Source organism: Equus przewalskii, chromosome 16, assembly GCF_037783145.1.
Source record: "Equus przewalskii isolate Varuska chromosome 16, EquPr2, whole genome shotgun sequence".
NCBI lineage: Eukaryota > Metazoa > Chordata > Mammalia > Perissodactyla > Equidae > Equus > Equus przewalskii.
This window is the reverse complement of record NC_091846.1, coordinates 53,941,391-54,013,479: the sequence shown is the minus strand read 5'-3', so window position 1 is coordinate 54,013,479 and position 72,089 is coordinate 53,941,391.

The following is a 72,089-nucleotide window of genomic DNA, read 5'->3' as shown; positions in this document are numbered from 1 at the left end:
TCTTCAAATAACCGCTCTTACCAGTAAACTTATTTGTTTGTTTCTTTTTCCAAAATAGAGCTTTCTTATGACAACTTTCTCTTCATACTTCATGCACTTTTATGCTTATAACTTTCATTATCTTTTACGAGGCACATAAGTGAATTACACAGGGAACACTATGTTACCAATATTGGCCCCTAAACAAATAACTAAATGTAGATTTTTTTTTCAAGATTTAAATTGCCCATTATTAGGCAAACAACAATTGTCGGCAACTGAAAGTAGAGAATAATTATAGATTAATTTATGTTCTAAAACAGCCAAGTCTTGACAGAGGAAGGAAACTATATCTTTGTCCTTGAACAAAAAAGTAGAGATATCATTTATTCATTAGATAGACATTTTTGAGTGCCTAATATGTACCAGGGCTTGTTCTTTGCACTGATAAACGAGCAGTTAATAAAATAAACTCTCTGTTCATGTCTCATGGAATTTGCACTTTAGAAAGAGAGTGAGGAAATCAATAAACACACAGACATGCACACACACACAAACACACACGCATACACAATGCTACAGTGTCTTATATGGTATGAAAGACTATGAAGAAAAATAAAGCTTGAAAGTAAGAATTTTGACATATATTCAAGGAGGGTTGGAATGTTACATTATTAGTCTTACTTTTAACATAATGACTTTGGTTATCTTTTTGAGAATAGTCTGTAGGGGGATAAAAGCCTCTGAATAGAATGAATGAGCATATAGAGGAAGGGGGAGACTTTAGTTTACCCATGTTAAGTTTGAAATGTTCTTAGGTATCCATTGAGTTAGGAATTTAATGCAGAGTTATACTAATATTGAGACAAAATATGTTAGTTAAGAAGCATTGCTAAAGAAATTGGCATATATAGCAAAAAGGTAAAAGAATTAGTTCAGTAAGAAATAGTATTCAAAATTTGTACATACCTAATTTAGAGAACTGAGTTCAAAGAATATGACCTTTGAAACTGAGATGATGTGTGTGTTAAATTTGAAATTGTTAGTGATGGTAAGGGTATGACATGGAAAGTGAGTTTCCAAGGAAAGAAGAAGGATAAGAATCTTGGAGAAGAGGACACTCAGCTGAGCACATATGGTATTGGAAGGAGTGTGATGACTTTGGAATCCCCTAGAATTCTGACCAAAGCACAATCTGAGATAGTCACAGTGAGCCACTGTCTTAGAGGAGTAAGGAGGACTGGTCAGAAAGATTAAATATTACCGCGAGGAAGAGAAGTTTTAAGTTGTATTTTGATAACATAAAATTCAAAATTTGGTGTTTCTAGAGACAAGTGAGGGAGACTGGTCTGGAAATGGCAAATAGGCATTAAGAGGCCCCTAAACCACTTCAAGGCTGAGGATGAGGTTTGTGCTTCAAGGGAAGCAGCATCCTCTGAGGAAGGCCTGGCTTCACCTAGTGCAAGACAGAAAAAGAAACCCTTACACAACCAGTTGGGGATAGAAGCAGCTCTTGCTCTCATGGAATGTGAGTTCCAGAGGACCTAAGATAAGTGTGCTAGAAGTTCAAGAGATGTTGGAGTTTAGATAAGAAGGGACATACAGAGATATATAGTGATTAGTATGCAGGTACTGGAGGCTTACTGATGAGGAATTCTGGCATATGGTGGCAAGTGGCACAAATAGGTAGAAAGGTAAAGCGTAATTAATCTTGAGTCAGAATCAGCAAGGCTCTGAACATTGGTGGATACGTTTCATGCGGTTTACTTACCATGAGCTGACTGGGTTATGGACCCTCACTCGACTAGTTGATATTAATATGGAAGACAGGTAGAGGGTAATTTTGCCTTGAACATCAAAGTTCTGTTTTAGTCATTACTGGTGGTGGTAATGATAGTGGGGTGTGTGTGGTATTTTACCGAAATTTCATGGCGCTGAAAATAGTTTATTTGGTATATTCATGCCTTTCAAATGAAGAAACTCTCTGGAAGCCTATTCTGTCTTTTTTATGATGTGATTTTAAAAACATAAAACTGGATATAAGTTAACAATTTTGAAGTCACAACACATGTACACTAGCCTCGAAAGGTTAAGTAAGTGAATAGCAGATGGTGACAGCCAAATTTTTCACAGCTGGAGTGAGATGTTACAGGTAAGCAAAGGGAGAAGGCTAGAATGACCCACATGGTAATAGAATAGAGTTGGAGACATTAGTATGAACTCATAGTCAGCTTATTGTATACACATATGTTTAAATATAGAAATATTTATGGTTAAGTGTATATACAGAGGTTAGTGTACACATATGTAATTCTTTGTGTTCTCAGCAGAGACGACGTGGAAACACCAACACCCCCGTAGTGATGAGCACTCGTAGTATTCTTTGATTTCTAATATCATTCTCCAGTGAAATACACTAGGATTCCTTGGAGAAATGGTCAATTCTAGGACAGAGAAGAAATATACAAAATGAACCTAGACCATGTTATACTACCAGAAAATCAGATACTGCTGAAAAAAGGCCCCATATTAATGAGGGCAGGTCAGAATGACAGAAGAGTCAACTGAAAGAGCTCCCAATGTCCAAAGCTGGGACAGTTTGAGCTACAGAATAAACTAGTATCAGATTCTAACCCAATTATAAAATATATGTCGATGAGTGTAGTGAGTTGAATTGTGTCCTCTAAAAGATAAGTTCAAGTCCTAACCTCCAGTATCTGTGAATGTAAAGGTATTTGAAAATAAAGTCTCACAGATGTAAGTAGTCACAGATCTCAAGAAGAAATGATCCTGGATTTAGGATGGGCCCTTCGTCCAAATATAAGAAAAGGAAAGATTACAGAGAGACACACGGAGAAACAGAGAAGAAGGTGGTGTGAAGACGGAGGCAGAGAGTGAAGGGATGCGATTACAAGACAAGAAACACCAAGGAATATCAGGAGCCACCAGAGCTGGAACAGGCAAGGAAGGATCTTCCCTAGAGGCTTCAGAGGGAGAGTGGGCTGGCCCACACTTTGATTTCAAACTTGCAGCCTCAAGACTGTGAAAGAACACATTTCTGTTATCTTAAAGCACTAAGTTTGTGGTAATTTCTTACAGCAGTCCTAGGAAACGAAGACAATGATTCTACACTGTTATTAATAAATGATTGAATAAATAAATACATGAGAGAGTACTGACAAATATTCTCTGCAGGATAATTCCAAATAATTGTGTAGATACACCTTCCTTTAAAAGTTATAACTCCTCACTCCTTATGTGTTGCCTGCACGAAGTGACATGTTTACAAAAAGTCCAGTATGGAACTTTACGGTGGAGAAACTTGGCAAACTGCCACAGCTAGGGGGTGAAGGCCGACATCAGCAGTGAGACAGTCATGTTGATAGCATGTACCTGTGATATGATGTGACCTTTATCTCTGTGGTCTTCCTTCAAAGTCCCCACAACCCCAATACAATCATGAGAAAAACACCAGAAAAATCTCAATTGAGGGAAATTCTACAAAACAGGTGACTAGTACTCCTCAGAATTGTTAGATACATCAAAAAGAGGAAAATTTGTGAAGCTGTCACAGTATAGGGGAGTCTAAGAAGCCCTGCCTTAGACTAAAACATGTGATATTGTTTTTCTGTTGAGGAAGATTAGCCCTGAGCTAACCTCCACCGCCAATACTCCTCTTTTTGCTGAGGAAGAGTGGCCCTGAGCTAACATCTGTGCCGATCTTCTTCTATTTTATATGTGGGACGCCTGCCACAGCATGGCTTAATAGTGGTGTGTAGGTCCATGCCCAGGATCCGAACCAGTGAACCCTGGGCCGCCAAAGCAGAGAGCACAAATTTAACTGCTACGCCACCAGGCCACCCTTAGGCATGTGATATTCTTGTTGCTATCCTGTAACAGAACAAAGACATTAGGCAAAAACCAAGAAAATATGAATAAAGAATGTATTGATATGGTTACACTTATGGTGACAAACTAAGAGGAAACAGTGTGAGACGTGTAAGTAATCTCTATACTACCTTCACAATTTTTCTGTAAATCGAAGTGTTCTAATTTTCTAAGTTTATTTTTAAAAACTTAAAACATACCTAATATTGAAAAAACAACTGCTTATCTATAAGCAAATGGTGACATTAATGTTAACGACACATTTGATAATTCAAACTCTGAAAGTAATGTTCAAATGATAAGAAAATACTAATGTGATGTGGGAAAATACCATAATAAATAGTATAGAATATGAGTTTATACAACAAAATTTTTAATATACTATTAAAAAAGTTATTTAATAATAAGAAAATGTAAGTATCAATCCAAGTTACCAATGCATCTTGCCTGGACAATGCCATAACCCATAAACTGGTCGCTGCATCACCTCTGGCTTTTTTCTAATCTGTTCTTTGCACTAGAGATTAAGTGATGCTCTCAAAATGCTAATCTGAATGGATCACTCTTATAGTTAGCGACAGTCACTGCCATTCATCATGGGCACAACGTCTTTCATGATAGACACCCTGCCTATTTCCATAAAAGATATATGAACCAGTTGCCTCATATTGACCTTTCTTCTGTTTTTAATCACACCATTCTTCTAGTCACATGACACGCTGCTCAGAAATGCCCTTCTCTCCTTCATCTAGTCAATTTTTAATATCTCTTCAGGTCTTAGCTCAATCATCGGTTTCTCATGGAGGCTGCTCCTTCTTCACTGGTCTAGGAAATGGTCCTTGTTATATATGCTTATAGGATGTTATTCCTTTTCTTCACATCAGCTCAGTTTGCAAATACACTCCAATTAGCAAACTAGGGTGACCGTTTACTTTTCTCATTAGACTATAACCACCTCACAACCTCAACTATGCCTGCTCAATATTCTGTGCCAGAACCTAGCACAATGTCTGCCAAAGAACCTTCTAGATAGAACTTTTTCAATAAAAGAATGTTGAGGAATGACTGAGAAATAGAAAAGGGAGTCTTTTGTAAAAATAGAGAAACATATGCCATTGGGTATAAGATCTAACACTATAAAGACGTCAATCTTCCTGCATTCAATGTATTAGTGTACTATAAACCTAATTGAATTTTTAGCAAGTAACTTGAAAAATAGTTTTGAATTTCATGTACAAAATTACATCCAAGAAAATAATGAAAATATGAGTGACATGGGGATAATGTTAAAATGAATAATAAATATGTAGTTTTATATATTGAATTTTTTGCAGGAGAAAAATACCATAGGGGAAAAAAGGAACTAGAATAAACAATTTAATATACAACTACAAAAAAATCTAGAGTAAGTTGGGAATATATTGATTATTCAATACACAGTAGTAATGTGGATAAGAAAATTGCAAAAAGACCCCATTTAGATTCATAGATTATATCTAACAGCAATGTAAATTATAGCTAGATTTAAGACTTTAATCTAAAAAATAGTCAAACAATGAGAAAAATACATTGTGAACATACATTTAACTAATAAAAATTTACTGCTCACATACTGTGGTGTGAAACATCTATTTATATATGTACATATATCCATTTAAATATATAAAATACTAGTTTTCAATAACAACAAATTTCTACTTGAACCCACTTTTTCTTTTATATGCTTATTGAACCAATTGAACTTAAGTCAGCTGTTTTTGGTTTTCTTTTTCCCACTTAATTCAAGGAAAACCTTGTCAGATTAGTACTCTCACTCTCCCCACTTCTCTCTCAGTTGGTAGTGAGATCCAGTGGTCTATGTATATTATGGAACTGGAAGGAACGTCTAAGCCTCAGCAATTCTGAGCTGGTATCCTATGGAATGTATATTGTTCTACTCTCCTCTGGCCTAATTGTCTGCCTCATCCCTCCCTTCTGTTCTGGTCTATCCTGAAACATCTCCAATTTCATCTGGTCTCCAGTAGTTTGGTCCAACACAATGATCCAATTATCATTCAGAATCCAGCTGACCTCACCAAAAGACAACTTCAATCAAGTCCAATCAAGGCCTTTTAATCAAGTCTGTTTTACTCTCAAATGCACAGAAAAAGTGTATATGGCTGTATGATAGTTAATTTTATGTAACGACTGAGCCAAAATGTGTCCAGATTAAACATTATTTCTGGGTCTGTCTGTGGGGTTGTTTCCAGGAGAGATAACCATTTGAATCAGTGGACTCGTAGATTGCCTTCCCCAGTGTGGGTGGGCATCATCCAGTCCTGGAGGGCCTGAATGGAACAAAAGATGAAAGAAGGAGGAATTCACCCCCTTTTCTTCCCGCTGTCCTACTGGAGCTGGGACAGAGGACTTCTGCCCTTGGATGGGATTTACGCCATCAGCTCCCCTCGTTTCAGGCCTTTAGACTCAGACTGGAATTATACCACCATCTTTCCTGGGTCTCCAGCTTGCAGATAGTAGATCACGGGAATTCTCAGCCTCTATAATTGCATTATCCAATTATTTATATCCATTCTATTGCTTCTGCTTCTTTGGAGACCCCTAACTAATCCAAGCTGCTTCAGGGATCCAGTCAGAGTATGAAGAGACGTTGTCAGACTATGTCTAAGGCACTCAAAACTTCTATTTATACTCTACGTCTTATGACATCAATTGTGGAAAATTCTGGTTGAGTATTTTCTCACTCGAAACACACAGATATTAGTGTAGACACAGTTTTCACTACCTTGAATCCCCAAATTAAAGGTTTCTTGGACTCTCTAATCATACTTAATCCAAATAGAGAAGCTAAATTAATGACATCCTCAGAGAATCATATCAGTGTCTTGCTATATTGCTCTACATTCCAACTCATTCTTTAGCACAGCCCAGAGAATTCTCATTTTCACTTTGGTGAGGTAAAATTACCACTATAACAAATAAGCAAATATTCTCTTAAATATGAGGTTAATGGCAAGATCTCAGCTGTTGAAATTCTTTGAAAATGTTTGTATCATTTAATTCATCTCAAAGATTTCAAGGAAGTAACAACAAATAAATGCAGATACATTTTTTTGTAGGATAAAAAAAGCATAATTTTTGAGAATTACATAAATATTGCCCATTTAGAGCAAGATTAAGCCAATTAAAATGATTCCATAAAATAGATTATTGAAAACAACAGTATGTTTATGAAGATTTTAAATGATGAGATGGGCATCTGAGCATGTTTAATATAGATATGGATACAGCCAGTTGAATTTAGAATTGAATATAGACATAGAAACAAATATCTAGATAATTTAAGTAATAATAAAATGTTCACAGTGACAATGTCTGCATGAGGATACTGGCAATGTTCTATTCTTCATTTTGATAATGCAATAATAACTTTTAAGTATTCAAACAATAAAGAATATCTTCTTGGAGCCAGCCGGGTGGTGCAGCGGTTAAGTTGGCACGTTCCGCTTCAGTGGCCCGGCTGTTCTCCAGTTTGGATCCTGGGTGCGGACATGGCACCACTTGGCAAGCCATGCTGTGGTAGGTATCTCACACATAAAAAGTAGAGGAAGATGGGCACGGATGTTAGCTCAGGGCCAGTCTCCCTCAGCAAAAAGAGGAGGATTGGTGGCAGATAGGTAGCTCAGGGCTAATCTTCCTCAAAAAAAGAAAAAGAAGAATATCTTTTTCATCTCTTCCTGCTCTCTTCCACAAAAGAAACCACTAATCGGTTTGATATATTCTTTCAAAAATGTTTCTTTGCCTTTGCTTAGGTATTTGCACTCTCTTCCATAAATAATATAATCACTTTCACTTTTCAAATTATGTTTTTTCTTGAACATATAGTAGGGAATGTGAGCCTAAGTTCAGGGAAAATGGCTTCTGTGGAAATGCACATTTGGAAGTCATCAGTATCATGACCTTTCTCTCTCATTGCCTATAAAATTGATCTAAATTCTTGCTGCCTCTATTTCCAAAATATACTCAGAATCCTAGGAGCACATGTGTTGCTACCTTCCTGCTTCAAGCCAGGAGCAACTCCTCTCCCATTTACTGTTCTCGCTCCTATGAAGGCCGTTCTCAACACAGCAATGGAAGCTCACCTAACATATAAATACAGATAAGGTCTCTCCTTCGCTGGAAACTTTCTGATCTCTGATGTGCCCCTGACTCACTCTATATGAAAGGGCCTCAATACACTGATACATTTGGGCGAAGTCATTTTCCACTGTAGCCTATGGCTATTACACCCTGACCCCTGGATAGTCGCCGTAGCTTTCATTTTTCCTCTCCAAAGTTAGAGGGAGAAGCCCTTTTCTTTGTTTGCTTAATGTATATATTTATGTCTGAAAATTTTTATAAAACCACTCAACGTACATAAATAATACAATCTTCCTCTATTTTGTATGTGGGATGCCTCCACAGCACAGCTGATGAGTGGAGTAGATCTGCACCCAGGATCTGAAGCCTCAAACCTGGGCCACCAAAGCAAAGTGAACGGAACTTTAACCACTCAGCCATGGGGCTGGCCCCTATATCAACTTGTTTCTTTTTTTTTTTGAGGAAGATTAGCCCTGAGCTAATATCTCTACCCATCTTCCTCCACTTTTTATATGTGAGATGCCTGCCACAGCAGGGCTTGACAAGTGGTACATGTGTCTACACCCAGGATCCGAACTGGTGAACCCTGGGCAGCTGAAGCGGAACGTGCGAACTGCTGCACCAGTGGGCTAGCCCCCATATCAACTTGTGTTTTTTAGAAGTTTGACAGGCTCTAACACTTTACTTTAGTTTGTCTTATGACCCCATTTCTAATTCATGTCACTTCTCACATCTTGGTCTGTATTATAACTGTCATTCTATTCAACAGGCAAAAATACATTTTCTCATTTAATTTTTTAAAATATTTCAATGTTCTAAGTTACTAGTATTAAGCATTATGATTTGTCTTTTTCTCCCTTCTTTCTATGTCATTCACTTAAAGTTTATCACATTGGAAGCTACCAAAAGGTCTTTTCCCTATTTATTTTTATTAATAATAACTTTTGTCCTCTCCCAATTGGCCTAAGACCACCAAGAACAAACTTTTAGCCTGAAAAAATAAAGTTTATTGACCCATTTCAGTGAAGGCAACTGCAATTCAGAGAAACCAAGGCTACCTCACAAAACACAGGAGAACATATAATTCTAACAGTTCTTTGGGGAAGGGTAAAATTTAGATGGAATTTACATGAAGCAGGCTCACAGCAAAGCAGGCCCTTGTGTAAAGAAGTCAACATCTGGCTTGGATTGCAAAGTACATCCAAGGTCTATTTCCCTTGGAAACTACAAAGTCAAGGTAAATGGTGAATGCCATGGCCAGAACCACTTTCTCCGAAGCTCTGCACCTGGGTTGTAAATTGAAGTGCTTCTCTGTGTCAAAGGGACTTGGATCCTCCAGCTGAGAATGGAATCATACCTCACTGATATTATTTCAAATAGAAAAGTGAGTGAGGAAGACAGCAGTAGTCACCCAAAGAAGGGGATTTTTTGACACTTTATAGCCGCAGCTCTGCCCCGCTTGAAGAATGATTTCCTGTTCACTTCTCAGCTGGCTGTATCGGGGTCTACTATTTGGGGCTATCGAATTTCCAGGCATATTTTCATTTCTTCATTGGAGCTAACTTTAGTTCCTTACTTCTATATAACTAAATATGATTTTTTTAGTCATTATGCTTATTATCACAATTTTGTACTTAACATAGCTTTCTTAAGATAAAATAATGTTACATCTTCAATACTTTTAGAATTTTTATTAAGCCTACATGACATAGAATAAAAACAAATACAAGAAGCATTCAGATGAGTCATTGAGACATGTAAATAAATATTTTAGAAAATAGATCAGGGGATAAAATTATTTGTTATTTAATCAGAGTATCATTTGGAAATGTAAATAAAATAGAACTTACTGACATTAAATGGCCAGATGTAAGAGTACTTGCTTCTGCTGCTGCTATTGTCATTGTTTTTAACTTAAATATTTTTAGATTGATGTTCTGAACATCCTGATGAGAAGGGCTAAATCAGAAATATGAATACTTTGATACAAACCCTAAGCCAGTCTACTTTCAGAAATATGGTGTGTTAGTAAGGCTAAAGTAGCTAGACCAGCTATCTATACTAAAAAGTTTCATCCTATTTTCAAGTTTACGTTATCACTTAAATTCATTCTATGTAACAGAAACTGGATGAAACACAATGATGGGAAGTACCAGCAAAGGCAATGTGAATATGTAAAATCCAGAATATGTGTACAGTAGGTACTGAGGGAGTGCTAATTATGCGTTAATCCTCTTAATCCCATTTGTTTAAGAAGAAAAATTGGAGATTTGAAGTAATTATTTCATTTCCTCAAAAGAGAAACCTCGCATTCTGTCTCTATTAAGGAAAAAGCTACACTGTAGGATGCTTATATTCATAATATAGCCTACTGAAACTCATATCAATAATACATTTGTATATTTCTGTAATTAACAATTTGACTTTACATAGTTAATTTCTTTTTACAGAATTTCATTAGGGCCTTTGTGAAATAAGTAATTATTTTGCATCATTTAGAAGAATAACAAAAGTGTAATTTCTTGAGATTAGATTCATATTCCTGCTGTTTCTCTTCTGGAGAATGTTTTCTGGGGTCTAATATATAGAAAGTAATGGTTTGTATACTGTATATTGTATAATAATATTTATTATTATTGTGTTTTCACAATTATGAACTTTTTATTTTCATCTTTGATATATTTTAACTTTTTCCTTTTCCCCATAAAAATACTGTATCAGTGTCTCAAAATAGAATTCCTAGTGGATATTTAATTAGTCATGAAGTGCTTGAGATTGTTCTGAAAACTTACTGAACGTACAGCAAAATAATATTTAATTGTATCAGGGAGAAGTAAGTTGTACCAAACCATTAATTTTGAATCAAGACTTATATGTGCTGCTAGGTGAAACTTTTCTCTTTCATACTTCTTCTTTTTTTTTGGTGAGGAAGAGTGCCCCGAGCTAACATCTGTTGTCAATCTTCCTCTTTTTGCTTGAGGAAGATTCATCCAGAGCCAACACCTGTGCCAGTCCTCCTTCACTTTTTGTATGTGGGATGCTGCCACAGCATTGCCCAACTAGCAGCATGCAGGTATGCACCCAGGATCCAAACTCGTGAACCCCAGGCCACCAAAGCAGAATGCACGAACACAGCCACTACACCAACAGCCAGCCCCTCTTTCATTCTTTTTGTAAACTATATATGTCAGTGTCCCATTTCAAAATTATATGTGACTCAGTCACGTAATGCTATTCGAAGCCTAAATTTATTCTATAGCACTGTCCTACTTCTGTCATTTGATCCAGCCACACTGTAAAGAAATAAAATGGTCATTAGGAAAAAAAGAATATCAAAATATTAACATGAATAACATAATAGATCCATGTACTATTTGTAAAAATATTCCCAAAAGCTTCCATATACATTTTACCCAGATAAACCAATTTTTGACATGTTTTCCCATTTGCTTTTAGTATTAATGCCTCAAAGTATATTTCTTAAGAATATGAAAATAACCTCAGTAGAGTCTAAGCCATAAAGTTTAGTTTTGACATAGTATTATTATCTAAACCAGAGTCTGCATTCAAATTTCAAGTTGTCCCAATAAGGCTCTTTGACTCTACACTCCATCATCCTGGCCCATTGTCCAAATCATAATCATGTTATATTTAATTGCCATGACACATTATTCTCCTTTAATCTGAAACAATTTCTCAATCTTTCTTTGTCTTTCATAACCTTGCATTCTAAAAAGTTTAGGATATTTATTTCATAGAATGTCAATTTTGGGTTAGTCTATATTTTCTTCATGATAAGATTCAAGCTATTCATTTTTAGCAGGAAAGAGTGGTGGTGTTCCCTTCTATGTGCATAATATCAAGTTGTCATCATGCCTGCCATCCCTATTACCGGCACTGTTAACCTTGACCACTTGGTTAGGATATTGTCTGTAAGGTTTTTTCCAAAGTTACCATTTTTCAAAGTTATCATTTCAAAGTTATAATTACCGTTTATAATTAAACAGTACATTGTGAGAGACATTTTGAAATAAATATTCTGTTTCTCATTAAATTTGTACTGACTAATTTTAACATCTATGGAAGCTAAATCAAATAGCACTATTATGGTTGACAAATATTGTTTCACTAATTCCATAATTTCTTCTACATTATTGTTGTCCCTATATATAAAAAAACAGCTTTCCCTTCCTATAACTTTATTATTGTATTCCTTTATTTACATCATGGTGGACTCAGGGATACCTAATGTATTCAATGGGTACATTAAATTACCATCACTATTTATTTTGAAGCTTTTATTATTCCACATTTGGTCAGTATGAGTACCTTCAAGCTGGTTCCTCTGACACTCAGCATGTAACCTTCATACTGGAAAATTTACTCACTTTCTAGTACAGCAAAATATTCCCAGAACATCTTAAAAGTTTCCTCTTTTGGTGCCAGAGTAAGCCATTATTCTATGGAGCCCTGTAGAAACGTATTACTTAGAAACCAATATTTTGGTGCTAGATGTGCTTACTGCTATTGGGTATCATTACATTTATTACATTTAAGCTCTAAAAATATTTAAACACACATATGTGCTATGCACATATATGTTTCTTTCTATCTATCTACTTACTTACCTCTCCATGTATCTACCACAAGTTCATACTATTTACCTATCTCCCTACTTATCCATCATAAGTTCATACTGGTACCTCCTGTTCTAATTCATCACCATAGAGGATATTCTTACTTTACATCTTTCCATATTAGTAACTTCGTTCTCCAGCAATGAGAAACCTGGCGCCTGTTAACCTCAAAATATTTACTCACTTGCTAAATCATAGAAAAGTATAAATTCATTCTGAAATTTTTGAAACATATCTTTGGGAGTAAAAATTATGTAAGATGAAATAGAGTAGAAGTCAATATTAGTTTATAGTTACTTTTATCTTAAATTTTAGGGAATATACAGTGTTCAAATTTATTTTAATTAATATTTTTCCCTCTGTTGTGCACATATTATAAATTTGAAACAAATATAGATTCAATTGTTTCTGTTTATATTTCATCTTATTTTTCATCATTGTTTATTTTATTTTTTATGTAAAATATAAACACAGTTATGGAAATTAAAATTAAACACAAGTCACTCTATTCAGATCCTCAATCCTTCCACCCATTTACATCATCTTCTGTAGGTATAAATTCTCATTATTTTCTGCATTATTCTTTTTGTGTTTCTTTCAGAAAAAAATGAGATGTATTTATACATTCTTACTTTCTTTCTTTATTACATAAACTGTATCCAACTATATATACTTTTTACACGCTCTACTTTCAGTTAATACATTTTGGTTGTATAAGTTGTCATCAGTTAATAGAGATTGTTGTCAATGTTTTTTCAAGTACAATGCACTTTATTGTCTGCCAACAGTATGATTTATTTAATCAATTAATTATGCATGGAATATAGGTTGCTTCTAATATTTTACAACTAGAAACAATGGTCCAATGAATACCCACTATGGATAAGTTAATGTAGCCAGCCTTGGTGGTCTAGTGTTTAAGAGTTGTGGCTCTCACTCCTGCAGCCGGGTTCATTTCCTGGTCAGGGAACCACAGCATCTGTCTGTCAGTTGTCATACTTGGCAGGGATGTGTTGCTATGATGTTGAAACCTAGGCCACCAGTGTTTCAAATACCAGCAGGGTCACCCATGGTGTATGGAGCTTCTAGACTAAGATAGACTAGGAAGTAGGACCTGGCACCCACTTCTGAAAAAATTGGCCATGAAAACCCCATGAATAGCAGTGCAGCATTGTCTGATGAGAGGATGGTGTAGAAAGACCGGGCAGGGTTCTGCTCTGCTATATACAGGGTCGCTGGGAGTCGGAATTCACTTGATGGCACTAACAACAAATAAGTTAAAGTTGGATGTGTATTTTCAGAGTAATTTCCTGGAAGTAGGATCACAGGTTCAAAGGTAAACATAAGTATTTCTATTACAAATTAGCAAATTTCCCTCATTAAGGGTTATATCAAGCCACAGTCCCAGAAACAATTCATGCCAGTGTCTGTTTCCCCATAGCTTTTCCAAAATAAGCCTTTAATGTTTTAGGCAAGCTTTTAATTGTTTAGTAGGACAAAACAGGTGTATCACTACAGTTTTCTGTACTTGACTTATCCTTTTGTGAACTGCTTCTTCATGTATTTGCTTATTTATTTTGTATTTTGGGTTGTGTTCCCTCAGTTTTACAGTTATTTATATATTTGCTAATATTAAACCTAAATTAGCGCTGATTATCTTTGCTATGTGACAGTGCAATTTTAATATAGATGCTTTATATCTTAATGCCTTGTATGTTATTCACCTCTCATAGAGTCTTTTTAATTATCTCCTAGGTGTTTATGGTTATTATTTCCAAAGAACTTCAGTATGAACTTTTGTAGCTACATAAATTATTTGTTTTTATCAGAATTATATTAAATATATAAATTACTTTAAGGAGAATTGATATCTTTAGAATGTTTAACTACCTATACAAGAATTAGACGTGCCTTTCTATTTGTTGAAGTGTACTCTTTCATCTTTCGTTTTTTTGGTTTTACGTCTTCCTCATATAGATCTTGTCCATTTAATTTAGGTATATTTCTAAGGATTTTATTTTCTCACTGGCTATTGTAAGTAGAGCTTTTATTTAAATGATTTTATCTTCCGGGTGGTTATTGTGTGTCTATGTGAAGGTTATTTATTTCTCTATGTTAATGTTTTTACTTTCGACCTTATTAAATTGTTTATGCTTGACTTAGACATACGATTGCTTTCTATTTCAATTATGGTATCGTATCATCTGAAAATAGGAAGTGTTATCTCTTCTTTTCTTATTCTAAAACCTCCGATTTCTGTTGCCTAATTGTATTGACTAAGACTTTCAGTACAATGTTAACGGGGGTAGAGGTAATGGATATCCTTGCCTTGTTTCTAATCTTAGTGGGGCTATCACTTGTGTTTCAACTAAAATCAAGATTCAGGCTTTAGGAATATGTTTTATCCTATTAAGGTTTAATCCTTCAATTCCTATATATTGAGTGTTACTATCAATAACGTGTATTGAGTTTTCTTGGAGTCATTATTCTGTACCTATGGAAAAGAAAATCCTAAGTTATCTCTTTTTTCTTGATGATTTTTTTATTTAGGTAAAATATACATTACATAAATTTACCATTTTAACCATTTTTTAGTGTACATTCAGTGGCATTAAGTAGATTCACATTGTTGTGCAACCATCACCACCATCCATCTCCAGAACTTTTTCATTTTCCCTAGCTGAAACTCTGCACCTCTTAAACACTAACATCTCATTCCCCTATTCCTCCAGTCCCTGGAAACCATCACTACACTTCCTGTCTCTATGAATTTGACTACTTCATATATCCCATATAAGTGTGTAAGTGGAATCGTACAATATCCATCCTTTTGAGAAAGGTTAATTTTACTTAGTATCATGTCTCCAAGGTCCATCCATGTTGTAGCATATGTCAGAATTCCCTTTTTTTTTAAGGCTGAGTAATAACCCATTGTATGTGTATATCACACTTTTTAATGTCATTGATCCATTGATGAAAACTTGGGTTGCTTCCAACTTTTAGCTGTTATGAACATGGGTGTACAAATATCTACTCAAGTTCCTGCTTTCATTTCTTTTGGGAATATGTGCAGAAGTACTGCTGTATTATATGGTAATTCTATGTCAATTTTTTGAGGAATGGCCATACTGTTTTCCACAGCAGCTAGACCATTTTATATTCCCATCAGCAATGGCAAAGAGTCCAATTTCTCCACAACCTTGCCGACACTTGCTTTCTTTTTTTTTTCTGGTTTTTTTTGGTTTTGCTTTTGTTTTTATACCCTAATCTGTATAAAATGTTATCTCATTATGGTTTTGAAGATGTCCTTCTTTAGATATACTATATGATATACAATAGTAATGGATTTATCAATAGTAAAACAGCCTTGAACTGTTGGAGCAAATCTCACCTTATCATTGTTAAAGATTTTCTTATGTGGTGTTAGATTTTGTTTAATATTATTATTATTTTTTTTAAGATCTTATTTTTTCCTTGTTCTCCCCAAAGCCCCCCGGTACATAGTTGTGTATTCTTCGTTGTGGGTTCTTCTAGTTGTGGCATGTGGGACGCTGCCTCAGCGTGGTGTGATGAGCAGTGCCATGTCCGCGCCCAGGATTCGAACCAACGAAACACTGGGACGCCTGCAGCGGAGCGCGCGAACCCAACCACTCGGCCACGGGGCCAGCCCCTTGTTTAATATTATTTTATTTATTAATTTTATATTCTTTTAAATATTTTTTGGCTGAAAATTGAATTCAGTTGCTATAGCTGAGGTAAACAGATGTTTCTGGAGAGTAGCTGGTAGGAAAATTAAGCAAAACAAGAAGAATCAAATCTTTTCTCCAATCTATTTCCACCCGGTTTCTCCCTCAAACCCCTGTTGATATAACCTCACAGGAAGCCATCCTGGGCAGTATCTGAGCCCCAGTGTCACAGAACAGAGCATAGAAGCTTGGCTTTACAGACATTTTCTGAAAATATACATTTATTTTGCTAAGTTATTTAATATCCATTGTACTTGACCAAAAAGGATATTCCTAGTATCTGTATTTCATCTCTAAATTGTCAGTTTGCTCTAACTGCAGTAAAAATAATGTGTACATGAATGGGAGGAAGGGAGTCGGAAGGGACTTTACAGCATTGCAGGGAAAAACCTGAATTTTACAAAATTTACACTCAAAAATATGTTATTAATTGCTCATTACCTTAATTGGGACTGAAACTTTATTCAGTATATTTTCATATTGCTATTTTTGAGACTTTTTTCCAATGTATGTCCAAATACATTCCCATTATTTCACAATTACTATATTAAAAAATGATTTCTCTGTTTGAAGCATTAACGATGTTACAAGTTTACTGCATGGAGCAAAAATAGAAATAGCCTGCTTTTATCAACTGCAAGTGTCCTATCTATGTTCCTTTTGATGCTACTTCTTTTATTAAAGCAATTTTTGTTTGATTCTTTGTGAAATCAGTTTTCTTCCATTCCCTCTATTGAAGGTCAAAATGTTCAAGCTCTGTCTGAATCTCACAAATTTTAAATAGCCGTTCAAATTTAGTCACTTTCAGTGGAGAAAGAATTTTATGAAAAATCTTCAACTACTTAGAATTAAATTATACTCTAACTGTAATTTCACAGGTTTTAGCCTTTTAGCACTACTTAACTTGTATAAAACATGTCTTCATATTGTTCTCATAGCTGTGGTATTTCTGAATTCTTTTCTGGTTTTCTAAAGAATTATACCTACATTCTCAAAGGTAAAAATGAAAAGATTCTCAATTATTCTCTGGCAGTAAAAACAATCCAAAATTTTGTGTTTCTTTCCTAATTAAAATAGGCGAAAAGAACAAAAGATGTTTCTTTTTAATTAAAGCAGCCTAGAAGAATAAAAGAATAGGCATATAGGAATATAAGGAATAGGAATCTCATTTAGTCTCTTTAGTCTCATTTAACTTGAGGAGAGTTTAACGAAGGCAGAATTTAAAGATCTGTGAGAGGTTTAAAGGATCATGAAGGTTTGATGAAACATTCAAGTATTCACTGTAGTAAGAAACCATTACACCATAAGCTTGAAGGAGAAAGGGAGGAAAATGGTGTGACCAGACTTTGTGGCTCCAAAGAAAATTAAAACATCTAACATCAATCAAAACTATGGAACACAGTCATTGCTAGAATGACAGCAATGAGGGAGAAAGAAGGGGAATACATTTCAATGTGTTTCTCTATCTGTCTTCTAATATCCTGTTGAGGTTTTCTACTTGCTGGACCAAAGGGGCAATGGGAGGACCAGGAAGCCTACCGTGGTGATATAATATATAGTGATTAGATTTAAACCTAAGTATTTCATTTTGAGGGTGCTAATGTAAATGTTATTGTGCTTTTAATTTCAAATTCCACTTGTTCCTTGTTGGCATGTAGGCAAGCAATTGACTTGGTTAAAATAGTTCCTCAAAGCTATGCATTTACTGTTGCATTATATAGTAAAGCCACCTCGACCAGAAGCTGGCATATGGATTACCTATGTTGTGCCAGTGCCTTTCATTTTACTTTGCCAGCAATACCATGAAGTAAGAATCATTTTTGCTACACTGATGGCAAAAATTTCTTCAATTCTCCATTCCTTCTCATGATCAAAAACTTTGCAAAATAAAATGACTCTTTGTACCATCACATGGTGGAGCCTATTTCTCTTTCTTTGAATTTGATCTGGCCTCATGACCTGCTTTGCCCAAGAGAAAGTGATGAAAATGCCACTGTGTCTGACTTGAGCCTAGACTTGAAGAGACCTGATGCATCTCTCTAATTCTTCATATGAATGCCACTTCAGTAGAACCAAGTTTGATGGAGGATGTGAGATCACATGGAGGAGAGTGCGATTTTCCTGGCCAAGCTATCTTAGACTAGCCTGATCAACCTAGTGGCCTACCCACCTATTGACAAATAGGGCCTAGCCAAGTTCAGTGGCACCTTCGACCAATCCGCAGCTCAGCAAAGATCAGCAAGTCAAGCTAAGGCCAGAATAACTATCCAGAGTATAGACACAATTGTGAGAAATAACAGATTCATATTACTTTAAGCTACTAAGTCTTGAGGTAAATAGTAAGCAGGAAAGCTCACTTATCTATATCTATATCTTTACCTATATTGATTTTGATTTTACAGTGGGAAATTAATAATCATAAAATATTAAGTACAATAAAAAAATCATACCGTAAGAGAAAGTTGTTGTTTTTTTAACTGCAAAACCGCAACTCTTTCATTTATGGGATTTGCATCTTATGTGTAACAATGAAGCACGATGGCTAAAACTGAAACAATTGCTGTTTGTCTCAGTTATCACTGTCTAGAAAAATCTTTATTGTAACTTTATTACTAAAGAGTATTTTCACTGGGTATATAATTCTAAATTGGCAATTTTTTAAAATCAGCTCATTGAAGACAGCATTCCATAGTCTTCTGGCTTGTGTTTTCTACAATGAGAAGTCAGACATTAATTACTTTTGGAAGTAATTTTTTTCTTCTTTCTCAGTTTTAAAGTTTCTTTTCTTTATTTTTGTTGTTGTCATCTTACTGTTGTATACATGAAAATTTATTTTTGGGGGCTTAATGTTAATAATGCTTCCTGAATTGATAAATGCCTCATGTGTAAGATGTCCCCAAATGCTAGACTTGCATGTCTATATTTCCAACTGCTGAATTTTGTCCCATTAACACTTTAAAAATTTGTATTATTCTAAGATAATCTTAAGCTAATGTTCTCTTGATTTTTTCCTTTGGTTTCATTGTTATATTGCTCTCACAGGGAGATTAATTAGCAATAATTAAATGAGTGATTTCCATTATTAATTTCATAACCTCTATTTTATAAAACATTTATTAAATTCACTTGTATGCATATGTGTATATTCCAATAAGGCATATTTAAGGCATATAGAATTATAAAACAAATAACTATGTGCCATTTTCCCAGCTTAAGAAATAGAATTATATCAATGCTATTGAAACTCTGTCTCTGTATTTTCCTTTCAAACTATATAACTATCACTCTCTCTCCCACCCTAGGGTAGACACTATTTTGAAAACTGTGTTTATTATTTCTTTGCCTCTTTAGTATGACTTTGCTACACATTAATGTTTCCTTAAGACACTCATTACTAAGTTGTGTATGTCTTGGGACTTAGAATGAGTAGTACCCTATTGTAGTAGGCAGAATTATGGCACTTAAAGGCATCCAAACTCTACTCCTTGCAACCTGGAAATCTTCTTATCTGGAAAAAGGAACTTTGCAGATATGATTAGGGTTATACCTTTGACCTGAGATGGGCAGATTAACCTGGAACATCCTAGTGGGCCAAATTTAATCACATGAGCCCTTACAATCAGTCCTTTCCCCACTGTAGTGAAAGATGTGACGAGAGAAAGGTAAGTGAGATGCAATATTCCTGCCTATGAAGATGGAGAAAGGGAACTATGAGCCATGGACTGCAGGCAGTCTCCAGAAGCTAGAAAAGGCAACAAAATAGATGCTTCTTTGGACATCCAGAAAGGAATGCAGCCTTGCAGACTCCTTGCCTTAACACAGTGAGAACTGTGTAGGACTTCTAACCAAAAGAACTGGGTGATTAATTCATGTTGCTTTAATTCACTAAGTAATTTGTTACGGCAGCAGAAGTAATACACCTACTTCACATATTCTTCTCAACTTTTTCGTTTTACTCAAGACTATGTTTTTATATGTATCCACGTTAACAAAGGTGCTGTATTTTCTAATTTTATTTTTACTGATTTATACTAGTCCATTGCATGAATATACCACATTTTAGTTATCTATTTCCTTGTTAATTGTTACTTTAATATTTTCTTTAAATATGGCTATTATAATCAGCAATCCCAGTTGGGATATGTTTCCAAAAAACTGAAAACAGGATCTCAAAGAGACATTTGCACTCTCATGTTCGCTTCAGCATTATTCACGATAGCCAAAATATGGGAACAATTTAGATGCCCATTGATGGATGAAAGGATAAAGAAAATGCAGCATATACTCACAATGGAATATTATTCAGCCTAAAAAAGTCCTGACATATGAGACAACATAGATGACCCTTCAGGACATTATGCTAAGTGAAATAAGCCAAATACCACGTGATTCCACTTACATGAGGTATCTAATAGTGTCAAATTCATAGAAGCAGAGAGTAGAATGGTGTTTACTAGGGGATGGGGAAAGTGGGAATGGAAAGTTGCTATTCAATAGGTATAAAGTTTCATTTATGTGTAAGTAAGCTTCAGATTTCTGCAGTACATCATGCCTATTGTTAATAATATTGTACTGTATGCTTAAAATTTTGGTAGGAGTGTAGATCTTATATTAAAAGTTTTTACCAAAATTTAAAAAAAATAATTAAAGGAGATGAAAATGTATTTTATGTGTTTCGTGGTACATATAAGCAACTCCACCAGGGTATATATCTATAAGGCATTTTACTTAGTCATAGTATAATCATAACAAAGGCTTAGGATATTAGATATGAAAGCATAAGTTTACAGAACTAAAATCAAACATATAATAGAATTAAGCAATAGAGACAGATGTTGATCATTGCAAAGCTTTATAAAATAAGACTTGCTTACAGTAATAAAGAAAAAAGAATAGCAGCAAAAATAAATATTATTTGAAGTAAAAATAGTGGTAAGTTTGTTCAAAATCTTAAGCAAATACACATATAGGAAAATCCTTCACAAACATATTATATTTTTCAAGAATGCAAGGTCAGTTTAATATCTGAAAAGTAGTGTAATTAACCACAATAACAGAAAACTTATCATCTTACGATATGCAGAAAAATAACAAAGTCAACAATGATTTATAAAAAAATTACTTAAGAAACTTGGAAGTGAAAGTGGAGGAAGGAGATTTAAAGTAGTTGACCTGTAATCTATTATTTTATTTTATTTTTTTAATGAGGAAATGATGCTAGGGAAAGAACAAAAGGCAGGCAATTGGGTCTAATAACCTTGCCAGCTGGACCTCCTCTGACTAATAACACTTGACAGAAAGAACAAATCATGTCTCTGAAACACCCTTAGTAGTGTTGCTGGCTAAGGATTTTCTTCAGTAAATAGAACATAGGATCCATGAGGTATGGCTTATCGAGAGAGTCATGTAGATAACACAAGTCTCAAAGTTATAAAATGAGTAGTCACATACTTTAAATATCCCAAAATAGTCTTAAATATTAAGAAAAAAAATGATAGAAGTTGCTTACTGTACTAGTTTCCTGTGGCAGCTGTAGTAAATTATCACAAACATGGTGGCTACAACATAACAAAAATTTATTCTCACGCAGTTCCTGAGGACAAAAATCCACAATCTGTATCATGATGCTGAAATCAATGTGTGTTAGCAGGGCCATGGTCCTTAGCAGAGCCTGGCAGGGCCGAGAGCCTGAGGATCTAGGGAAGAATCTTCCTGCTCTGGTAGGGCTAGCATTCCTTTGCTTATGGTCACATTGCTTCAATCTCTGTCTCTCTGGTCACATTGCCTCTCCCTATTCTGATTGTGTCACATCTCCTTCTGTCTCTCTCTTATAAGGATATATGTGATTGCATTTACTACATACCCAGATAATCCAAGATAATCTCTCCATCAAAGGTCCTCAATTGAATCATCTTTGCAAAGTTCTTTTTTCCCCATATAAATTAATATTCAGAGGTTTCAGGCATTAGGGCATGGACACTATTTGGGGGGTCATTATTTAGTCTACCACACTGAATTTATTTCAAGTTATTATAATGGCTCTGATATGAAGAGAACATCTCCAAACAGATTTTCATATGTGTGTATTTTTATGAATTATTATACATATACTTATATACGTGAATTTTTATAAAGTGGCACTTCCTAGAAGGAGAAAAAGATAACCTTCTGGAAAAAAGACAATGGGTTACTTGTGTATCCATATGCACAAGATGAAACCACCTCTACCTTACACCATTCAAAAATATTAACTCCAGGTTGAATGTGGCACTAAATATAAAACTATAAATATAAATTTTCTAGATGATAATAAATAAGAATATCCTTTTTTTCTTTTTTTACTTTGGATAGGGAAAGCTTTTATAATGGCACCAAACCCAATAATCCTAAAAGAATTAGGTCAATCGATTGACCAGCTGGATTTCATTTATAATGGGAACTCCTGCTTATCAGAAGAAAGCTTTGAGTTAGAAAATAAGCCAAAGAATGGAAAAAGATATTTGAAAAACATATAACTAACAAGGATTATGTTGTTCATATCAAAAATATACAAATAACTCACAAAAGAGTAAGAAGATCACCTACTCCATAATGGCCAAAAGACTTAAATGGGCAATTCAAAAAAGAAGATACTCAAATAAGCAACAAACCTATTGATTGAAAGACGTTCAACCGTATTGCTCATTATGGAAATGCCAAATAAAACAAATGTAAAACACCCACAAATACACCTCAGCCTGGCTAAATGTAAAAGCTTCAAGATACAATATGTTGGCAAAGAAATGAGGCAACTGGAACACTCAAACACTGCTTTTGGGAATGAAAAGTATTTAAAAAGTCATCAGAATGATGTTTTCTCATAGCTACTAAAGCTCAACAAACACATGCACTGTGACAACTACTCCCACCCCTGAGTGTATACCTAACAGAATTACATGCACATACACACCAAATTTACGCAATTGTCCCAAACTGGAACAAATACAAATGCTCACCTTATATGAAACAGAAAAATCATTGTAGTTTATTAATTTTAAAGGAATACTATGAGACAACGTAAATGAAGGAGATTCAGTTACCTGCAACAGTAATGAATGGATCTCACAAACAATACTGACTGAAAAAAACAATACACAAGATCATGTATACCATATGATCCATTTATATAAATTTTAATACCAGGAAAAACTAGCATATAAGCCAAAAAGTGGAGAGAGTTCCTCGGGAAAAGATACTTTAGATAGTGACTAGTTGCATATGAGGGGAGCTCTGAGATATGAATAATATTCTGTTTATTAATTTAGGTGGTGAAAGCAAGTTTGTATCCACATATGATGCATGCTTCCATATATTTTAAAGAGGAATTCCATTTGATTTTATTCAACATTTCTGATAACATTTTAGTATGAGGGATTTTCAGCATATTTATTCTAGAATTCACCCATTTAATAAGATGATATAGACATTCAAGCAATGCATTTCTAGTATAGTCTAGAATGCCTTTGCATGTGCATCCCCAATTCTCTTTCTTTCTGTTGCTCTTTCTCTCCCTCCTTCTCTCTGTATCTCACTTTTATACACAGAAACACCACAATTTCTTGCTTATTCCCCTCCAGTAATGGATACTTTTCCCCATTTTTGCTTATTGTAAAATGTAAATTCTCTTTTAAGATAAGAGTGAAAAGGAACACTTGAGAGAATAATTATGGGGGAAAAAAATCTCAATTTGCAGTAAGCTAATTTATAATCTTAATTAACTTACATTTTCTTAATGTTTCTATTGATTTCAGCCTGGACTCTCAGCTGAAGCATAACGCATAATAGTGTTTCTAATTTACTTGCACATTTACGTTTATAAATGTATAATATACTTCTTCGTATATTCCTAGGTAAATAGTCATGTTTGATTTTTATTTCTATGAAATACACTCTTTCAGGTAAAAAATGATTAAATGGGCTTGTTTCAATTTATCCTGATTTGCACCGAATTGAAGCAATGTTTTATTTTTTCTTGCTTTTCATTTACTTTTAAAACCACAAAACATGAAATGGAGAAATGCATTTTTCACGTGCTATTCAGAATAATTTAGTAAACACAGAATATTATTTTATGCTTGTAAGGCACTGCAAACAAATGTGAGTTCATTTTTAACATAGTATAATGTAGTTCAATTACTGTAGTTAGGACTCAGAAGAGGATAGAGAAAGGAAATAGCAAACAATTTAAAGTGTTAAATGACACACAAAATTACAGAAGCTTTTAAAAAGCACAATTCTCTCTGTGACTAAATTTCTGGAATTAAATTAATCTGCCCCAGGAAAACAAATTTTTCAGAAGCATAAAAAATGCTAGTTTTTATTTTAGAATTTTTTATGGGTCAGAAATTTTTATGTTATTTCTTTTTTCCTCACTACAAAAGTTTTAAGTAAATATATATTATCCTCTCATGGAATGGCAACCAAGACATCAAAGTGTAAATTTTCAGTATGGTAGCACCAAATGTTTAAGCCGGGATTCCAACTTTAGTCTATTTTATCTTGAATCGTTTGTAGTTTTTCCAAAACCCACTACTACTTTCTTGGGTAAGCTATTAGCAAATTCTCAACTTGTCCAGATTTCTGTCCTTGTCTGAAATTTATCTGAAAGAGGTTAATAAGGGAGGCCACCTACCTGGAGAGCCTGGAGAGCTCTCAGACTCTTGCTCAGCGTCCTGAAGAAGGAAGTCTGCAACCTGAGCAAGGCCAAGGCCGAGGCCTCAGACCAGGAGTGCGGTGGAGGCAAGGACAGCTCATGAGGACACAGGTGGGCAGGGGCCAGCCTCCTCTGCACACTGCCACGGCTCCATGGGGCCCAGCAAGGCTGTCTTCAAGGCGTCTCTGTTCTTCACGGCAGCAGTTGCCTTCCCTCACTAAGTCAGGCGCCCGGAGGGCGACGCTCTGATAGCCCAGCGGGAAGAGGACAGCCCTGAGCGCGGCACACTGCAGGGACGGGGAGACGGGGGTGGGGGGACCTGCTCGCGCTCCCCCACACCCCCTGGGCTGCAGGGACGGCCCCGCTTCTAGTCTCACCACCGGGGGGGGTGGGGGGTGGGGGGGGTGGGGGGGGGTGTCTGTGGCAGGAGGTCATCCAGAGGATGTGATGGCGTGTTGACCCTAGAGCTGGACTCACTCAATCAGAGGCCCCTCCCTCCACCCCTGTCACTGAATGTGCCTTCCGCCCAGTGGTCTCTCCCTGGGAGCGGTTTCACCGACACAGGCTAGAAAGCTTGCGGTGCTGTTGAGGCCACCTGGCCGCTAGATGTGCCTGAAGCCCGTTAAGGCCTCCACAGAAACTTTTAAGATTCTTACCAGGCATGCGGAGATCTACTCGTCTTGCAGCGTCCAAGACAAGCCTCACCAATAAGTTCCCTTCCTTATTTAAACTGCCCCCTGCCAATGTGGAGCAGTCTGCCTCTTTCGTCCATCTCTGCTTGTCCTCCTGCACAGCGGCCAGTTTGGAACCAACGAGTCCCCTAACTTTGCCCCTCGGCCAGCAGGGACTGGGGCCAGGCAAGAATGGGAGGATGGGAGGTGCTGGGGCTCCCCTTCATGTCGGGAGCTCCCCGGAGCAGCCTGTGACTGTCAATAAAGGGTGTATTTTCAAAGATTCAAAACAAAGACAAAACCTCTTTCTGACTGTTAATTTCTTTAACAGAAAAATGGGAGAAATACATGATCTTTTTCGCTTCAGAAGTTTTCAAAAGCACGGTAAAATAGGGTTGATGTTGAAAGGTAAATGTTTAATTTATGGGTCCTAAAGAAAAACAAATAGCCAGAAATTACTTGCAGTAAACCTAGCGAATAAGAGGGTGGACTCAGGAGTCCTGTTCACTCCCGGCTCTGCCACTTACAAGTCCTGTGACTTTGGACAGATGTTTAACTTCTCTGGGGAATGTACTTAATGATAGGGTTGTTAAGAGCGTAAAATTAGTTAATATTTGCAACTTAAATTAATGCCTGTAACAAGATAAGTGCTAAATATTGTAGCTATGATTATAGTTAGCTCATTCCTCAAATACCTTATAAAGTGGGAGGAAAATAAAGCTTATTCTATTTAAAAGGGGAAAAGATTAGTCTGAAAATCAGGCGCCTTTTATCTATTTGTGCTGCTCTATGACCTTGGTAAAGGCATAAATTCTCTGAGTCCTAATTTCTGTATCTATGAGAAAAGCATAATTTCAGAGGGCTTTTAAGATAGTTATATTTAATAATAATTTTTTTTTTTTGAGGAAGATAGCCCTGAGCTAAGATCTGCTGCCAATCCCCCTCTTTTTGCTGAGGAAGACTGGCCCTGAACTAACATCCGTACCCATCTTCCTCTACTTTATATGTGGGACGCCTACCACAGCATGGCTTGATAAGCAGTGCCTGAGTCTGCACCGGGGATCCAGACCAGTGAACCCTGGGCCTCCTAAGCAGAACGTGCAAACTTAACTGCTGCACCACCAGGCAGGCCCCATTAATAATATTTTTTTAAATGAAAGAATTAGAATGTTTGCTGAATTTTGTCTCTAGTTTCAATTTGCTGCTTGCTACATGTAAAAGGAATTTTCAAAAAAATAGATAAAATCAATATTTAGCTATCTTATCACGATGCTATTACATGCTCAATTTTCAGTTTCTTTCCTAATTAAACCGTAATTTGGCTGAGAGATTTAATATAAAAGTTAGGGAAGGAATATAATTCTCATTATTTTGTAAAACTCGGAAAACAGTCCCAAAGTGATAATCAGTAAACTAATTATATTGGTCATAACAAAAAATGATGGTGAATTGTAGCAAAATCACAGATCAAACAATTAAAATTTGCTCATAGGAGCAAAAATGGTAGATTACTCTAGTAGGAGCGATATAAACTGTTTTGTCTAAGGCAATATAGTCAATTCTCATTTTGGGCAGCAGTTACCTTCTATAAAGTTGCTGTGACACTGAGTTAGTGAACACTGAGCCATCGCTCCTGGGAGAAATACAGGGTTACGCTCCTGGGAGCCTTTGGTCACAACATTTTTAGCAACTGATCAATATGTAACTTTGTTTTATGGGTGTTTCTGTTTAAAATCACTTTATTTAATACATATTTTTATTCATTAACACTGAACTCACTTCCTACAGCTCTGTAAGTCAGGCTTGAGCAAAGCTTATCTTAGACGCGCATTCTCTCTGTAAAGTTCCTTCTCAGGAATGCTGGACAGTACTGCAGCGCTGTGCTTGGAGGCCTTTTTAAACAGGGAAATCACCAAAACAAAAGCACAAAAAATGTAAAAAACATGGCATTAAACTGACTGTGGAAAGGACTCGTGTACAGTTTGAGAAGTGAAATGAGGAGGAACATTACCTTGTGATGCTGGGAACACTGCGTTGGGTGACTCCAATTCTCCAATTCTGAGCACGGCTGTAAACGACTGTGAAAGTGCAGTAAGAACTGATTTGGGATTACAAAGAACGTTTTGCAAGGGGGCATATTTGTAAATATGGAATCTGCTAATAACAAGGATACACTATATTTTATGTCATGCTTCTGGTTCTGACTCCAAAGATGTTGTTTTACTCTGCTTATTTCTGACTATCTTTTGCAGAACATAAACATAAAGCCAAGCCATAAACATACTATATAAACATAATATACAAACACAGTTATAATATATGATGTAAAGCTAAGCCAAAAATACTCATTATCCTTATAAGTCATTTCTCTCCAAGCCTTCAGACTTGTTATTTTGCCATTTTACCAGGATGAGCATTGATTCTCATCTAGGAATTTGTTTTGGTTCATCCTTCCGACTTTCAGGATCTCAAGCTGCTTTCTGTAGGATAACCCATCTGAGGTTTGACCAGCAGGACTCCATCTGAAGCCATGCGATGACTGCCCAGAATGCACAGCCTCTATAACTGTTTATTCAATATACAAAAGGGAGGATTTATATGATAGTCCTGTAAGCATCTATGCTGTATATTCCTAGTGACTTAGGCTTTATATTATTTCCTGCATAATGCATTTGACCTTTCAGCATTACCAGATGAATATGGAAAATAAACCAGTTAAGACTTGGCATTCTGTTCATCTTCTGCCCACTCCTCTGACCTTGGTAATTCTTGTGTGTTGTTACCAAGAACAAATACACAAACAGCCTGTATACACACTGAGAATTTCATGAGACAATTTTAATTATTAAATTTCATTTACCTTAGTCATAGTTATTGATATGGTTAAGTAAAAGTCTCTAGTCATCAATATAATTGCAAGTGACAGCACAAATTTATGACTAGTTTTGTCTTAAAAAGACAAACAAGTCTTTTTGTTGAAAAGGCATGAAAATAACTATGAACTCTGTAAAAATGGTATTCGTAGTGTCAAGATTGTGGTTTCAAAAATAACATTTTAAAAGAGATTTGCTTGCTTCAAGTTACAGAGAATATTCCACTGTGTTAAGTTAGAGATGTATATCCCTTTATGTTTCAGGTTTAGGCCTACGATCCTACTGAAATTGATTTTTTGTGATGATGTCAAAAGGGGTCATAATATATTTCTTTCCCATTCAACTGACCACACACAATTTAATGAAAACACCAGTGGTCAACAAGATATGGCCAATAGGCCAAATCTGTTTTTGTATAACCTGTGAACTAAGGAAATTTTTTACATTTTTAAATAGTTGGAAAAAATAGAAAGCAGGATAATATTTTGCAATGTGAAAATTGTATGACGCAGTTTAAAGTTTTATTGGAACACAGCTATGCCCATTTGTTGACATCTAGTCTTTTAGAGTTTTCAGGCAGAATTGAATAGTTGCAATAGAGACTGCATAGTCTGCAAAGCCTAAAATGTTTATTATTTGGCACTTCACAGAAAAGGTTTGCTGATTCCTCACAAAGATTCATTTTCCCGATATATTGCAGTGTCACCTTTGACAAAAATCAAGCAAACATGTATGGTAGGATATAATCCTCTACTCACTAAGTGACCTGTTATTCCATGTGTCTATCTTTGCACCAAAAATAGACTCAGTTAATTAGTCTAATTTAATAAAATATCTTTATATATCACGGTATAATTTCTCCAATTGTATTGTATGTGGCTAGTTTTTGCTCTTCTGATTGTGTTGTATTTTTTTCTATCAATTTTAGTATAAATGTGTTAATTTTCCCATAATGTATCTCCTGGATTTTGATTAGGATTGCAATGAAGTATAGATGAATTTGAAGAGAATTTATATATTTGATGTACTTTTTATCCTACTGTGAGACTATGTTAAATGCTATATATTTTTTTCTGCTGCTATTGGAGCACTTTAGCTGGAAATTCCTTTCAATTCCCCATATACACAATATTGTTGCCTGCAAATATTGGCCTTTTTACTTCCTGATTCCAGCACCAGCAATTTTTATTTCATTTCCTTGTCTTTGTTGAAATAACTTTCTAAGCCCAAGATGGAGTCACTCCTGCCTATGGTGCCACATCAACCAGTGGAAACCTAGATATCCTTCGTGTCCTTGTAAATGCTCTGCTTGACCAGAAATGCAGTATATCTAGTCATCCGATTCCCAAATGCCAAGCCAACTCTGCGCCTTCTCACGCCAAGCAGGGTTGACTATGTGGCCCCAGCCATTCAGATATTTTCTATTTTTCTCTTCTTTGTTCTTTATTTTTTATCCCATGAAAGCTTCCTACCTTCTGCCCCATTTTGTAGTTCTCCAAAAGGAGACAGTTCAGCTCATGAAATGTTAAATAGTTTGTATTACCTAAATTGTCTTCTTTAATCACTTTTTTAACAGTTTTTGGCAAAAAGGAATGAGATCCAAAGGTGATTCATAAGGGCCTGCAGGACAAGGAGACACACAGTTGAGACCCTTGCTGACCCCTCTGAGTTCACTCCTCCTTTCCTGTTCTGGAGGGCCATGGGTAAGTCACTCTAGAAACTGAGCTCTGCTCCCCTGAGTACAGCTCTCCTATCCAAACAAACTTATTTAAAAAACATGTATATAGATATATATATGACCTAGAAAGGTTTGGGGGTTTGTCAAAGTTTCCCTTTCTGGGATCCTGGAAATGATCTGAGGTAGTTATATTGGAAGTTGGCAATGGTGGCAGTCATTAAGGTACTCAAGCAGAAGGAATTATAACGTCTCCAATGGGTGGCTGTTGTTAGGGGACTCACAAAGGCTCGAGCTAAGTCCACAGCATAAACACCTAAGGGAGTTGAAAATAAATTAGGACAAGAAATTTGGATTGTTTTGACCACCAAAATCAAAGTCTAAGTAGGCACAAGTCACACTATTAAAAGCCATTAGGCCTTCTGCCATTGTAAAGACATCTCGTGAAAGGAGTAGTAGGTCTATTCCTTTTTTTTTTTTCAACTGTTGCCAATCTTTTTTTTTTTTTTCTACTTTATCTCCCCAAACCCCCCCGTACATAGTTGTATATCTTAGTTGCAGGTCCTTCCAGTTGTGGCATGTGGGACGCCACCTCAAAGTGGCCTGACAAGCAGTGCCATGTCCGCGCGCCCAGGATCCGAACCCTGGGCCGCCACAGCGGAGAGCGTGAACTTAACCACTTGGCCACGGAGCCGGCCCCAATAGGTCTATTCCTAATGGGTATCTCAGCAGCCAAAGCTGTACAAATAGTGGGCACATGTTGAGCACTTAAAAGCTGTTAGAGCGCTCACCACCTAACTCTAAGGCTCCTGTGCTAAGATAGGTTGGTCACAGAATGAGTTAGATTGACACTAAGTCACCCAGAAACCTCAAAAAATTTCTGTGCAATGAGGTACACTGTAGAACACCACAAAATCCGCAACCCAGTGGCACATCCTTCTTAGGTATTAAGTTGGCTCCAAGAGAACCAAGGTTTAGCTAAAGAAATGAGATCCTCGAGTTTCAAAGAATTGAATGTGTTGCTTGTTCATGTCTAAAAGCTGTAGTCCCAGAAACTATAGATATCTGCAAAAATGGTAAAATTTTACTAAGACAACCTAGAATTACAATGGCCAAAATTGGGAATGTTCTAATTAGACAAGATCTTTCATTTAACAAGCAGAACGGAATACCCATTTCACTTAGCATGCAGAAGCCTCCAAAAGGCTATAAGATTTCAAAATAGTTTCTTTGAAAGATTTATTGCAAAAGGCAAATGAAAAATTAAAGACCAAGAGGTACCTAAAACAAGACTATAAGACTGCCATGACTCCTACTGTCCCCCTCCATCCTCCTTTACCTGAGTACTCACTGTCTACTAATCTTCCATCTGACTTGCGTTTCCACTCTGAAACGACCACAAGACTGTAAACAAAAGTCCATCAAGTTAATGGCTTTACGACTACAACAGCTCCAAGGCCAGAAACCTGAAACACCTGGGCGTCCCCACTTGCAGCATCCTAGGGATCCATCATCAAAACACTGGCCCAGCAATTGGTGTCTCATTTGCAATCACCCAGGACACTGGAAAAAATATTGTCTTCAAAGGTTTCATGTAAATTCCTTGACATCACCTCAAATGCCCCATATCTACCCTCAAAGGAGGGTCCCCATAGGGGCCCTTCCCAGGGTTGATGGGATCCCGAGGAAGGGATTCTCTGGTAAAAATCTCCTCATAAAGAGTCAAAGGGAAACTAAAATTAAAATTAATGGAAAACCTTGACAAAATAGGTACCTAGAGCTTGCAAATAGGATCCTAGGAAAACTGGCAGAAGCTGTCAAAAGGTGGGAGAATTCTTACCAAAGTCAGCTCTCCGGGATCTCTGCACTGCCTAGTTGAAAAACGAAGGTAAAATTTCACCTTGTCTATTCCTTTCCAAATCTAGACTCTTGTGAATTTGGTTTTGGGGTGCCCATTGGTTATCCATCCTTACTCTCCCAGGGACAGCTATCTCCTTGTTTACCTCATTTTGTGCCCTGACAACTTGGCTTGGCTTTGTGTCTGTCTGGGGAACACAGTTTGCTGGTTCTTGCGTATTCAGGCAGCTCAACCGTCCATTTAGGGGTCCAAAAAATATGGCTGAACAAAATGTGGGTTGCACTCCATTTGCACCTAGGGTCTGTTGCCAGCTCTCAGGGGAATTGTCTGTCTTTCTTTTGGCTATCTTTGGGACTGGCTCTGGATCTTGGGAGGATAATATCTTTTGGATTCTCTTTGGGGACGCCTCTTTCATCCATGGAGTCATTCAGTACTGCTAGGAATATTTATTATTTGTACAGTCTGAAATCTGACAAGAGATTTGAAAGGACATTTTTTTTTTCTTTAAGTAGCCAAATTGGAAGCCAATATTCACAACGTGATAGGAACTTTTGTTTTAGGCCTTCTCCACTAAGCTGAATGAAACTATGTATCCAGAGGGAAAGAAATACATTCCAAAGACAATAGGTCTAAATCTAGAAGATAGGAATCTTATGATTTCTATCTTAGTCAGCAAACTGAAAGTTAAATAGAAAGTTAGGTAACTTTGCTGTCGGTGTAAATACTCTCCTTGACCAGAAATGCAGTAGATCCAGTCAGCCAATCACAAATGCCAAGCCAACTCTGGGCCTACTTGCTTCAAACAAGGTTGACTGTGTGGCCTCAGCCAATCAGATATGTTTTACTTTTCTTTTCCTTGTTCTATATTCTTCATCGTATAAAAGCTTTCTGCCTTCTGCCCCATTTTGCTGTTCTCCAAAAGGAGACTGTCCACTTTGTGAAGTGTTAAATAAGTTTGTTCGAATAACCTAAATTGTTTTCTTTAATCACTTTTTAACACTTTATTATTCTGACTAATATCTCCAGGACATCATGGATATGGTGAATATCCCCTTCTCATTCCTAATGTCAGTGCTAAAGTTTTCAATATTTTGAAATTTTATATTTGGTTTGTTGTAGAGACCATTTACGAAATCAAGAACTGTGCCTTCCATTCCTGTCTTTCTAGGAGCTTTAATCATAAATTGATGTTGATTTTAATATTATTTTTCACCTTTTGCTATGCTCATATGATTTTTCTCCTTTTTTACGTTAATGCTGTGAATTTTGTTTTTAAATATCACATATGTATCATGCAAATTAACTTAACTAAACACAAAACCATGCTTATAAGATAAATAATCAAGTAAATGAGTTCAGAGAAGTCTTGATACTTCTAACCCTTGGTACTTCATTGCTTTGCACCTTAGGAACAGCTTCCTTAAATGATGGGAAGATATCTAAGGTTTCAATATGTGCTGATTTTAGTCTTCTAAAGGACATATCAGAACTAGATCTTTCTCTTGCTCTGGTGAACCAAAGATCACTTTTGCCATATTATCTGATTAATCCCTCAGATTTCTTTGTCAATAGATTGCAATTAATTAAATAAAATAAAATAAGAGGAGTTGAAAGAGTCACTATGGAACCCTTAATATGGCAAAAATGTCAATTTACCTACCTAACTAGGTGTTACCTGATTATGTAAGGTTGGGATAATATAGAGGTTATAAAATGGTTCATAATATTATGTGTCCAAAGGACCTGGAATTAATATTGAGTGGTCACTTTTTTGCAAATCCATAAGAGAATTTTATTTGCAGATCGTTCATGTATTTGAAAGGTAATTTTGGCACTTGTTATGTGTCCAGAACACTTTTAATCACTAGGAATACAACAGTGAAAAAACATGACCCACTTCATAGAGCTTAGAGTCTGGACATGGATATTACAGCTTTATAGATTTTCTAAATCAAACTTCAAACCTCAGTTTTAAACTTCTAAATTCCAAATCTTAAATAACTTGTTTCTGTAGATGAATTCAATTTTCAACAAAGGAAATCCCTTTTCTTTTGTTCCTCAGAGAAATTTATATTCTCCAAACTTCCACATCCCTTTCTTCTCAGTTTGTTAGAGTCAAAGGGCTTGGATCAAATGAAAGGAAGCCTTATCAAATGATATTCATATATGAGAATATATGTGACAAAGCCCAAAAATGTTTCTCAGATCTGAACGCTGTAATGTGATAGAAAACCATATACATGTCAAGGAGTGTCAAAGGTCAAATAAGAGACCAAGAGAATAATAGACATTCCTTGCTTTGCGTGGTCCCAATATGTACAAATCGTAATTACTATGATTTTGTTATATAATACCACTCCTCAACAACGCAGTTCAAATTTCGGTTACCACAGAATTTTAGCTGAGTAATTGCATGAAATATGAACTTTGCTGCTAAATCTTCAATCCACAAATTAATGTATAAACAACACATGTGCATCCAAATCTGGTTATCAGTCTCACCCTTTTTTCAAAGTCTGTTGGTGATTGTTTACCACAAATCTGTTTTTCAGTTTATTCACAGAAACAAAGTATGTAGTTTGTTGCCTGCCTGTCTTCCAGTGATAAAGATAAAAGCGTGGCAAAGAAACAAAACGTGAAAAGGCTAGCAGTGAAATTAAAATCTGCCATGAATAGAGATATTGAAGAAGTAGCTGGCCATGGGAATATGGACATGCTGCCCTTTGAGAGACTCCTGATACACAGCCAGAGAAACTTAATAAAGATGAGCTTATTTACATAAATGAAGAAAGTGGTTGTGACAAAAGGGATGAAGATATCTCCAAAGTGATCCCAGAAAAAACTTAATATTAAAGAAATTTCTTAGATATTTTACAAATATTGAAAATTCAGAGGATAAAATCTTGGAAGCTGATCCAAATTTAGAAAGAGTATGACAACATGCTAATGCATAGAAGAGATGCTCATTCTGTATGGTAAGATAGATGCCAAGAAAAAGGCAAGCACTGGGGCTGGCCAGGTGGCACAGCAGTTAAAGTTTGCATGTTCTGCTTCCACGTCCCTGAGTTCGCCGGTTTGAATCCCAGGTGCAGACCTACACACCCCTTACCAAGCCATGCTGTGGCAGGTGTCCCACATATAAAATAGAGGAAGATGGGCGTGCATGTTAGCTCAGGGCCAATCTTCCTCAGCAAAAAGAGGAGGATTAGCAGCAGATGTTAGATCAGGGCTAATCTTCCACACACACACACAAAAAAAGGCAAGCACTGTTCAAACTAAAAGTTTTGTATAAAGGAATAGAACACCAAATTATCAATATATATAATGTCTTAAATTACAGTGTATTTGTGATATAATAAAAATATATATTTGGTCTTTGTCCCCTGTCCCTGGCATGGAGTACCTAAAATCCTTTAAATCTCCTGAGTAATAGGAGAGTCTTTTGTTATTCATAATGAGCTGCTCTTGATCATGCCTGAGTTTATGTAAACGAGGTAATTTAGGATGAAGCCCCTAGATGACCTCAGAATGAGGCCAGCAATTAGAAAGTTCAAGTGATTCGGGAGCTGGAACTGTCAGCTCCACCCATCAACCTCCAGGAAGGGGAGAGCAGGCTGAACACTGGTATCTAGAAAAACTCTGGACTGACTGAGATTCAGAGATCTGCTGGGTTCGTTAACACATCGGGCTGATGCCCCCATTCCTTGCCCTATACATCTCTTCAATCAGCTGTTCCTGAGTTGTATTCTTTATAGGAAACTGGTAAACATAAGCAAACACAAGTAAAGTGTTTTCCTGAGTTCTGTGAGTCATTCTAGCAAATTATTGAACCTGAGGAGGGGGTTGTGGGAAACCCTGAATTTATAGCCAGTGGGACAGAAGTATGGGTGGCCCCTGGGATGTCAAACTGTAGTCCGAAGCGGGGCAGTTTTATAGGACTGAGTCCTTACCCTGTGGAGTCAGAGCTAACTCCAGATAGCGTCAGAAAGGAATTCAATCTTTGGTCTCAGACAGTTGCAGTCACGTTTGTGTTCTGGCCCTGCCATACAAAATGAGGACAGCCTGTATAAAGTTTGCTAGATTATTTATCAGTTTGCCTTTGCCCTTTCATAGAAAGTCAATAAACCTTAGCTCAAGTGTGATTTGGATGAAAATACAGTATTCATAGAAGCAAAGTAAAATCTGAAGCTTCTGAGGCATTTCTCAGTGTTCTATTCTTCCAGTTGTGGTGAAGAAAGAGGAAGGAATGTCATTCCCATCTTTTGCTGAGAAGTTTAACGCTCCCGGAGCCCTGGACTCTGGTTTTATTGTGAGGTTCCTTTTTCGTCTTGAGGGGCCTAGCATTTAAGCAGTATTTCAGTTTGTAAGTGAGTAGCTGAACAACACAAAATGTTCCTCTAAAACCATGTTAATTACTAAATAAAGAACTAATTGCATATAATCAGTGGAACAAACTCAATGTGTCCTATGAGATAATTGTTTCGTTAGGCTTGGAGCACATTGTGCTAAAACAGTGTGAGATCAAGGAAAATGTTTCGAAGTTTTAGCCAGATCTCTTATTATCAACAGACAACTTGAGATACCTTTATTAGGGGAGTAATCCTCCAGAAATTGTAGAAGAATTGCTATGTCACCTAATAGATTAACGTGCTTAAATACTCCCCTACCTCATTAACTAATGAAAACCTGCAATACTCTAGAAAATAATTGTGCTATGTTTAAATGCATAAAAATTCACATATAATACAACAGAGATTTTGTTCTTACACAGTAATTATTATTTCATATCACATATGATTCCAGGGCATAGTCAAATACTCAAAGGTAGCCTGAGGTCAACTCTCTTCAGAAGATAATAACAGAATTCAAAGTCTTTTTGACATATCATATTCAGTGTCCAGTATAAAATAATAAAATAAAATGTTATTATATTTAAAAATAAAATATAATTAGACATGAAAAGATACAGGAAATGTGATCCAGTCAAGGGAGAATGATGGCAAAAGAGACAATTTGAAATAACTCAGATGTTGACATTAGCAGAAAATGTGTTAAATCAGCTATAATAAATATTTTTTAACATAGAGGAAAATATGATCATAAGAAAAGAATATATTAGGAATCTCAGTAGAAAACTAAAAAATTAGAAAATTAAAATTTTTATGAATGAAAGTTTCAGTATATGAAGTGAAAAATTCACCGGATGGACTTAACAGCAGACTGTGTATGATGGAAGACAAAGCCAGTAAACCTAAAGATAGGAAATTAAACTATCCAGCTGAAGACCAGAGAGACACATTTTGACAAAAATAAAAGAGCCTCGTTGTTAAGTAGGCAATTTCAAGCAGTCTGATGTACATGTAATTTGAATACTGAAAAGAGACAAGAGAAAAAATAGAGAGGAAAAAAAATAATAATAAGTAATTAAAGTAATAATAACTGAAAATTTTCCAGAATTGATGAATACAAACTTTGATCTCAGAAGCTTAGTGAACCTCAAACAACATACATACAAAGAAAGCCATACCCAAGCACAACATGGTCAAACTGCTCAAAACTATTTACTCTACAATGGATCTTATCTACATTATCAAATTACAGTCCAAATTGTTTCACTTCACTCTTCTCCATGTGACCGTCTTTACCCAAGTCACTTGCATCATTTACATATGGCCTTACCACTACTTTTGCCCCCACTTAACAACCAGAATGGACTTTTCAAAAAGTATCTAAAGTCCTACGATTTGTGGGCTGGAAACACTCCAGTACTTCCCAGCGCAATTTGCATACTTTCACTTCAGGATTTTTGCACTTGGGCTCTCTTTAAATTGGGCTTCATCAGACTTAGCTAACGGTTCTTCATTAATCCAGTGCCACCCTTAAATGCCATCTGTTAAGAGAGACTTTTCACAGTTGTTCAATACCATTAGCATGCTCATTCACTTCCATCCAGTGTTCCTGCTTTATTTTCTTCATAATGTTTGTCTCTATTTGAAATAACTGGTGCATTTGTTTCCTTGTTAATTCCTGCTTCCTCTACTTGTGCAGCAAGCCAGAAATCAAGAATCACACCTGTCTTCTCCAAGCCTGTGTGTCTCCATTATGTAATGACTTTCTAAGAGACATAATTACTCAAATAAATATTTTTGATGAAAACAATAGATATAATCTGAGAAACACTAGGAAAATACAATGTTCACAGAGAATTGTGTTCTATTATGAGTACTAATCTCACATTTATTCATATTTTACCATCCTTCATTGTCTATCTATTAAAAAATTCAGTGTTCCGTTAGAGAAACTAAGGAGAAAAAAAACAGATACATTGATACCACAAGGAAAAATACGTCAGCATGTAAATCTAAATTTATTTATGAAACAAAATGTCAAATCTCATAATCAGGCATATTTAAATAATGAGAAAGATAATATATCTTCTACAACTCTGCTATGCTGAACACATTTATATTCTAAAAGCTACTTTTAATTTGACACATAGAAAAGAAAATTTAAAAAATAAAATATGAAGAAAGTCAAACTTCATATATATTGAGGAAAGACTGAGTGATATGACACCACCATTTTCTGGTCTCGGGGCCATGGTCACAAAAGATGATGATTCAGTCACATTGCAGGAATCACTTCTCTGTCTTTTGTTATTATTTGTGTAATTAATAGGTATAAGATGCAAACCACAGTAAAATTATTTTTGTGACTGGACAAGATGATCTTTGAATTTTTCCCACCCCATGACATTATATAAGTCAACCTTGATTCTGGAACATAGGGCTAAAGACAATTACTAACTCATTCTGCCTTTGATCCAAGAAGCCAGTGGGGAGAATTTTTTTAACTGTATAATAAAAAAGCATATTATAACCTTGATGCACCAAGGGAAATTTGCCTTAATTGTCCTGAAGATTTTATCTTTTTACTTTATTTAAAAAAGCATTTAAATAGAGGGATTTGTTTTTCAAATACCACAAAGGGAGCCAGTGACAGGCACAGCAAAGGCATGCAAATGATAAATATCAGTCTGTTAATGTTTTCAAATAGTTTACTCTGAATTCCTTTCTTCAATATTTGAGCACAGAAGAAAGGTAAACCAAATTTTAGAGGACTATCTCAATTTCTTTAAACCTCACCAAACATAGTATGTGTTTATAATCAGATGGTTCCTCTGGTATCTAGGTCCTTCTAGATTCTCTCTTCTAGGAATTATTTTCCATAGGTAAAATACAACTCACTGTCTTGAGTTTCAAGAATTTCTAGATATGTTCTTTGAAAAGAACATGGGATGTCTCTTTATGAGCCTGCTTCTTCTGGGAGAATCACATTCAAGTTTGCTATGTGTTAGATCACATTTGAGCACTTCTTATTTCTTATTCTTGTCTTTAGTGCAATAAAACCATTGGAATTATATGCTGAGGGAAATACACTGATGAGTTGTGAACTGTCATTTAGGATTTCTGGAGCATAGGCAATGAATCCAGTGGTCATTCATCTAAACCTCCATATGAATTAAAGGGAGGAGGGCTTGCTTCATAATTTTTAATCATTTCCATCAAATCAAAATTCATTGAGCACTTCACCATGTATATGAGAGACTAAAACAAGAACAATACCAAAAAGCTAAGTTGTATCCTATACATTCATGGAATTCACACACAGAATGGAAATACCATTTCTAACAAGTCATGTTAATAAACTGATAATAATTAGAATATTTGAATTCAAGTGCTAGATTCAGAGGAGTTCTAAATAAGACATAAAATGAAGGACAGCTCATAGAAAAGAGGTAAAAGTCTTTCAAAGAAGAGATAAAAGCTGATGAAAAACTTAGACGTGCATAACAGCCTGGTGTAAGAGGGATCCAAACACAGCTTATCATGTGTAACACAACAAGGAGAACAGTTGTAGCTCAGAAAGTACAATGGAACCAAGTTTTAAAGACTACAAAATAATATGCCTCATGGTTTATTTAATAAATTAGTATTAGTAGATTTCAAACTATTATATAATTTGCAAAGTAATGTTTACGTATTTTTTAAACAGCTATCTACTTACCGATGGGGAAAATTTTCAGTGCGGGGTTTTCATGATTTGAGCAAGTTTTCAGATCTTGATTGGCCTCTTTCTCACTACCTATTTACAGATATTTAAAGTTCTCTCCAAATGGCGGGTGACTTTTCTCTTCAATAAGATTAGAAGCTCCTTTAGAACAAAGTTCTTGCACCACACTGTAGATTGCGTAAGACATCAATGTATATTTGACGAGTGAAATTCTTTGTAATTCCCCCAAATACTTGTGCTTTGTTTTGGGCCAAAACAGTACTGGGAATATTGAAGATATCTTTCAATATTTGGCTATTGTCTGTATTAATCAAATATTCATTATTCTGAGATATCTAATTAATCGTTTTTATCAAGTGAAACTAGTTTTATATGATGTAACATGAAGAATATAATGAGAATGTTTTCCAATCCCAAATTCAGTACCAAAATAATCACAGTATTCAGCTTTGCAACAGAACATTAGTAATAAATTACATTGTTTGGAACAAAGAGAAATTTCTTAGGCTATAAAATCATGTTTCCATGTGGAAAAATAAAAACAAAAACAGAATGCCAGCATTCTTCTTTCATGAGTAACCATATAACTGAGTTATTAATTTGTTTCCCATTTTTATTTTAGAATAGGTTTATATTAAATCTGAGTAATAAACATTTTAGAGAGTGATTTTGAAAGATCAAGGGTAAATATGTACCACAAAGAGAGTCTAAAAGACTTATTTTTACCTCAAAACATATAAATTTAGTATGATGTTTCTACATAGGTAATCTCAAAAATGTATACATTGATTATTACCAAAGGCCTGTAAGACCCCCTGGGGGTTTAAAATAAAATGTTATTTTAGCAATTACGTAGTTCTTTCTAGTTGTTTTCTCTCTTTTTGCCCATTTCTTTCTAAAATATTTGTAAATTAAGTCATCCTTCTGGACTTTTGAATATCTATTTATAATTCCAACTGCATCAAGTAAATTCAGCATGAACACTGATTGTTGCTAATTTGAGAAATTAAATTTCTTCATCATGACACTGCAGACAAAATTGATGTTGTTTGTCTTTTCAGTCACAAAAATAACTGTGATTCTTTGAGGGAGAAAAATTTAAAGGAAACTTTTATTATATATTATGTCTTCAAAGTATTGTTCTAACCCCTTACATATATTTTCTTATTAAATTTTCATGGAAATCCTGTAAGCTTGGAGTTATATTACACACTACAGAAGGTGAAATTATGTTTTAGCTGTTAAATAACTTGTCCAAGACTGAAATTTAAACTCATTTGATTCTGTCTCCAAAGCCTCTGTTTTCACTCAGAGAGCTTCCTGGCTTTTCCTCATTAATATGGTCACAAAAAGAAGACATTTATGAAACTCCCAGTGAGAAAAGGTAATACATTGAGCTTTTAGTAACTAGTTCAAAGAGATTAGTACCTCATCTCCAGAAAATAGCAAAATCTCTCCTAGGTCCAAAATCGTATGTAGGACAGTGCTGTTTCTAGATGGTTTAAGATCACATAAAAAGATTATCTGAGTCCTGTATGGAAGGTGTGATTTTAAAGCATTTTTAAATCATAAATAGAATGAAATAGCTAGATGTATCAGAATTCAAGACGTGATATACAAAACACTAAACAGAACACCAGAACTAAGCTCCAACTCTGACTACCAGTTAGTCATGAGGAAATCAAGTGAGGGAGCTGATTATGACCCCTCCTTATGAGTTAAAAATAAGAGGAAGACCCAGATTTAAGGAATCAAGAAACAGGTATTTTTCCAAAGAAGATATACAGATGACCAATAGACACATGAAATGATGCTCAACATCACTAATTATTAGAAAATGCAAGTCAAAACTACAATGAGATATCACCTTACACCAGTCAGAATGGCTGTAATTACCAAGATGGAAAACAACAAATGTTGGAGAGGATGTGGAGAAAAGAGAATGCTCAAACACTGCTGGTGGGAATGCAAACTGGTGCAGGCACTATGGAAAACAGAATGAAGATTTCTCAAAAAATTAAAAATAGAAATACCATATGATCCAGCTATCCCACTACTGGTTGTTTATCGAAAGAACTTGAAATCAGTGATCCAAAGAGATTTAGGCACCTCTATGTTCATTGCAACATTATTCACAATAGCCAAGATGTGGAAGCAACCCAAGTGCCCAAGAAAAATTATTTGAAGGAAATTTAATATATAAAGGAAGGTGGCTCATAGGGATGAGGACCAGTAGTGGAAGCTATCTGGTAATAAACCATAAATATTACACATTTTTTCCTAATATTGATGCATGTTTTGGTTGTTTCCAGATTTTAGTTGTTCTAAATAATGCTGCTATGCACATCTTTGTATTTATCTTTTGGTCCACATAAGCATGCATATCTCCAGGTGATATAGTCATTAATTAAAATATTGAGTCAAAAGGCTTGTGCATGTTAAATTTATTAGACAGTGCCGAATAGTTTTGTAATTTTTTTTTACAGTTTAATCAGCCATTAAACACATGAGAGTTTCAATTGTTCAGCACATTTGCCAACACTTGGTATGGTCAGTGATCTTTAAGTCATTTTAGTGGGTGTGATGTGGTATTTCATTTTGTTTTTTACTTAACTTTTTATTTTAAAAAATTATATGGTTAAGTTACAAGAATAATACAAAATATCATTTATACTTTCCCATTTTTCCAAACTCTTAATATTTTATCACATTTGTCTTTCATTATCTCTTTAGATATACATTATTTTTTCTTCTGAACCAATTGAGATTAAGGTGTGGACATTTTTTCCCGCTATTCCTTCATTCTTCACCGTGTATTTGTTAAAAATAAGGACCCCTTCTTACACAATCACATTATAACCATCAAAATCAAGAAATTAACTTTGATACAATACTATCTTGTAATCCACAAACCACATTCCAATTTTGCTTATTTTCCTAGTAATGGCTTCTCTAAGTCTGAGATTCAATCCAGAACTGCTCATCAGACTTAGATGTCATATCGCTTTAATCTCTTCAAATCAGTGGTAATTTGCACGTCATTCTTTTTCGTTTTTTTGACTTTGCTTTTTTTATCGCTGCATGCCAGTGGCTGAATGTCCCTCCGTTTGAGTTTGTCTGATGTGTCCTTGTGATTGAATATATATATATATTAGAATGAATAATAAGTGATGATGCCTTCTTTTCAATGAATGAAATCTATATTCACGTAATGGCCATATTTCTTATGATGGTAAATTCTTAAACAATTTTGCTATTTTATAATTACATGCAATGAAATTCATTCATTATAAGTAACAATTCAGTGAGTTTGGGTACGATTACCTCTGAACGGCCACTGTCATAATTAAGGTTAGAAAATTTCCAGCACCACTACGAAATGTTTCTGATTGCCTTTTTGTAAGTCAATTCTCATAATGGTATTGAAGTATAAACTATAAAAAATAAACTTGCAAATGTTTCAGGAAAAAAAAAAGAAGGACTCAATGAATTTTGACAGATGTGTACATCCATTAAACCCCCGCTGTTATAAATTTTCCTGTGTTCCTTTCAGTTCATCATCCCTTCCTTTGCCTCCAGCTTCAGAAAAGCAATTGTGTGTTTTTTCCTCACTATATTAATTAGACTTCTGAGTTGTATATAAACGTAATCACACAGTGTGTGATCTTATGTGTCTGGCTTCTTGGACTCAGTGTAATGTTTTTGTGATTCATGCTAGATGTCATGTGTTCAGTAGTTTGTTCCTTTTTATCATAGCTCATTATATATTAGAGTATGTATATTATATCATATATATTATATATTCATTTGCCATGTTTTATATCTTTTCATCTATTTATAAGTATTTATACTGCTTGCAGTTATTGGTTATTACAAATAAAGACACTATGAATGTTTGTGTACAAGTCTTTGTGTGGACAGATGTTTTTATTTATTTTGGATAAGTATCAAGAGTGGATTGACTGGATCCTACTGTAGATATATGAATTCTTAAAGAAATGACAAATTTTCAAACTGTTTTTGACTACAAACTCGCAGTCCTACAAGTGTATCAGAGTTTCAGTTACTCTACATCCTCACAAACATTTGGGATTTTTAGTCTTTATAATTTTAGTCATTCTAATGAGTATGTAATATTACTTCATCTGAGTTTGAATTTGTATTTTCATGATGATAAATAATGTTGGATGGCCGTACATCGACTCATTGACGACTAGTGTACCTTCTCCTGTAAACAGTCTTTCAATCTTTTGCTCACTTATTAATTGGAATATCTTTTTACTGAGTTGTAAGAGTTCTTTATACGCAGTGGATACTAGTTCCATATAGCTGATTTGCAGTTTACTTTCTTATTTAACCATGCCAATTCAAGAATAAATATTTTTAATTTGATAAATTCCACTTTATGATTTTTACCTTCTTATTTATGATTTTTGTTTCTTTTCTAAGAAATGTTTGCCCGATTCAAGCTCATAGTGTACTTACTTTTGGTAATTTTAGTGTTAGAATGTCATTTTTAGGTTTAAAATACATCTTTTTTGCTGTTTTTTAAGATGTGGATGCAAAAGGTTTGGGCAGGAAACTTTGAGAGTCAAAGGAGGCCAAATGCTTCTCTCCACAGGAGATGGACAGTTGACTCCGAGCCCTCAGGAAATATTTTTTAATTTAATTTGATTTTTGTTTTTAACCTTTTGACCCCCTTCACCCAATTTTTCCACACACCGACCCCCACCTCTGGCAATGACCAGTGTATTCATTGTATCTGTTAGCCTTTTGTTGCTGTTTTGTTTTTTTGTTTTATAGATTACACATATAAGAGAGATCATGCAGTAGTTGTCTGTCTGACTTATTTCACTTAGCATAATGCCCTCAAGGTTCATCCATATTGTCACAAATGGCAAGATTTCCTTCTTTTTTATGTCTGAATAATACTCCATTGTATATATATTCCACAATTTCTTTATCCATTCACCCATCAATGGACTCTCGGGTCATTTCCATTTACTCGCCATTGTAAGTAATGCCATGATGAATAGGGGGGTGCATATATCTTTTCAAGTTAGTGTTTTCATTTTCTTCAGATAAATACCCAGAATTGGAATGTTTGGATCATGCAGTAATTCTATTTTTTAATTTTTTGAGGAAACTGCATGCTGGTTTCCATAATGTTTGCACCAATTTACATTCTTACTAACGCTACACAAGGGACCCTTTTCTTCCCATCCTCATCAAAACTTATTTATTGTCTTTTTGGTAATAGCCATTTTAACAGGTGTAGGGTGATACCTCATTGTGGTTTTGACTTGCATGTCCCTAATGATTAGTAATGTTGAGCAGTTTTTCATGTACCTGTTAGCCTTTTGAATATCTTCTTTGGAAAATGTCTATTCAGATCTTCTGCTCATTTTTAATCTGACAGTATTTTTGCTATTGAGTTGTATGAGTTCTTTATGTATTTTAGATATTAGCCCTTTATCAGATGTATGACTTGCAAATACTTTCTCCCATGTAGTAGGTTGTCTTTTCATTTTCTTGATGGTTTCCTTTGCTGTGCAGAAGCTTTTTAATATGATGTATTCCCACTTATTTATTTCTGCCTTTGTTGCTTTTGCTTTGGGTGTCAGATTCAAAAATTCATTACCAAGACCTTTGTCAAAGAGCTTCCTGCCTATGTTTTCTTCTAGGAGTTTTAAGGTTTAGGTATTACATGCAAGTCTTTAATCCATTTTGAGTTAATTTTTGCGTGTAGTATAACATAATGGTTGAGTTTCTTTTAGTTTTTTGCATACGGCTGTACAGTTTTCTCAACACCATTTACTGAAGAGACTGTCCTTTCTCCATTGTTTTCTTGGCTGCTTTGTCATAAATTAATTGACCAAATATGTGCAGGTTTATTTCTGGGCTCTCTATTCTGTTCCATTGATCTATGTGTCTGTTTTTATGATAATATCATACTTTTTTTGATTATTATAGCTTTGTAATATAGTTTTAAATCACGGAGTGTGATGCCTTCAGCTTTGCAATGCTTCCTCAAGATTTCTTTGTCTATTCAAGTTTTTTTGTGGTTCCATACAAATTTTAGTATTATTTGTTTGAGAAGTTCCATTGGAATTTTGATAGAGATTGCATTGAATCTGTAAATTGCTTTGGGTAGTATGGACATTTTAACAATATTGATTCTTTCAATCCCTGAGCACAGAATATTTGTCCTTTTATTTGTATCTTCCTCAATTTCTTTAATTAATGTCTCATGGTTTTCAATATACAGATCTTTCATCTTCTTGGTTAAATTTATTCCTAGGTAATTTTTTTTTGATGCGTTTGTAAATGAAATTGTTTCCTTTATGTCTCTCTGATAGTTCATTAGTAGTGTATAGAAATGCAACAAATTTTTATGTATTGATTTTGTATTATGCAACTTTACTGATTTCATTTTTTACTTCTAAAAGTTTTTTGATGAAGTCTTTAGGACTTTTCTAGAAATAATATCATGTCATTTGAGAATAGTGAGAGTTGTACTTTTTCCTTTTCAATTTGGATGCAAGTTATTTATTTATTTAGGGTAATGACTCTGGCCAGGACATCCAATACTACGTTGAATAAAAGTTGTGAAAGTGGGCATCCTTATATTGTTCCTGATCTTAAAGGTAAAGGCCTTCAGATTTTCACTATTAAGTATGATGTTAGTCATGGGCTCGTCAAATATGGCCTTTATTATGTTGAGATATGTTCCCTCTATACCCACTTTGTTGAGAGTTTTTATCATAAATGAATGTTGGATTTTGTCAAATGCTTTTACTGCATCTGTTGAGATAATCATGTGATTTTTATCCTGGATTTTGTTAATGTGCTGTATCACATTGACCGATTTGTGGATGTTGAGCCATATTTGCATCTCTGTAATAAATTCCATTTGATCATATTGTATGATCCTTTTAATATATTGTTGAACTCAATTTGCTAATATTTTGTTGAGAATTTTTGCATCTATGTTTATCAGGGATATTGGCCTGTAATTTTCATTTCATGTGGCATTCTTGCCTGTCTTTTTTTCTTTTCTTTTTGTGAGGTATATTCTGGCTGGATGGTATATCCATTGATGTAAATGGAATATCTTGTATTGTTGTCTGTTTCTCCCTTTAGGTTTGTTAATATTTGCTTTATATATTTTAGTGCTCCTATATTGTATGCATAAATATTTACAGAAGTTATATTCTCTTGTTGGATTGACCACTTTATCATTATGTAACACACATCTTTGTCTCTTATTACAGTCTTTGTTTTAAAGTCTATTTTCTGTGATATAAGTATAGTTATTCCAGCCTTCTTTTGATTTCCATTTGCATGGAATATCTTTTCCCATCCCTTCACTTTCAGTCCTTACATCTAAAGTGAGTCTCTTGCAGGCAGCATATAGATGGGTCTTGTTTTTAATCTATTAAGCCACTCTATGTCTTTTGTTGGAGAATTTAGTCCATTTACATTTAAAGTAATTGTTGATTGGTATGTGCTTATTACCATTTTATTAATCATTTACTGACTGTTTTTTATAGTCCCTTTCTTTTCTTTCTCTTTATCTTTTGTGTATTTACCATATATTTTTGCCTTGTGGTTACCATGAGGCTTACATATAACAACTTATATCTATAACAGTCTATTTTACATTGGTAACAACTTAAGTTTAATCTCATTCTAAAGCTCAACATTTTATCTCCCCCTACTTCATGTTTTATGTTTTTGATGCTGCATTTTACATCTTTTTTCCTTGTGTGTCTCTTAACTAATTATTGTTGTCATAGTTATTTTTTATAATTTTGTCTTTTAACCTTCATACTAGCTTTATGTGATTAATCCACTACCTGTACTATATATTTACCATTATGGTGAGATTTGTTCTTTCATATGTTTCTTAGTTATTGTTAGTTCCCAATTTTCTTCTTGTTTAATTATAAACCTTTTTCCTTTCTTCTGTAGCTTTTTAAGAATAAACTTGTCAGATTCTCCCAAAACCTGACAGCAATTTTTTCCTTTGGTTAAAGGGAGATTGTGCTGCATTTATATACCAATTTGGCAAGAATTAATGTCACAACAATATTGAATCTTCCAATCTCTGAACATGGCATATCTCTCTATTTATTTAGGTCTTCATTAATTTCTTTTAGCAATACTTTCTAATTTTCAGTATGAAAATCTTAGCACTTTTCACGTATTTTGTTTTTTTTCTCAAGTTTTTTATTGTATTTGACACTAATATAAAATAAATTCTTGAGATCATATTCCTTTTTTCTTTATTATACAAAAACTCAATTGGTTTTTGTATATTGATCTTGTATTCTGTATCCATGTTAATGTAGTTATTAATTCTAGGTGATTGTTTTTATAGATTCTTTGGAGTTTCTCATGTAAGCAATCTTATTATCTGGAAATAGAGGCAGTTGTACTACTTTCTGAACTATGTGTAGGTTTTTACAGCCTTATTATAATGGCTAGGGCCTCAACTATGATATTGAATAAAATAAATGAGAAAGAATGTCCTTGCTTTATGTCTAATGTTAGAGAGAAAGTGATCTACTTTTCACCATTAAGTATAATGCTAAAGGAGCCCACAGATAAACATGGATTTTACTTAACAGAAAACTAAAAATAATTAGATAAATAATAAAGATATACAGAGTTCGCAGTAATTCATATAAATATAGTGCATAATCCTAACTGTGTAAAGTAAATATATATCAGGATGCTTATTTCAAACACATACACACACACATACAAAATTTTGCATTGTACTGATGGTATCTGTGTTAGTGGTATCTGGGTTAATTTTTAATCATTTTTATCTGATAGTCTATATTCCCATGTTTTACTCCAATAACTAAGTAAAAATTTATTATTTATATATAGTGATGAAATATATATTTTAATGTGTTTATCTGAAAATATTTCCTCTCTAGTCTGCTTCTTTTCTGTTCTTCCCTAGGCAAATACAAAAATGTTTTTCACCAAGGTGATATTTTCTCAAATATCTGCATCTAAAACGTTTGATGACGTTTTTCCTCAATGTGTCGGTACTTCAAAATTGTTCACTTGGAACAGAGATGGTTAAACTTTATCTCCAAATTTGATTGGTTTCATGTAAGTCTATGCATCTCCTAAAATAAGCTGCAAGATCATGTTTGCAGATGGACTCAAATAGTCAACTTCTTTAGTTAATGCTCATTGCTTCAAAAAGATTCTTAAGAGTGTTTTTATACATACTTGTGTACATGTGTGTGCTCATATATAGGTGCACAGAGAGACAACTCATTTTTTTGAATTTAGCCCACTCTGTACTCATCACGTACTTACTAAATTAAATGTTTAAGACTCATTTCCTCATCATCTATATAATTCTGAAGCTTAACTGTTTAGAAAATGATTTAAAGAAAAAAATCAAATAACATATTTTCTACAAAGCCTTCTTTGACTTTCTGAAATACAACTCTTTCCTTTTCTGTATTAGGTTTAAATGTCTTCTCCTTTATCCTTAGTTATCAGACTAAAATAAAAAAGAAATTACCAAATAACAAGAGTAGAGTTGTTATTACAAAGAGTAATTACAAAGGATAATAAAATTTGTTTCTCAACTTTCTTTAGAGCAAAGTAAATGTTGATATTAGATTGAAGTAAATTATTGTTTCAAGCTGTGAACCCATTACGTTATGGTAACCAGGAAGTTGAGGGAGTAAGAGTATACCCATCTCAATTAAATAGTTGAATACATATGTAAGGAACTCATAGTTAAAGAGATATGGAAATTATTTATAAGCTATCACTTTTAGATAAAGCTCTGGACATTTGTAGTGTTGCCTTTTTTTAAAAAAAATAGTTCCCTTGTTAGATTTTATTTTGTTTTTGATAAAGTAAGAACAGTGCAATTGAAAATTTTTTAACATATCTTTAAGTGTAGTTTCCAAGAAAGAAAAATATATTCACTAATTAAAAATCTCTTTATCTCCCTATGAACAGAAGAAAATAACTTACTATTAGTCAAAATATAAGAACATCCTGTTTTATAAAAGAACCCCAGTTCAAATTTGAAAGCAAAACTTGAGTGATTTTCTCCACTTAAATTCACAATTATATAGAATTTTTATGTAAGAGAAGCCGTTGCTATCTTCTACATCATGCTAAACATTCACCCCATAAGGCTGAATATATTTGATTGACCTCTCTCATGACCTCTCTAAAGTAGTATAAAACGACTAGGAATAGCCCCTATCATCTTAAAATGTACTACTTTAGAAAAATTTTACCAATGGCCAGAATAGTATAAAAGTTCACACATACCTATATTTATCAGCGAATCCAGGGACAGAACAAATCAATTTTTTTAACATTTCAGAATTATTTTATTTGCCAAAGCATGGAGAAGCAACACTGTCTTCCCATAAGCTACATTCATTTCAGTTCACTGCACAGTAACATTGGAAGGTTGGCCTCAGATGAAATTTTGATAGAGCCAGACCATTCATTTTGCCAGATAAGGAATGTAGAATGAATGATCATGTTATCAAAGCACTGTGTTAGATATAGATTTATTTGACTCGAAATGACATGATAAATGCTTCTAGGACTTTTAATTCTGACAATAGAGCAGACTAGATGTATACAGAAACTTTCCCTATAGACATACCAAAATAATGATAAAATTTTTTTAAAAGAGATAGGGAAGAAGAGAAAATCTTGCTTAAAATAGCTTAGCTTATGGAAATATAAGAGAAAACCTTTAATTTTAGTAGTGACAAGAAAGCATGGATTGAGAAAATATATTGAAAACACGTGTTACTGATAATTTTATAGTATCTAGAAGATATAAAGGAAAAGAAAAGCAATCTCCAACTTAATAAATGGACAAATTACTGAAGGACAAATTATTCAAGGGGGATAATCATGACTGGCCAGTACATATTAAACAAGATGCCTAATCTCATTAATAATCAAGAATATACAAATTATATAACTAAAATGTGATACCATTTCAGGTCCACCCAGGTTTTCAAAAATATAATTCTAGTTTAAAATTATGATGTTTAAAAAAAAGGGAACTCTCAACATTATTATGATTTACTCAAAATTTGGAAATGCTCAGTGATAGTGAAAGTTTTTTTACTGCTAATAAAATGAAACATATTATAAAATGGAAAAATAAATTGTATTCGTACATTTAAATCCTATAGAGTATTGAAAATTAATTTACTCTAGCATCTACTTGAAGGAATCTGAAAAAGTTAATTCAGAACAAAAGAAATGGCAAGGTACATAAAATGCAATCAGAATGGTTCTCTTCATATAAATGTCAAAATTAGGCAAAATTTTATTTGTTTTTAGAGTTATACACATTAAAGTTATACATATGTTTGGTAACATAAGGAGAAGTAAAGGAAAGTTTTAAAAATGTAGTAATATTACTGCAGAAGAGGGGAGGATTTATGGTACAGGAGGGATAAAGAAATTTCTTCAAAGTTGTTAATGTTTAATATCTTTAAGTTAGCTGGGAGGTACATTATTATACGTAGAATTTTAAACTGTACATACATGCTATCTGTTCTCATTTATTGTATTCATATTTGCTATATATAAACAAATAGAGATTTCAAGTCAATTTTGTGTGAAATTATCTATGGTGTACCAGTTGGCTATCTCCTCAATTATGGTGAAGGAGCTGGCAATTTTCACATAAATGGACACACAGAATGATGGATCCACAAGAGATTAAAGCCTTGCAATATACAACTAATGACTCTTGTGCAGCAAGTCTCTCTCTAATGGATCTCTCATATTCTTATCTGTGGTTAATTAGGGAACTACAAATTCTTCAATCTTGGTCTATTCCAGAATCTTAAGTCTATGTCCAGTTTCAGGTACTATGTGCCATGCGGGCATAAGAAGTGTATTTGATCAGTTTATCTTTCTCATCTTTACGTCTTTGATCACTAGAGGTTTTTGCCCAAGTTTCATCTAACATGATGCCATAGTGGAGAACTGCCCAGGGGTGAAGCTTCCCCGGAAGATATTACTAAGTCCACAAGTCACATTGTACTTTTTATGTAGTTATGTTGTTGTATGCACATTGTGTAGTTAATGTCTGTGTTGCCCCACAAAGCTATGAACTTTTAAAGATGTAGCATTATATCTTAATCTTCTTTGTAGTCTTGGCTCATGAAACAGCTGGCAGATTATATTTGTTTCTGAGTGAGGACATATATTGGGCACACATTAATCAAATAATATAATCACCTTGGAAGAAGTCCATCTCTTGATAATTGAATTCAACTATATTTACTCCTCAGACTACCCCAGTCTTGTGCATTTACTGACCATTTCCATAGAGATAATATAATTTGGAAAAGTAAAAAATGTCCAAAGCAAGATATGGTAGAATAAGAGGTATAAAGATTGCCCTCCATCTTCCTAGATGGGAGTTTTGATTCTTTCTAAGAGTTTAATTTTTTAATCAGCCAGACAGTATATCCCATAGCATTTTCTGCTGTTTTATTTATCTCATTAGCTGAAAGCTCAAATGTATGACTGTGAGCTTTTGTCTTGTTGTGCATTGTAAACCAACCAAAAGTAATATTGCCCTATATTTGGGCTAACACTCATTTTACTTTTCATGATAATTTAATGTAGGGATAATGATATTAATAGAAAAAATTTAAAAGTAGAATTTTCAGTAGTGCCTAAAGTTTATAACTACCGTAATGAAGTTTTAACTATAATCAAATGCAAAAATCACCAGTGTTGCAAAAGTATAAAATCTTTCAAATTCATTAATCATAAAAACAAAATTTTCTATTGTCAGTGATAAATATGTTAATACATTGGGAGTATATTTACTACAGGTGCTGCAATCTCATAAAAAGTCAGGAATTAAATTGTAATTCTTTTCATTCAAATTTTATTATAAAAGCATAGAGAATGTCAATTACATTTAATACATAATATACATAAAAGTGAGCATAAATGCATATTTTAGTGATAAGAAAACAAATATACACTTAATAAAAGTGCTAATATAGTATATGCATAGTTAGCATGTTTATGTAAAATATCATTTAAATAACTAAAAATTATGAATTTCATGGTATTTCTATATAATGAAGATGAAAGAAAGGATTATAACTTATCACTTTACCCCTCAGTAAGATGTGGATTTATCATGCTGACTTTGAAATTTATATTACTTTGATTATTTCACTTCTATATTATTCCAAAGGTAATGATGCTTATTTATTAATTATTTTCTTAAACTATCATTTTACGACCTATCAGTTTGATGTTTAAATATATAAAAAAGTACTCTAGAAATTGTAAAATGTTAAAATATTATGCCCTTCATATTTATCTAGTCATTTGCTCTGTAATGTCATTAAGCATGTAATAAACATCAGTTGCAAGATTAAGAAATTGAAACAAATGAATTTTCTTTATATAATGGAAGAAAAAGGGAACATTTACTTTCATTGTAATCTTTATTCTATATTATAGTGTTTACCATAATAAAAAATGGATAAAAATAGATAATGGAATAAGTACAGTTCCATGACAATTGCGTTAATGTGATGCAGAAAGATATCACATTGTAATTGGTTAAATACTAAAATGTAAAGTAGAGCTAGAAGGTATAAAATTGTTTTAACATTATTTTGAATAAGAAATTAAAGATATTGCATAGCAAAACCGGGTATGTGATACTCTTAAATTCATATAACAGAAAAATAAGAATTGACAATAGGACTGATTAAAATGTAATTAAGATTTGTAGTGAAGAAAAAAATAAATATTAGAGGTAGAGAGTACTATGTGGACTCAATGGAGAGAAATATAAAGTACTTCTAAATAATCCAAATGCTATCAAGAAGACAGTAACTTTTGAGGTAGGGAATGAAAAACAAATAATGTTTGTAAACAGGACAAAAATTATGAGGAAGGTATAATTCTGCACAAATGACTATATATGTCGCTCGAAAATATTTTTTTCCATCTATCTATTCATTCACCAAATATTTGTTGAAAACTAAAGTCAGTCAGAACTGGTGATGTTTGCTGGGGACATGATAAAGAATAAAACAAACAAAGTCTCTGGCTTCATAGCAGCATCTTCTAGTGAAGAAATTAAGCAATATCTAACCAAAATGTAAAGATCAGAGATTTCAGATGGGACAGAAAGGAAATAGAACACGATATTATGATGGAGAATGAGATAAACACTAGGAAGTAACATAAGTAATTCAATAAGTTAGAGAGAGACTTTCTGGGGAAAGAGGAATTTAATTGAAATATGCCACAGGAAAAAACGCCAGCCAAGTGAAATCAGAAGAAAAACATTGTCATCAAAGGGAATTGCAAATTCAAAGCCTGAACAATTAAATAAACGGTTGGTGGATAGTGGGAGCAAGCTTTCTCACTGTTGGAATTTAATTAGCCAATAAGTGAGACCAGAATTATCCAAGTTGTAATGAATTATAGTTGGAGACATTATGAGTTCAGTATATAGCTTAATATAGACACAATAGTTACATATAGAAATATTTATACATCTGTGTATATCAACAAGTTAGTTGATACATTTCCTTGCTATATCAACAGGGAAGGGTTAAACTAAACAACACCCCTTTAGCAATGATCACAGCTAGCATTCAGATCTTGGTTTCTAATATCATTATCCAATAAAAGGAATCAAGTCTCCTTGGTAAAGGATTGATTCTAGTAGTTGAAGAGGAAATATTTAAGATGAGCCTGGAGCATCTTGTAGTTTCAGAAATTAAGCCTTCAAAAAAAAGAAAAACGCTACAATAATGGTAATATGTTAGAGGGACACAAGAGCCAATGAGTTCCTAATACCAAAAGCTGGAGCAATTTGAGCAGCAAGACAAATGAGCATTGCATTATAACTCAAAGTATAAAATAAATATCCATGAGTCCATCCTGATATAAATAAATGATTGAATAGATAATAAGTGGGAGAGAAAAAATGAAGTTTATTCTTGCAGAAAAATTCCAAGAATTGTAAAGATATTCCAATCTTTCTTCTAAAGAGTACTGCATGGAAATCAGGAAAAAAGAGTAAATTTACAGGGGAGAAAGCTGACAAAAACTACCTCAGCCAGGTGATCAGGGTCAATATCAACAGTGGTAAGTCATATTGATAGTGTGTTTACATGATATGGTGGATGAAAACCACGCTTTATCTTTTGGGCCTTTCTCTCCCCCAAAATAAAGCCACTCTAATCATGGAAAAAAGTAGACAAACGCTTTTAGGGAGGCATCCTTCACAATACTTGACTATACTCCCCCAAATTTTCAAGATTATGAAAAACAAGGATTCTGAGGAATTGTCACAGCCAAGAAGAGCATAAAGAGACATGACAACCAAATTTAAAGTGATTTCCTAGGATAGAAAAAGAATTAAGTAGAACTAAATAATCTAAATAAATTATAGGTTGAGTTAATGATTAATATTGGTCTCAATATTAGTTCAATTGTTATAAATTCATCATACTAATGTAAGATGTTAATGATACAGGAAACTGGGTGAGTAGGTATATGAAAACTCACTCTACAATCTTCTAAATTTTCTGTAAATCTAAAACTGTTCTAAAACATAAAGACTACTGAAAAAATCACACGCTCCCCAGCCTCCATTGCAGTTAGCGGCAAGTGTGTGGCATGGTTCCTCTCAGCTAAGGATTTGCAGGAAAGCCTTGTTTCTCTGATACAGAAGCTAAGCCTCCCTACTTCCCTTCCATTTCATTTCCCTTCTTCACTCTGGAATGAAGAAGTGGAATAATTCACTGCCTGGAATGAGGATACAATGCCTAGAAGAGCAGCAGTCACACTGCATGTGGACATGAGATGACAAGCATGGACAGGCCAATATGCCGAGCATGGCAGAGCAGAAAGAATAAAGTCAAAATACGTCTTTTAAAATACCATAGAATCATTGAGTTATCCTTAGACAGCTACTCCCAGATTTCTTTTGTCCCAAACAAATCCTTAGAAATAAAAAAAATTGATGAGAATTGATTGCTTTGCTTAAAAAGTTCTATTTTGATGAAGGATCTATCTCAACGTACATTGAAAAGGACAGTGGTTCCCCCTTATCCTCAGGAAAAACTTTCCAAGCCCCCAGTGGATGCCTAAAACCATGATAGTACTGAACCCTGTATATACTACGTTTTTTCCTATATGTATATACCTATGGTAAAGTTTAATTTGTAAATTAGGCACAGTAAGAAATTATCGACTAAGTAAAAATAGAACAGTTATAATAATATACTGTAATAAAAGTTACAGTAGATCTTAACAACCTCAGCATACGAATTTTTTCTTTCCTTATTAAGTTGCGAATTTTCACCTGTTCACTTAAAGGAAGCATTAATGGTTTCTCTTTAGCATATCAGAATTGCTATCATCACTACTCTTGTGCTTTGGGGCCAGTATTAAGTAAAATAAGGGTGACTTGAACACAAGCACTGCAGTACCACCACAGTTGATCTGATAACCCAGACAGCTACTAAGTGACTAATGGGCAGATAATACATACAGTGTGGATAGACTGGACAAAGGGAGGATTCAGGTCCTCAGGCAGGATGGAATGGGAGAGCACAAGATTTCATCATGCTACTCAGAACAGTGTGCAATTTAAAATTTACGAATTGTTTATTTCTGGAATTTTCCACTGGATATTTTCAGACTAAAACCACAAAAAGTGAAACTGTGGATAAGGGGGGATTACTGTGGGTATTTTCCTCTGTTCATATATTTACATTACAAATAACATGCTGTAACACTGATATTTCACATTATACACCACATTTTTCTATATTAAAACACTTTAATATAGATTATATTAATTAGCGTACCAACACGCCGTTTGATCAATGGATTATAGTGTTTGCAAAACACATTTTCATACACTAATGATTTCAATTATTAGAGCAGAGAGTCATCAGCAAATAAACAAGATTGGTCATGTAACTACAGACTCAAATACCCTAATATGCAACTGGATTATGAAAACATGCAGCTGTACCAACAAGATAGGCAATCAAATTGACAAAGTGTATCTCTGAATTAATGGAGTATGTGCCACTTGACAAATTTAAATAAGTGCTGAAACGGTGAAACAAGTTGATTTGGATTATCACATTCATTCAGAGTAGACACAATTTAAATGAGATGATTATGCATCTACATCAGGCAAATACACAGCTTTGTAAGTAACAACTTAAAAATGGATGTAGAAAATGTATAAAAAGCAAATTATTTCTCATATAAATTTAGCAAATAAAAAGTTGATATTTAGAAATAATAGGAGTTAGCAAATTAGCTGATATTTCAAACTTTAATTTTAGAATGTATTAAAAATATGTGATTCTCTGTAAGATACAATCCAATTCACCTTAACTTTATGATCAAGTCCAGGTGAATCCCAATACACTGTAAGTAATTAGCAATAAATAATAATAATTAAATATCTATGTGACCTTATTTGATGATTATTTTGCTTGATCTGTTACAAAATGTACATGATAGGACTCTTACGATAATGATCAGGAAAGAAACAAAGCAGACTCCAAATAAATAAATATTTTATTTTTGATAGCTATTCAACAAGTTTGATACGGATTGGCAAAGCAACATATGTAAATGAGATTGCCTTTATTTCTCATTATATCTAGTACTGCTGAAATGCATGGAGTGACTATACACGAGTGTGTGTGTGCTATTTACTGGTCATTGAAGAACCTAGAATTGTTTTCTACTCAGTTAACAAAATAATCACCTAAATTTATTATCTTTCACTTAAAGATAAAAAACTTACTTTAAGTAATTTAGGCTTGAAGAAATATGACTGAGAATGAAACATAAAGTAAAGAGAAATGCATGGTTCCGATCCTTACCCCTAGCCCATTAGCTCAAGAGACACCATCTCTCTCACCTGTTCTATAAATAGCCTTCAAATCTTTCTTTTGGCCTCCATGTTTCTCTTCTCTCCAGTAAATATTTCCTAGTATTACCAAAACACAAAATTATATAGTTCTCCTGCAAAGCTTCTTAATCTTTCTCCACTGTGCAGTTATTCTCTTTCATCCTTTTCACACTATACTCTTCGGAAGAAAGTGACTATGTACAGCACAGATATGAGTGTGGAGTTACACGCCACCTCCTTAAGGAAAGAGAATCTATTTAAATTATTTAGAATTCTTCAGCACAGAAGACTTGCCCATTCTCCCTGATTTACTTATTTATTCAATCATTTATTTATATCAATATAGATTTATGGATACTGATGTTATGTTAAGGATTAAAATCCAGTACTTCTTTCTTTATTTTTTGCTTATATGTTTTTTCAAGTTTGGCCATTGGCCAATCTCTCTGTTGGCTCCTATCTCCTCTTGAAATATTCCCCTCTGGGGGATGGTTCTTTTTGCTGTTTTTGAGCACTTCTTTACTTTCTGGCAATACAAGATGCTCCAGACTCATCTTATACATTTCCTCTTCCAGTCTGAGAATCAGCCATTTCTCCAAGGAGCCCTGATTCCTTTTATTGAATCATGATATTAGAAACCAAAATCTGGGTTTTACAAGAGCTCATTTCTATTGGGACGTCTTTGGTTCCAGGCTCTCTCAGTTGACAGAGCAATGAAATATATGGGTGTGTACTAATCTGTACATATATACATATTTATAAATATTTCTACGTTCGTGTATCTATATCTATATTAAGACAACAAGTTCCTTCTGACATCCCCATCTCTAAAACATTACTACTTGGATAATTCTTGTCTTCTCCTCTTGCTTGTCTATAATCTTTCACTCCAAGAGTGAGAAACCTTGCTCCCAACCATCAGATATCCATTAGCTAAATTTTTCAGTTCCAGGGTACACATATAGTGGCTTCTGGACTAATAACTTGCACACTTATAGAAACAATTTTATCAACTAAAGTACAGCTCTTATGTGCAATTACTCTCTACTCATATTCAAAGTTAGTTAGTATAGCACCTTCCTCCCACCCCTTTGTATGAGGTTTTCATACATTTGAAAAGAGTTAGATTTTATTGTCACATTCTGAATTCTATCCTGAGATCTCCAGACTCTTAAATATTTTTTAAAAATTTGTATATTTTTATTTTTTGTGGTTTATAGTTCTATGGGTTTTAACAAATGCATACTGTCATTTATCTACCATTACAGTATCATACAGAATAGTTACATCATTCCAAAAAAAAATCCCCCTTGCTTTATCTATTATACACACACATATTAAAAACGCATAGTTCCTTCAATAAAATACAACTTATAATCTCATCCCATTAAAGTCTTCAGTGAAATATAAAATTTTTATTTTGTCGTCTCATTTATACTGGCTAATGTACACTTTTTTCTTGTTTTCCTGCTACTTCTCTATGAATTTATAAATTATATTAAATATAGTGTAATTGAATAAAAATATATTTTAAGAAAATTTTGTTTAGTGATTATGACAACTGTGTCATACTAAAAATTGTATTTTTGTTTATTGTTTTATATTGAGCCATATAAATATCCCTTTGATTTATAACAAAAACTGTTGACAACATGGATAAGTTGAGTGGACACTACTAGTCTAGGAGCAGGAAGCCTCTCTCTAAACTGGCTCCGTTAATAATCAGCTTCATGATCTTGTCTGGGAGTTTGATATTAATAAAACTTTGGAATAATATATTAATGATGCCTAAATGAAAGAGACAAACGTATTTTCTCTAAGGGATAACATATTAAGCTATCATCTTATAGTATTAATTTTATTAATTTAATAACCATCTCAGTGAACCAGATTTTGGTTTCATGTATTCCATTTTTGTGTCTCTGTAATTGATTTTTTGTTGTCTATTCTTTTACTTAGGTGACTTTTACTTTTATTTTCATTATTTCCTTTCCTACACTTAGCTTGTGTTTAATTTGCATCTCTGGTACTTTTTGATCAGAAGCAAGACATTGTGAACTTTATGTTTTTGGGTGCTGAATACTTTTTATTCATATTAATGTTTGTGAGCTTTGTTCTGGTATGCAGATTTTAGAGGATTCTACACAAGCATTAAGCAGAATAATGAATGGCATGCATATGAGAGAAAACCATCCAAGACTGAGGAAATGACATTCAAGAATATAAGAATAACAATGCCTTGCACATATGGAATATGGGGAATAGTTCATGTTCCAACCATCCATACAAGAAAGCATCATCATTTATGAGTAAATGAGTAGAGTCCTCAGAAGCATCTTTCTTCAGCAGTGGGAAATAAATAACACTATACTAAATACAGGTTTAGTCTCCTTTAACAAACATTAATATCAAGACCCAAAAGCACAGAAGTTACTATTTTTCCAATTGCTTTCCTCCAGGTATTCCCTCTTCTTGAGGGCACGTAACTATTGCATTTGCTCCCATCAGAATTGGCTCTTCATACGGATATTCTTTAATAATCCAGTCCTGGAAAGTCAAAGGACCTAACTATTTATCTGGGCCATTAACAGTGGCACTTATATTCCAAGAAAGGTGTATTTCAGTGGATCTCAGAATGGCATAATCTATGACAAAGAGCTCCGACTGGAGCTTAATCTACTACATCGAACACACAACGATGTGGGCTGCCAACAATTTGCCATAGTCATGAAGAACTGCCGCTAGACTCCTTTGAGTTCACCCGTCTTAGAAGGGAACTATTCCATCACAGAATCATGCTTTCTTATGAGACAAAGCAATGTTGTAGATAACACCCCATTGAAACAGTGGTTTTTTAAAATATCAAACGAGACCAGCCCTGTATGCAGTGGGTGAGCAGCGGCTCAGTTTTTCAGTGTGCTACTTATTTTTTTCTCGGATGTTAAACTTGGCCATTGATTGGATGTGACATTTCCATTTCACATATAGCTCTTCTTGTACTCATATTATGTACTTTCAGTTCAGAAACGACCAATTTCAGTATGGGGAAGTCATATCAGAGAAATACAATTTTCTTTTCAGTGAGGTGAAATGCTTTCACTAAGTCCAGTAACCAGGAGTAGTTACCACTCAAAGGGCAGCAGAACAAAGTCCTTGAGTTACAAATTCTGGGACCAGAAATTATAAATAAATTTCATCAAGGATCAGATAACCCTAGACAGATAATTCCATAGACATTGTGACTCCATAAGTGGAGTAGAAAGAGGATCTGAATGCAAAGATTGTTTTGCCAGTATCTGGACTCCAGTTTTCCAGACTATGAGTTGCAAGACCTCCAATTAAACTTTGCCGCTAAACTGGTTAGTTACTTATTTTTTTTTTCTTTTTTTTAAGTGCAAGTCATCTTCCAAGATATGGAATATACTAAATCTGTGTCAATTCTGCCCTACAAATCTGTCTTAAATGCATATCTTTGGCAAAACACAAATTAAATCCAGAAACGTTGCTCCAGCAGTCTTGTGAGGAAAGACAAAACAAAACAGAACAGATTTTAACCTTCAATTCTCTGGAAGTCAAGCACAGTAACAAAGGAGATGGAAATAGAGGCTGAGGACCAAAGCACATTATCCACAAGAATATTTTAATTACAATGTTGCTCATTCACCTTTAGTCTAAAGAAAAAACAATACAGTGTTTTCAAAGATTCTGGCCCTCTCCTCAATGCCCTGGGAGAAAGTCATAAGCAAAAATCAGAAGTTGGTGAATGGGTCATTATAATAAGTACTCTCCATTAGTTTTTGTTGTTCTCTGTTTGTTTTAATGCTTTCTCATTATCATACAAAGGAAATTCCCAGCATCTCACCCTCATTCATTGTGGGAGAGCTTTGAGATTTCTGGTTTCAGACCACCAAATGAACAAACAAGAAGAACCTCTCCTGACTGCGAGAGCAAGCACATTAAACTGTGAACTCTAACAAGTTTATCCATATTGCTATATTCACTTGACATAAAATTATATTCCAACTTCCATAGTCTAACACCATCAGAATCTATTCTGAAAAATCATCCATGATTGGCAAAATCATGCAAAATCTCATGAAATTCCACTGCTACAGAATATACTGTGCTATGAGTCTAATTATAGTTTTGGGAGGTCATGAGACTGAAGGGTTTGAGACTCTGAGCATGAGAAGATGCACTTTCCCTTGAAATGTCTGCTACAGGGTCATTAAGCAAGGCTAATATTGTCTCATCACGTGGGGGAAAGGAGCTGTATCTGCTGGAGAGTTAGGGAGAGTTGGGGCATGGTGTCATCTGATTCATCTAACTCCCCCATACGCTCTCAGTTCAATTCTCAGGATACCACTCACTTCCTCGGAAATGCCTTAGCATTCATTCTAAAGAGTTAACAAATCTAAGAATTCATATAATTTGACAACTTGGAAGTTTAACTTATGAATTCTGGGTAACTCAGTCCTTTGGCAACTAGGATAGAACATCTATATCTAGTCAGAGAAAGTTACTGGTTACCAGGCCATACTTTGAATCAAATGTTTGGAATTTTGACCTTGTTAAGTTCTTTATTTATTTGAATTTTCTAGTTTAATTGAAAGTAGCCACCACATACCAAATCATATTTTCCATGTCCCTGTCACTGTTCTTTGGCAGAACCTGCTCAGTCTCCTAAGATCTTACGTTTGATAGGCAAGCACAAACAGACCTTGCCTTTGACAACTCTTTTGCCCCTGCATGCCATAGCCTACCAGATTCTCATGCTTTAATGCTGGCTAGATCCTTAAACCCTTCAAACTTGCAAAAATATAAGAAATGTCAGAACGTCATTTCATGAGGGTCTCTTGTCTGCAGTAATCCACTTCTGGTGCCAATTTCTACAATTTCTACATCAGTCAGAGTTAGCGGTTACACAGCACACTATTAGTTTGTTTAATCTGGATCAACATTTGTTACAAGATACAATTTAGCTAATAGAACTGTTGATAGGAAGAGTTTGGAGTCTAGTCAAATAGTAATAACACAGTGTTACAGGGTGCTAATTATGCGGAGTGCTATCAGCCATGACCCATAGATGCTGCCCCAGGGAACATATCTAAAGCTCGCCTAACTCACTCTGGCCATTATATACACAACTACTGCCACTGGGCCCTTTCCTGAAAACAGAATCTGAGTAGCACCTGCTCCTTCAGTCCATATCCTTGGTGCCAGATGGGAGATGTAAATATTTATCTTCTGCTTCAAAGAGTCAGGACTGAAAATGTGTAAAACTTTTCCCCATTGAAGGGTAATCAAGAGATAATAAGTAGTATAATTTATGTTAAAAGTCTACTGCATATGGCAGTGAGATGTTAAATTAAAAATAAATCTCAGAATATGTATTTTGTTGGTATAATTGTTCAATATCCCAAAATTGGCCCTGTCTGAGTGGCCTTAAAAATAAAAATGAAAGATAATTATTGATATCTGTAACAAATACAGAGCTTCTGAAAATAATGAAATGGTTAACAACTCTACAACTAGAGATGAGCAAAGAATGTCCAGAAAAAGATAAGTAACTTCAAATTTCTCTTTCATATGTGAAAATGTTCAATTTGCTCAAAATGAGAGAAGAGCAAGTTAAAACTACTCTAAGACAGTATTTTTCATCTAGAAGTTTATCAAAAGTCCAAAAGTCTTCCGACGTTAATGAGGCTTCAGGAAAATACACTCATATGTTGTTGGTGAAAACTGCAAAATAGTACAACCCCTATGGAAGAGTTATAACCTTGGAACTAAAAAACTAGCCTAAAGATATGCTTGTAAAGTTATGAAAAGTCATATGCACAGCTATTACATTTAGCACTATTTGTAATAGAATGATCCTATAAAAAGTACAATTGTCCATCATAGGGTATGGGTTGAATACATTATGCTAAATCTCATAATAGGGCACTATACAACTTTAAAAAGGAAAGAGAAATATCACAATGTATCACAATGTACAAACATGGAATGATCTGTCATTTAATATTAAGTGAAAAAGAAGAGTGAGGAAACTTTTGTTTAGCTTGCTGTCATTAAATAAGAAAATCTTCAGGGCCGGTCCAGTGGTGCAGCGGTTAAGTGTGCGCGTTCTGCTTCTCTGCGACCCGGGGTTCGCCAGTTCGGATCCCGGGTGTGGACATGGCACTGCTTGGCACGCCATGCTGTGGTAGGCGTCCCACATATAAAGTGGAGGAAGATGGGCACGGATGTTAGCTCAGGGCCAGGCTTCCTCAGCAAAAAAAAGAGGAGGACTGGCAGTAGTTAGCTCAGGGCTAATCTTCCTCAAAAAAAAAAAAAAAAAAAAGAAAAGAAAATCTTCAATCTTTACTTGCAAGGCATCCCAAAGCATAGTTTGGGGAAGGAAGTTCTTTACTCCACTTGGGGTGGAGGGGACTTACATATGGTCTTTTCCTCCTTAGGATTATGGCTGATTAGAGCATAAGCATGTGAAATTTCACATGTTCAGAGTCAGTGAGTTTGTACAATTTTCTTTCATCCAAAAACGGGCAATAAGAACAGAAAGAATTCTGACACTACATAGGAGCCAGATATGAGGCTAGAGAGGCTCAGGTTTTAGTTGAGTGAATGGAAATTACTTGGAATAAAGAATTTTCCAGAGACTCTAACAATTAGTATACATATATGTATGACAATTTATGTATATACATATATACAGCGATGCATCACTTAAATACAGGGATACATGCTGAGAAATGTATCACTAGGCGATTTTGTCATTGTGCGAACTTCACAGAGTGTACTCAACATAAACCTAGATAGGATAGCCTTTTCACACCTAGGCTATGTGGTACTAATCTTATGGGACCCCTATCATATAGGTGGTCCATCCTTGACCAAAATGTCTTTATGTGGTGCTTGACTGTGTGTGTATATATATATATATATATATATATCTCCACAAATATATCCTGATACATACATGCAAATTCATAAACACAAAAATATACTCATATATCTACTTATATTTAAGAAAAATGAACAATGGAAGGAAAAACTATAAATTAGAAAAAATAACTATAACAGTAAATAGCTAAATAGAATAGTTATTGGAGAAGATAGAAATAAAATAGAATACAGATTTAAGGGAAAATATTTTTGTTAGACTTGACTTTGTAACAAGAATTACATTGCATAATTGTAATAAAAATTAAATTTTAAAAGGAAGTGTTAAAAATAAACATAGAAAATATTACATGTGCCTTTAAAACACTGTAAAACAGCGTTTTACTGCACATTTCTACTGTTATAAAACCTAAGTACTGAATAAAACATTTCTCACCAGACTGCTTTTTATAGTAATATTGTTTGCGTTAGTTCTTTATTTTTTATCCTGGACTGTTGTCAACATACTGTAAGATGAAACATATGAGTAATTGTGTGGGTGTCCTTGGGAACAGAGATTTTTCATTCTGGAGAAGAACATACATATGGAAAACTAATGAAGCTATGTGAAAACTCTGTGCCTTTGAATTGAAATGAGAAGTATCAATATTTCAGGTATCTTATTCTTAAAATACGCATTTCCTACTGCCATCCATTGAAAATTGCTCAAAACCTTAAAAAAAAACAGGAGCACCGAGCATCTCTAGGACACACATGGAGGTCAATACTTACTATTTCCCGTAAAAAGTAGCCAGCCCACCTTGAAGAAATTTCTGATTCTGGATATAGGGTAGAATTGTACAAGGCGATTCCAGAATATCTTGATCTTAAAGAAAACAAAGTGGTTATCAAAGACTATTTGTCTTTGATACTTGAATACTTGACTACATGTCAAGAAACCTCTCACAGCCTAAGAAACCTCTCACTGGCCAGTCAGACAATTTGAGCATCAGCAAGAAGAATCACTGCTGTGGCTTAAATATATATTAAATGTGTTTAAATCCATGAGTTCTTAATACGTGTTAACAGATTCTAATTGGTTCTCCTCATCCTTGGAGAATGAAACAAAATTTCAGAAAATGCTACAAGATAAAAAATCAATCCTTTATCATGCCTTTTATTCAATATCTTGATCCTTTAATAAAATAGTTAACGAACGGAAGTTTCTTTTATAGAAATATCCCAGATAATGTGAGAAAATGAAGGATAGAATTAGAATATGAATGTTTTGCAACTCCTAATGAGCTCATGGATCCAGGTAATGATTATCAATGGTTGATATAGCAAAAAGAGTGATATTCACACATGTACCTCCTAGTGGAAGCACACAATATCACCCCCATCAAGCAAAATCAAAGTGGAACCTGATTAAGCCTCTTGATCTAACTTGCAATTTATTTTCAAGTATGAAAAGGAACAGAAGAATATGAGAAAGAGCGTCATAAGGTTGTAATTAACAAAATTCAGACCATGAGAAACTCAACCTAATTTCTTCAACAGCAACAATAACTAACATTGCAGGAAAAAAGAAAACAGATAGGGAGAGGCAGAACTGAAGACTGAAAGAGACTTAAGATGCTTATTTATAGATTGTAATATATGGACCTTATTCATATTCCAGTTCAAGGACATGGTAAAATCTGGCCAACCAAATAACAGAATATTTATGAAACAACTAGATAATTGCAAATGTTAACTGGATATTCTGTGAGATTAAGGGATGATTAATTTTGGTACGATAATGATATTTGTGCTTTTAAAAAGCCCTTACCTTTTAGAAACACATAATAAAATATTTACAGAAGCAACAATATGTTGTCTTGGATTAGTTTGAAATAACCCAGGAGTAAGGGGTAGGGGTATACTGAAACAACGCTGGCCGTGTAATCGTGATTGTTAACATCTAGTGATGGGCCACCCTTTCCTCTATTTTTGTATTTGTTGAAATATTTCATAATTTGAAATATTAATCATTTACTATTTCAATTATTTCATATATAATAATATTAATTTTGAAAATTAATAAATTTTCAAAACTCAAAATGATAGAAAACTAAATAAATTGTGTCTATTTTTTAGTGAAGCGCTTGAACTTGAAAGCTTGATTCTGGACTCGGAGAAACCAACTACAAAAAATCTGACACTTGCACACAACTTTTGTGGCTGAATCTTTACAATTACTTATTCAATGACCACATGATAAAGTGAAATGAGTTTCTACCACTCTCTTCTTTCCTCACCTCAAACCAGCAACTTGGAGTTGTCTAATATTACTGAAGTGTTTTTCTTTTCTGTTTTTTAGGGATAAGCCAGTACCTACACACTTGTTATCCGTGTAGTGGTAGGTCCAAAATTTTCCTATAAAAAGGAATTATGAGCCGCTATCTCCTTAGCAGTGTGAGTGAGTGCCTTGGGAATGCTAAGAGATTTATGTTGAAACTGTTTAGCAAGATTACGGTTCGAAAGGATTTACAAAGGTGGTGATGAAGTTTATAGATTGGCTAAGAACCATCTACCAACCCCTTGTGCCATCCCTTGTGCCAACCACTGTGTTTGCATTTATCTTCTGAACCTTCAAAATATCAGAGTATCCGTGCCTAGAAAAAGAAATAGACACTGCTTTATTTTCCTCCACACTATTATTCAAATAAATGTTTCTCCTGAAGAGACAAGGTACTGCGACTGTCCACTTTGGCTTACAAACATTATATAGATAATAGAACGTGAGAGAATTCCCTCATTCTGTCTCATCTGGCTTACGGAAGGAGAGAGGTAGTATTGACTAGAGCCAGATGGTCCACCTCCATTGCCTGGCTTTCCTTATTCCTAGCTCTATGACTATAGAAAATTTAACTAACTTTCATTTTGTTCTTCAGTTACATTACCACAAAAATAAAGATTATAATACTATTTCCCATTTGGGGGATTGTGGCAAGGATGAACTGAGTTAATAAGTAAAAGAATTTCACTGACATATAAGAAATAAGAGTTTTTCTGACATGTAAGAAATGTTTGATAAACGTCAGTCATTGCCATTATAAGTAAGCTGTTAGAAGATGCCCTAAGAAATTCAAGGTTATGAGCACATGAGATAAAGAAAAAATAAAGATGAACTCAAGAGCTCTCAGAGAAGTCCAGAAGTCTCAATGACCTGAGAAAGGTCTTGGAAAGAGTGGCATGAAAAACGTTGTCTGACTGTTTCTCTGCTCTCTCCCAAAGCAATCCAGACTTTGTTTAGATCGCGCATCTTTAAATCAGGGATTGTTTTCTTTCCTCTAATATTACTTCAAAACCACCAGGGGCCTATGATGAATAATTAAAAACTGAAATTTTATCTTTTAAGAATGAACATTTAGGAAACGTAATTTTTAATGCAGAAAAATCGTCATTGGATATTGCAAAATGCAGTGTTACATAGAACACAAAATTTTCAAGGTTTCTTATGAAATGAAAAATTTCCATATATTTAGATGTTAACTATTAATATACAACATGATAGAAAACTTCAAATTTATTTCTAATTTTAAATGTTTTAATTGATGTATACCTATATCTGAAAGTCTGTCCATATCTCTGAATTATCTATGTTTAGAAAGAATATTTTACAATATTCCCCTATTCTAAATGTTAGCTTATAAATAGAACCGTTTGAGACAATTATAATTATTTCAATTAAAATATCCAAATCACTTTGCAATATAATAAATTCTACAGAGGTCACCATACCTCACCATGGAATATGTATGTGTTTTGTTATTCAAATACCGAATTACTTCATTGTCATGCTTCAGATTTGCTGACCATGGCTGTAATTAATCTCCTAATGATTAACAAAGAAAGACACTTTTTGATGTCAAATAAATGAGAATAATAGCTTCCATGAATTTTGTGAAAACCCATTTATTAAATTGGTTCTTAACATCTTGGATAACTTCCAATAGTATAAATGAATGAAATCCAGCAATGAAGTATTTCCTTTGAAGATAAGATTTATACCAAAGAATGTTCTGGAAGAAAGCCTATCTTGTTCACAGTGAGGGTAATTATAAAGTTAAATATATAGCATTGTTTAAAATGTGAAGAGTGAGGTTAAAATAAGACTAGAAAATGGTGAAGGGCATATTTGATAGTATGAGATCATTTTCAAAGATAGAATTTTAACTCCCAGAAGCCTCTTTAAAGAGAAATGGTTAACAGTCCTTAAAATTCACTTTTAAATAGTGTTACAGTGTTATACTCTTTACTGTAATACTTCTTTTTCATATTAATATATAACAAAAGATAAAAATGTTATATGGTGTTTTTCCACAGAGTGCTAAAAGATGCATACGGAATGACATCAAAAGACAGTTTTATTATATAAACTACTATTCTTTATAATAGTTAGATGCATGCTCCTGCAGGAATGGCTGTGGTGTTTTTAGTAATTTTTTATTAGTAACTAGTGTGAGGCATAGAGTAATCTAAAGCTCTCCATGAGTGTGCCTTCATCTCATTCTCCAGCCTCAACTCTCTTACGGCTGGCATACACACTTTGTATTCCCATACTCAGATAATTCCAATTTTCTATATTCATCATTCCTTTTGTACCCTTGGACTTTGTTCATGCTTCTTCCTTTCCCCTGAACGCACTTCTCTCTTTCCCTATTCTCCACAACAGAACTAGCAAATAGCGTCTCCATTTCTCAGATTCAACTCTAAGCAACGTTTTGTGTCATCCTCTCCCCACCTGGAAAGAATTACCATATCCTCCTTTGGGCTACCACTATGCAACAATGCAGATTTTATTTCAACATTTGTGAAACATTATCAAACTGTTATTTAACAAAGCTATTTCCTAATTCTAACCATGGTCATTTCTTCCCATGTTGCCAGTATTGAGCCAAATGATTGATTGTTGAATGCATGCTGTGATTTACTAGGATGGTGTATTAGACTATTGCATCCTTATTAATAGATTGTTTTTCTGAAATTCAAATGTCAAGATCCCTTAATTTGATCAGTCTTGTGTAGGTTAGGAATAATTTAAGGTATGCCAGTACACTGTGAGAATTATGAGTTTCATCTATGTCAATCTAACCTAGAGGACATGTGTAACAGATAATGTTGAAATGTTACATCCTATAGAGAAGCACTATTCAGTAAAGCTTTCTGCAGTGATGGAAAGTTCCATATCTGAGGTGACAAATAATATGACACCCATTAGTTATATGTGGCTATTGAGAATTTGAAATGACCAGTATGACTGAGAAAGTGAATATTTGATTTCATTTCATTTTAATTAATTTATATTTGTTTAAGTAGCCACATATAACTAGTTGCTACCTATTAGACAGCACCACTCTTGAGTTAGAAGATAGTTAAAACTCAAATTATTTTCAATGCCACACTGTATTCTACTAGCTATGCATCCTTATACATTGCCATTTAGTTAAATAACTTCATAGATGAATGTTTCTCCAGCCCCATTGCTGCACACGGGGAATTCAAAGATAGTATGATACAGTCTTAGAACTACAGATATTTTTACTTTTCCAAGGAGAAGCTGGGATAATGTCCACCTCCAATGACACATATTTGAATAATAAATGTTTTCATCTACCTATTGTTCCTCAGTCAAACACAGTAATTTGCAGAGAAAGGAAAAAGGAGTGAGGAAAACCGAGTGGGCTTCATGGAGCAGGAAAACAAACATGAATGATAAAGTGAAGGTGTGGATAATAGAATAAAGAGATTCAAAACGGATTTAATAAGAGATCTAGAAGTAGAAAACCTAGGAAATGCGAGAATGATGAACATTCTAGGAAATAATTTTTCTAAGATTTCAGATTATATATATCTTGATATATTGGTTTATTCAGTGCTATCTCTTCCAGACTGTGCATGGTGAGAATTAGGGTTTATGTCTGGCTTGTTCAGAATGCTCTTTCACCTAGAATAGGACTTGACCCATAGGAAGCCTTCAGTAAATATTAGATGAAAAACTGGATTAATCGTTGTGTCCTGAGCAATATCATAAGAAAATAAATCCACATAACAAGCATATTGATGAAACTAAACAATATAAAACACAATAAGTATTGGAAACAACTTGGAAAATGCAGATCATTTACAGGGCAGCAACAGGAAGATAATTCTCAGCAGCAGCAGGAGATAAGAGTAGCAAAAGAAACACCTTTCAAGTGACAAGGTAAAAGAATAACCAATGTCCATAGATTGTTTTGTTGATATCTGAAAGTCAGCGTTTTCCTTTCTCAGGGGCTACTTTCTTCCTTTTTTTTTTAGGATTCGTATGTTTTCTTTTCTCAGTGTTTTAATACTTGTGATATGAGTGTGCATGCATGCATGTGTGTGTACATATGCAGGGATGTTTATGTGTGTTTTCATAAATTATGCAATCATTTTTTGGACAAGGGCAAGAGCAAATTCAGAAACATGGTGTTCTCAGTGGAAAGAAAGAAGAGTGAAGTGTGCTAAAAACTAACAATATTTCATTTCATTAAAAATATCTTGGGCCTCTCAATGGTGCAGCAGTTAAGTGTGCACGTTCTGCTTCTGGGAGCCCAGGGTTCCCTGGTTTGGATCCTGGTGCAGACACGGAACCCTTGGCAAGCCATGCTGTGGTAGGCGTCCCACATATAAAGTAGAGGAAGATGGGCACAGATGTTAACTCAGGGCCAGTCTTCCTCAGCAAAAAGAGGAGGATTGACAGCAGATGTTAGCTCAGGGCTAATCTTCCAAAAAAAAAAAAAAAAATCTTAAGTAAATTATGGAAACATATCTATGAAATCAGAATGGATGAACATAGCTCTTAGCTTGTCATTAGTCTTTATAATTTTTCAATTTTTTAGAATATTTCACAATTAAAAATGAAACCAAAAGGTATCTATGATGTAACATCTACATTTGTGGCACTGTCATATATTCCTAACACATGACATGAG